This window comes from Benincasa hispida, chromosome 2, assembly GCF_027475165.1.
Source record: "Benincasa hispida cultivar pf3 chromosome 2, pf3_genome.v1.1, whole genome shotgun sequence".
Taxonomy (NCBI): Eukaryota; Viridiplantae; Streptophyta; class Magnoliopsida; order Cucurbitales; family Cucurbitaceae; genus Benincasa; species Benincasa hispida.
The window spans coordinates 28,570,364-28,642,452 of NC_143479.1; the positions used below are offsets into that span (position 1 = coordinate 28,570,364).

General features: G+C 34.1%; 1 long non-coding RNA gene across 3 annotated transcripts; it reads left to right on the forward strand.

Moving 5' to 3' along the window:
• Positions 1 to 22,939: 22,939 nt before the first annotated feature.
• Positions 22,940 to 31,344, forward strand: LOC150037788 (uncharacterized). Of its 3 annotated transcripts, XR_016527889.1 has the most exons (4): positions 22,970 to 23,669; positions 29,969 to 30,083; positions 30,317 to 30,521; positions 30,952 to 31,344. It is a non-coding gene; the product is annotated as an uncharacterized LOC150037788 (long non-coding RNA). The 3 variants fall into 3 exon arrangements; XR_016527888.1 differs by lacking the exon at positions 29,969 to 30,083 and having other exon boundaries at positions 22,975 to 23,669; XR_016527890.1 differs by lacking the exons at positions 29,969 to 30,083; positions 30,317 to 30,521 and having other exon boundaries at positions 22,940 to 23,669.
• The last annotated feature ends 40,745 nt before the right edge of the window (positions 31,345 to 72,089 follow it).

Below are 72,089 nucleotides of genomic sequence, written 5' to 3' on the forward strand. Positions count from 1 at the left end.
ATACTAGTTATTTTATTCATAAAACAATGTGATTAATTACAAACAACGAGACTTCGGGAGAATTAGGACACCAATCCCAACACCACTAACTATGTTCGTTCTTCATTTTAGGGAATTAGTTCCTGGTGGAAACTTGATACTGGTGAGATGACGATACGAGTTGGAACCGGGCACGTCGTCTCATCTTTTGCAGTGGGAGGTCTCCGGTTAACTTTACAGAACAAATTTCTCATTCTGAATGATATATATGTTGTTCTTGATTTAAAAAGAAACTTAGTTTCTGTAAAGTGTCTTTTGGAACATAATTATCAATTGAAATTTTCTTTTAATAAACTGTTTATTACAAAGAATGGTGTTGATATATGTTCTGCTAAAATGGAAAACAATTTGTATGTGCTAAGGCCGTTAGCAACAAATTCCCTCCATAACATAGAGATGTTTAAAACTGTTGTAACTCAATATAAGAGACTTAGAATTTCTCCTAAGAAAAATGCCTAACTTTAGCACCTAAGACTAGGACACATTAATCTCAATAGGATTGAGAGGTTGGTGAAGAATGGACTTTTAAGCGAGTTAGAAGAAAATTCTTTACTTGTGTGTGAGTCATGCTTTGAAGGCAAGATGACTAAAAGGTCTTTTACTTAAAAAGGTCATAAGGGCAAAGAACCTCTAGTGCTAGTGCATTCAGACCTTTATAGTCCGATGAATATAAGAGCTAGGGGAGGTTATGAATATTTCATCATTTTTACTGATGATTATTCAAGATATGGGTACGTTTATTTAATGCAACATAAGTCCGAGTCCTTTGAAAAGTTCAAAAAATTCAAGGCTGAAGTTGAAAATGCATTAATAGAATGATTAAAACATTTTGATCTGATCGAGGTGTAGAGTTTATAGATTTGACATTCCAGAACTATATGATAGAATATGGAATTGTTTCTCAACTCTCAACACCTAGTACACCTCAGCAAAATGGTGTATCAGAGAGGAGAAATCGAACCCTGTTGGACATGGTTTGGTCTATGATGAGTTACACTTCTTTACTTGACTCGTTTTGAGGTTATGCAATATAGATTGCGGCTTATATCCTGAACTATGTTCCCTCCAAGAGTGTTGACAAAACACCTTTGGAGTTATGAAATGGTCGTAAAGCTAGTTTATATCATTTCAGAATTTGAAGTTGTCCAACACATGTGCTTGAGGCTAATCCTAAGAAATTGGAATCACGTTCGAGGTTATGCCTATTTGTAGGCTACCCCAAGGGAAAGAAAGGTGGTTATTTCTTTGATCCTAAAGAAAACAAAGTATTTGTATCGACAAATACTACTTTTCTTGAGGAAAACCACATAAGGGAGCACATACCCAGAAGTAAAATTGTGTTGAATGAGATTTCCAAAGAATCTACTGAATCTTCAACAAAAGTTGTTGAAGAGCCTAGTAGCTCAACAAGAGTTGTTGAAGTAGGTTCATTTAGTAGGTTAAATCCATCTCAAGTGTTAAGGGAACCTCGACGTAGTGGGAGGGTTACAAACCTACTTATTTGCTATATGGGTTTAACTGAAATCCTAGCTATGGTAGCTGATGGCGAAGTTGAGGATCCATTGTCTTACAAGAAGGCAATGAAGGATGTTGACAGAGATGAATGGATCAAAGCCATGGATCTCGAAATGGAGTCTATGTACTTCAATTTAGTATTGGAACTTATTGATCAACCTGATGGGGTTAAACCTATAGGTTGTAAATGGATCTACAAGAAGCAACGGGGTGTTGATGGGAAGTGTAAACCTTCAAAGCTAGACTGGTGGCAAAGTCGCCTGTTGCCATGCTAAAGTCTATTCGGATCCTTCTATCCATTACCTCATATTACGACTATGAGATATGGCAAATGGATGTCAAGACTGCTTTTCTGAATGGCAATCTTGAGGAGACCATTTATATGGTACAGCTCGAGGGATTCATAATCCAAGGTCAAGAGAAAAAGGTATGCAAGCTTAATTGTTCCATTTATGGACTGAAAAAAGCATCTTGATCTTGGAACATAAGGTTTGATATTGCAATCAAATCTTATGGTTTTGATCAAAACATTGAGAAGCCTTATGTCTACAAGAAGATCATTAACAGTCACTAGGTTTTCTAGTGTTGTATGTAAATGATATCCTACTCATTGGGAATGATGTAAGTTTACTGACTACAGTTAAGAACTGGTTAGTGACCCAATTCCAAATGAAAGATTTGGGAGAGTCTTAGTTTGTTCTGGGCATTCAGATTTTTCGAGATCGAAAGAACAAAATGCTAGCACTATCTCAGGCACCGTATATTGACAAGATGCTTGTCAAATATTTAATGCAGAACTCCGAGAGGGACTTATTTTCTTTCAAGCATGGAGTTACATTGTCTAAGGAACAGTGTCCTAAAACACATTAAGAGGTTGAGGATATGAGACGGATCCCCTATACATCTACTGTGGGCAGTTTGATATATATGATGTTATGTACTAGACATGACATCTGCTACGTAGTAGGGATAGTTAGTAGATATCAATCTAATCCAGGATTAGATCAATGGACAGCCATTAAGAACATCCTCAAGTATCTACGGAGAACGAGGAACTACATGCTTGTGTATGGTTATAAGGATTTGATCTTTACAGGATACACAGACTCTGATTTTCAGACTAATAGGGATTCTAGGAAATCCATATCAGGATCAGTGTTCACTCTTAATGGAGGAGCAGTAGTATGGTGAAGTACCAAGCAGGGGTATATCGCAGACTCCACCATGGAGGCTAAGTATATAGCGGCTTGTGAAGCTGCTAAGAAGGCTGTTTAGTTAAGGCAATTCTTGACTGATCTGGAAGTTGTTCTAAACATGTCAAAGCCCATCACACATTATTGTGATAATAGTAGTGTTGTTGCTAATTCCCGAGAGCCTAGGTGTCATAAGTGCTACAAGCACATAGAGTGGAAGTATCATCCCATCCGAGAGATTGTGCATCGAGGGGAATTGATTGTCATGAAGATAGCTTTGGAGTACAACGTTGCTGATCCGTTTACGAAGGCTCTCACGGCTATAGTGTTTGAGGGTCACTTCCAAAGTATGGGTATATGGGACAGACCACGGCTGAACTAGGGCAAGTGAGAGATATTATACTGGGCGTGTTATGCCTTAGTTTATTGTTTTGTGTACTTTGTATTGTACACCCCACTAGCTTTAGGTCAAATGGGAGATTGTGGTTGATTTCCTAAATCTCGTAGGGTCCCATAGTTTGTAAACATTGAATGGAAAAACTCTTATGTGATTAATAATATATGATATTTTATCACTTTATCTATAAAATATATGATATTTTAGTTGCATTAACCACAAACCAATAAACTAAAATCCAAGGTTATCATTGTAACTTAAACATGTATGTGGAGACATACAGGTGGATCATGTTTAAGTGATAACCTAAATGGTCTGTAGTAGATGGATAAGGCTGGGTACCTTATCCTGGTGACACTACGAGTATGGCTTGCTTCGTAGGTGTTACAATTGTTTTAAAGTGCTACAAATGATCTGATCCTAATTATTCATGTATTAGACATGCGAGCAGGGATATTCTATACAAAGGAGTTTGTATAAAACCAGACCACGAAATGTTTAGTTTCATTATATAACACCATTCATAATAGAGACTTACATTTCATCAGGATGGCCATAGGTAACATGACTTAAATCCTGAGTGAGTTGTGAACTTCTGCCTATGAGAGTGGTCTTTTGATTTGTATGGGTGAGAGTGGCTAGATCGCCAACTGTACAAACCTACCATTTTGGGGATTCATATGATTAGAGAGCTTGGAACACAACTACACAAGATGAAATTCACTCCTTCCTCGAAGCAAGGGTAAGTAGATAAATTGCTCCCTTAAGGGCTGATTTCGGGTCTTGAACAATGTGGCACCACACCCTCTCCTAGCCTGAGAGGGGTTTAGTCATAGTGGGACTATGATCTTTTGTTCATTAGAGGGATCAGTGGTACTTAATGAGTTAGACGTAACTATAGGGGCAAAACGGTAATTTGGCCCAATCGTATTGTAGATTGATTATAACCAATGGACATAAAAATATATCTGTAGTGCAAAGAGTGTAGCTATCGGTCTTTAATAGAGTGCTCGACAGTTAACGGATGGTGGATAATGTAATTAAAGAGTTTAATTAATTATTCATGTACCGTTGGAACTTCAAGCTACAAGTCCATAAGGTCCCCTTGGTAGCTCAAAAGGATTTAGTTGAGAATCAGTTTTTGGGTTAATTTGAATTGTTCAAATTAATAAGAGGGATTTAATTATATATGATATAATTAAATTATTTCAATTATATATGATATAATTGTCATAATGTATTTGATACATTATTGTTTAATGGGAGGAAATAAATATTTGAATGAGATTCTAAATATTTTTTTCTATGAATGTGATTCATAGTTGTTAAATTTAATATAAATATGATTTATATTAAATGGCATAAAATAGATAAAAGAAACTATAGTTTATATTGTATACGATACAATATTAAAACTATATGTTATATGTTATATTTGATATAACATATAATTTAATATAAATATAATATGATATGATAAGTTAGTTATCATATTTATTTATATTATTTTATTATTATTTGAATAATAACTTCCCATTTATTCTCTCCAACAAACTTAGTGAGTAGTTATCATTTTACGGTAAAAAGGAATAAAAGAAAAATTGGTTTTTCTTCTTCCTTAAACGTTGTAATTGTTAAACGATTGAAAGCTACGAAAGAGTTCTGTGTTCTTGTTTTTCTTGAGAGTTTGCAGAAAGGTTCTTTAAGTTCTTGTGAGAGATTCCTCAATCTTCTTCCTCCACCCAAACTATCCTTCCTAACCAAAATAGTCAGAGTCCACCACTCCTGGATTTTCACCCTGAGAATACCAAGGACTCTTTGTGGTAGTGTCAGGGTTACTGTTCGAGGTATCTTGAAGAAGGTTTTCAAGAGTTGTTGTTTCTGTTCGAGGCTCATGACTGTTCGAGTGGTTTCACGAAGAAACTTTTTCAAGGGTAATGTATCTTGAACTTTTTTTTTCTGTAAAAAGTATGTTGTAGTTTAATATAAATGAATATCTAATTGTATGTTTACTGTAAATTATGTTTTCAATAATTAATGGAATTTGGACGATCTGCTTCTGCTTAAGGATCTCTTTAATACGAGTTCCTTCAAGCTGGTCATGCAGTCAGTAGGGCCAGAGTCGCATTCAACATCAACCATTAGAATAAACATAAGATTGGATTAGAGGGGTGCAACCATACATATCTTGCTAGTCCCTTGCATAAAATTGACATAAAATTGGGTCTAAAGGGGTGAAACCATACATGTCTTGCTACCCTTGGAAGCATAACCTTTATCTAATTAAACTTTAATCTTATTTCATCATCGTGAACAAACATAATGCATGGGGTCCCTTGTTGAGAAACGTGTTTAAACATGTAATGTAACATAACAATAACATAATAATGCAATATAACAAAGGTACACTATCATAAAACACTTAAATAGTGGGTAATATAAACTATTTATTGGGATTGGTGTCCTAATTCTCCCGGAGTCTCGTAGTTTGTAATCTTTACACATTGTTATGAATAAAATAAGAGTTATTTCATTTGACATTTACTTATATCCAATAAACAAAGCTCCATAGTTATTGTATGTAAACTTAAGCATGTATATGAGATATACAAGTGAATCATGCCTTAAGTGATAACCTAAAAAGGTCTGTAGTATAAGAATTAAGGTGGGATACCTGATCCTGGTGACACTACGGATACGACCCACTTTGTAAAGGTTTGCAAGTGTTGGGAACTACTATAGATGGTAGATCCTGACCATTCATGTGGAGACATACGAGCGGGGGTATCCTATACAAAGAGTTTGTATACAACCGGACCACGAGATGACTAGTCTCTTTATATAACATCGTTGATACTTGAGACTTACATCTCACCTAAACGACCATAGGTGACATGACCTCAATCCTAAGTGTTTTGGAAACTCCTACCTTTGAGGGCGGTCCTTTGATTAGTATGGGTGAGAGTGGCCAGCCAATTCAACATGCCTACCTGGGGATTTGTCTGATTTGGGAGCTGGGAACTTAGTTACACAAGATGGAATTTACTCCTTCTCCAAAGCAGGGGTAAGTAGATAGATTGCTCCTTTAAGGGTTGATTGCGGGTCTTGAATATAGTGGCCACAACTTCTCTTTGAAAGAAAGGGCTCAATCATAGTAGGACTATGACTTATGTTCATTAGAAGGATCAGTGGTACTTAAGGAGTTAGATGTAACTACAGGAGCATAACAGTTATTGACCCAGTTGTACTTACGAGCGATCTGTGAAGGGTTATCGCATTGTTGATTTGTTGATATGGACACATAATATATCTGTAGTAAGGAGAGTTCAGCTGTCGATCTTTAGTGGAGTGCCTGGCAGTTAACGGATGGTGGATCCTGTGACTAAAGAGTTTAGTCAGTTATTCACGTACCGTTGAAGCTTCGAGCTATAGGTCTATAAGGTTCCTTGGTAGTTCAATAGATTCAAGTTGAGAGGTGTTGATTTGAAATGTTCAAATTGACAAGAGGAAATTCGATTATATATGATATGATCAGTGTGATGTATGAGATACATCAAGTGGAGGATTAATGTAAATGAGATTTACATTAAGTACAATGAAATAGAAAAAAACTATAGTTTATATGTTTCATGAGATGAAATAATAAAACTATAGGTTATAAATATAGTATGGTAAGTTGGTTATCATATATATTTATATAATATTAATTATTAGATAATTATATCTTTTTCTCTAATAACCAATTGAGTGGGAGATTATTGGTGGTTTCATGGTAACCGTGAGATAAAAGGAAAAATGTTTTCCTAAATTTAGTTGTTGTTGTGAGAGTTTCTATGCTCCGAAAATCACACACGAATAGTTGTCAAGTGAATGGGAGTCACTAGACGATAGTGGAATAGAGATTAAACGATCGTGGAGTGACACTACATGATAGCTTACTTAGCTGGCCATTAGCTAAACGATCGTGGAGCATTTTCTAAATGATCGCGAAGCATCTTCTAAACGATTGGGCATCGTCTATACGATAGACTGTTGTCATCTCTCACTTGCTCAATGATTTACACGATTGTTTTTCCTTTGGTCTCTTCCTTGAGCCAAGTCCACACAGAGCCCACACTTCTAGATTCTCATACTGAGAATACGAGGGTAGCCCTTGTGGTGGTGTCGTACTAAACTCGACTAAGTCAAGATTTTTGGAGACCGTTCGCTGTGTTCGAGTTTTCTGATTGATCATGTTGTGTTGCGGTCGTTGTGTTCGAGCATTCATGTGTTGCAGTCTTGGAGATTGCACGAGCGTTTGTGATCGAGGGAATTTGAAGATGAGTCTTCAAAGGTATGTATATTTTATCCCTTGTTCTCTTGTGTAAGCATGCTGTAATTTCGTATTGTGCATAACATGTTAGTTTCCATTTCTTGATTGTAATTTTGTATGTTCAAATACGAATGGAATTTGGAACGATCATTCCGTTGCTCATGAAAATCCTCATATCCGTTTTCCTTCACTATTTATCTCTACTGCAATCCCAATTATTCCATATGGCTTGGTCCTATAGATTTCATAAAGAACACTTATGATTAAAACTAGTTTTAAGACTTTTAGATTAAGAAATTTGATGAACATATCTTGCTTAGTTATTTATAAAATTATAATTATTAAATTTTGAGAGCACTAATATAGCTATGCTTAGTTATTTAACAATGATGACGCCAATAACGATAATGATGATGATGTTGATGATTATAATAATAGTATTAGTATAATAATAATAATAATAATAGTAATAGTAAAATAATAGTAATAATAATAACAGTATTAAAATAATAATAATAACAGTATTAAAATAATAACAATAACAACAACAATAATAATAGTAATAAATATAATAAAGATAGTAGTTGTAGTAGAATGTTAATGACAATAGAAATAATAACAACGGTAATAATAATAATGATAATAATGATGATAATGATGATAATAATAATAATAGTAATAATAATAATAGTGGTAGTAGAATGATAATAATAGTAGTGATAATAAAAATAATAATAACAACAACAATAGTAATAATGATTATAGTAGTAATAATAATAACAACAACAATAATAAAAGTAGTAGGTAGTAGTAATAATAATAAATACTAATAATAATATTACTAATACTAATAGTAATAGTACTAGTAATATTTATAATATCAACAACAATATTATTAATAATAGCAACAACATAATTAGCCGTAGTAGTAGAATTAATAATAATAATGACGATAATATTAATATTATAGATAATAACCTTATATTAATAATATAGTAGAAAAGTAGTAGTGAGAACAATAACAATAATAATAATTTTTATAGTAGTAGTAGAAATAATAATAATATTCATAAATTTTTAATATACATTAGTAGTAACATTAATGTGAGTAATGGAAGTAATTAATTTCATGAAAGAAATGAAATTGAAAAGAAGAATAATTTTAAGAAGAAAAGCAATGGAAATGGAGAGTAATTTTAAGTGAATGGGAGAGAGAATCGAAAAAATAAAACAACTTACTTAAATGTAATCTTTCTTTTTCTTTGCCAAACCTCATGCTTAGGAGTGGTACACCGCTTCTCCCTCTAACCGACTTTCTCTTTTTCTCATTTTTTTTTAATATATTTATCTTCTTCTTATATTTATCTTTCTTTTTTCTTTCTTTTTTCTTCTTATATTTATCTCTTTTTTTTCTTCTTTCATCTACTAACCGACTTTGCCCCCCTTTTTGTTTTTTTGTTGATATATATATATATATATCACTAATACTATTTTATGCTTTCTTCATATTTTAATAGTTTTTTATCATTTTATCTAATCTTTATTATATTGTCATTATTTTATTTCCTAGATATCTTTCTTACTTAGTAATTTGTTTGATTTCCATATCAATATTATGTTTGTTATTTAATGTTTTATGAGCCAAATTTTAAACTTAGTGGCTTAAATTTAGAACTCATTCACATGTCGAACCTTAAGTAATATCCGACATTTGATTTCCTATAGTGTTTACATACAAACTTGGGTTGTTACAGAATACCACAACTCACATGTCTCAACATGAATGATCAGGATCAGATCATTTATAGCATTTTACAACAATTATAACATCTACAAAGTAGGTCATATCGTAGTGTCACTAGAATAAGGTATCCAATCTTATCCATCTACTACAGACTATTTAGGTTATCACTTAAACATGATCTACCTGTATGTCTCTACATACATGTTTAAGCTACAGAAGATAACCATGGATGTTCGTTTATTGGTTTGTGGGTTTAATGCTACTTAATGTCAAATAAACCATCTCATATTTTATTAAATAAATAAAATGTTTCTACAATACAATTATAAACTATAGGACCCTACGAGATTTAGGGCATCAACCCCAACAATATTGCACTTGTCCTAAACCTAGTGGGGTGTACAATATATAAGTCATACTAATGTACAAGTACACAAATCAATAAACTAGGGCATAAAACGCGCCCAGTACAAAATTTTCCACTTGCCCTAAACTATATGTGGCCCGTCCCGTAGACCCATACTCTGTAAGTGACCCTAAAAAACTTTAATCGTGAGGACCTTTGTAAATGAATCACCAACTTTATGCTCTGAAGCTATCTATGTGACGATCATGTCCCCTTGATGCACAATTTCTCGGATGAGATGATACTTCACTCTATATGCTTCCTGCATTTGTGACTCCTAGGCTCTCGGGAATTGGCCACAACACCATTATTATCACAATAAAAGGTGATGAGCTTTGACATGTCTGGAACCACTTCCAGATCAGTCAGAAATTTTCTAAGCCACACGGCTTCCTTAATGGCTTTACAAGCCGCTGCCTCCATGGTAGAGTCAGCAATGCACCCCTACTTGGTGCTTCTTCGCTAGGAGTGAACGCTGATTCTGGTGTGGATTTCCTAGAATCCTTATCAGTTTGGAAATCAAAGTCCATGTATCTTGTAAGGATCAAATCCTTAGAACCATACACGAGCATGTAATCCCTCATTTTCCGTAAATATTTGAGATGTTGGGTTTTATGTCTTAAAACTTGTGGTTTGTAAATAATAAACTTATTCTGAAATTTAATAAAGTTATTATTGAAGTTTGATTGAATAAAGTTGTTACTGAATATATGAATTGCTTATTGCGTTTTAGAAATAAATCCAATAAACTAAAAGATCCATGACTATTACATGAGTACTTGAAATATAGTGGAGGCATAAGAGGGAATCAGGTTCGAGTAAATAGTCAAAATGATCTATATTATACAAATAAGGTTGGGTACCTTATTCTGGTAACACTATTAGAAGCGGCTCACTTTGTAGTTGTTACAATTTGTTGTAAAGTGCTGCAACCGAAGTGATCTTGATTCGTTCATATGGTGACATGAGGAGTGGGGGCGTCCTATGCAATGAGTTTGCATAAGATTGGACCAAGAAATAAGTCACTCTTACTTTATAACGTTATTTACTGTGTAAGACTGACTATTTCATAACGATGACCTAGAGAACTTAACCTTAATCCTGAGCTAACTACGAACTCCTATTTACTTAGGATTATCCTTAGATTTGCATTTGGCTCAACAGCAACAGCTTAAGCCTCCCATTTTAGGGGTAAGACTGGGTAGATAACTGGAGATATAGGGTGCAAGATAGAATTCACTCCTACCCGCTTTCAGGGATAGTAGAAAGGTTGTTCCCTTAAGTGCTGATTTCGAGTCTTGAACAAGGGGCCCCACCCTCTCGTTGGCCCGAAAGTGATTCTGTTTGTTGATTGGATCACAAAAAAATTATTCATTAGACGATCAGTTGAACTTAAGGAACAAAAAGTAATGTCGGGGGTAAAACAGTCATTTGACCCAACCGTTATTACGAACAACTTGTGAAGGGTTAACTTACTAATCATGGTTATATCAAGTAGACACAATATATCTACAATGAGGGGAGTTCAACTACTGGGCTTTAGTGGAGTTACCTTGTAGTTAATGAATGAGGATTAATTCGGTATAAAGTGTTTAGCCAATTAATCTTGGATTGTTGAAGCCCATGATCTGTAGGTCCATTAGGTCCCCCTACTAGCTCACAAACAGAATAAGCCTTAGAATAGTGTGATAAGTTAATTTGAATAGTTCAAATTCGAATTAAGTGAATTAGTAATTATATGTGCTATAATTAAACGTTTAATTTTGGAATTAAACAAAATTGGAGAATCGATTAATATTTAAATATGATTTAAATATTGATTTCATAAATAGGGATTCATGATAGTGGAATTGGTGATAAATTAGTATTTGATATTAAATTAATAGAATTAATTAAATTGTTTAATTAATTAATTATTATTAATTTTATTAGAAAAATAATTATTAAATTAATTTGATAAAATTATTAAAGTTTCAATTTTAATTAAAAGAATTAAAATGGAAAAGAATATTGATTTTGGAAATCAATTTTTTAAATAAAAAAGAGAAAAGAAATTGAAAGTGGAAAATCCCAAAATGTGGGATTTTCCCACTTTCAATTCAAGTAGGTTAGTCAACTTCCACTCACATTTTACAGCTCAAATTCTCAAGTTGAAGTTGGAATTCATGCATGCAATTTGATTGCATGAGTTGGTTGGAAAAATACACTCTTGATTGAGTGGAAAAGTCTATGCAATAGGCTGAATTTCTGTTGAAATCTCAGGGTTGAAGAAAGGTTCTTCAATAGTGCTGAACCAGTGTTCTTCTCCTCCAATTTCCTTAAATGCAAGCATGTTTTGAGTCCCACAACTTAATCTAAGGCTCCTAGAGAATAGTAGGGAAGTCTAGTGGTGATCCACAACAAGAATTTGAGGAGATTGCAGCTAGATTTCGTGTTTGAAGAGGATCTTCAAAGGTATGTGTTGAAATCCTCTTGATACCCTATGAACATACACCCGGCTACCAATAGCCGATGCATAGGGGATCCATCTCATTTTCTCAACCTCTTGAGGTGTCTTAGGACACTGTTTCTTTGACAATATAACTCCATGCCTGAAAGGGAGTAAACCTCTCTCGGAGTTCTGTATCAAAAACTTGACAAGCATTTTGTCAATGTACGATACTCGAGACAGAGCTGGCATTTTGTTCTTTTGATCTCTAAAGATCTAAATACCTAGATAAAATTGCACCTCTCCCAAATCTTTCATTTGAAATTGGGTTGCTAGCCAATTTTTAATTTCAGTCAATAGACCTGCATCATTCCGAATGAGTAGGATATTGTTTACATATAGCCCTAGAAAAGTTACCGAATATTGATGATTCTCTTATAAATAGAAGGCTCATCAACATTTTGATCAAAGCCATGAGATTTGATTATATGAAATCTTATATTCCAAAATCGAAAAGCTTGCTTCAATCTATAGATGGACCGATTAAACTTGCAAACGTTTTGCTCTTGACCTTGGGTTATGAATCCCTCAGGCTGCTCCATATAAATGGTCTCCTTAAGATTACCATTCAGAAAGGTAGTCCTGACGTCCATTTGCCAGATCTCATAGTCATAATATGCGACAATGGATAGGACCATCCAGATAGACTTCAACATGGAAACAGACGAGAAAGTCTCCTCATAGTTGACTCCCGCAACTTGGGTATAACCCTTTGTCACAAGTCTAGCCTAGAAGGTTTGTACCTTCCCATCCCCGTTTTCTCTTGTAGATCCATTTGCAATCTTTAGATTTTACCTCATCAGGTTGATCTACAAGATCCCAAACTGAACTGAAGTACATAGACTCCATTTCGAGATCCATAGCTTTGATCCATTCATCTTTGTCAACATCCTCCCTTGCCTTCTTGTAAGGCAATGGATCCTCAACATCTCCGTCAGCTACCATAGCTAGGATTTCTGTTAAATCCATATAATGGATAGGCGGGTTCGTAACCCTCCCACTACATCAAGGTTCCCTTAACACTTGAGGTGGACATGACCTACTATATGATCCAACTTCAATAACTTTTGTTGAGGTGTTGGGCTCTTCAACAACTCTTGTTGAAGGTTCAGTAGTTTTTTTATAAAGCTCATTCAACAAAATCTTACTATGGGGCTTATGTTCCCTAATGTAGTCATCCTCTAGAAATATAGCGTTTATCGATACAAACACTTTATTTTTTTTTAGGATCGTAAAAGTAACCACCTCTCGTTCCTTTGGGGTAGCCTACAAATAGGCACAATTTTGAATGAGGTTCCAGTTTCTTAATATTTGTCTCAATGCATGTGTTGGGTAACCCCATATCCTGAAAAAAATGACATAAACTACCTTTATGACCATTCTATAATTCCAAAGGTGTTATGGTAACACTCTTGGATGGAACATAGTTCAAAATATATGTTGCAATCTGTACTGCATAACCCTAAAATGAATCAGGTAAGGAAGCATAATTCATCATAGACCCAACCATGTTTAACAGGATTCAATTTCTCCTTCCTGATACACCATTCTGTTAAGGTGTACCAGGTGCTGAGAGTTGGGATACTATTCCATGCTCTATCAAATAGTTCTGGAATGTAATATCCATAAACTCTCCACCTCAATCAGATCAAAATGTTTTAATCGTTTTATTTAATGCATTTTCAACTTCTACCTTAAACTCTTTGAACTTTTCAAAGGCTTCAGACTTCTGTTGCATTAAATAAATAAACTCATGTCTTGAATAATCATTAGTAAAAGTGATGAAATATTCAAACCCTTCTCTTGCCTTAACATTCATCGGACCATAGAGGTCTGAATGTACAAGCTCTAAGGGTTCTTTGGCCCTATGACCTTTTCCAGTAAAAGATCTTTTAGTCATTTTGCCTTTAAGACATGACTCACACACAAGTAAAAAGTTTTCTTTTAACTCTCTTAGAAGTCCATTCTTAACCAATCTCTCAATCCTATTGAGATTGATGTGTCCTAACCTTCGGTGCCAAAGACGGGCATTTTCTTTAGGAGAAAATTTAAGTCTTTTATTTTGGGTTACCGCAGTTTTAAACATTTCAGTGTTAAGGAGGGTTTTAGTTGCTAACGGTCTTAGCACATACAAATTATCTTCAAGATTAGCACAACAAATCAATACTCAATTCTTAATAAAAAAACACCTTATTTACTTGAAAGAATAATGTTGCTCAAGAAGATATTTTACAGAAATCAGGTTCCTTTTCAAGTCTTGAACCACATATATATTATCTAATAAAATATAAGATTTCTATAAGTAGGGTCTAAACCCTCCCACTGCCTAGCCAAGACAACGTGCCTAGTTCTAACATGCATCGTCATCTCCTTGGCTTTCAGTTGCTGCCAAGAACTTATTCACTGGAATGAAAAACAAATATGGTTTGTGGCGCATAAATCAATTATCCAAGCTAAATCATCATTCTCCACTAAACAAGTCTCCAATACAAGTAAATCATATTTACCTTGTTTGACCTTCTTCTTTTCTGCGAAGTATTTGGTACAGTTCTTTTTCCAATGTCCCTTGTGGTTGCAATGGAACTAGATTTCCTTTGCAGCCTTACCCTTCTTGGTAGTAGCTGGTGGGTTAGCTTTCCCCTTTCTACCTTTCTTCTTCTTCCACTTTTTGGTGCCGGAAGAAGAAGACACGAACTTAGTTCCAGAGGACGATCCTCTGTAAAATTTCTTTGAGGACGAAACAACATTTGCCTCTCCTTTTTGTTTCTTGCTTTTCATCAAAGACTGAAAAGTCTGAAGCTCATTGAGCAAGGTGGTCAGGTTGTAGTCAATCCTATTCATAACAGCATTGCTACAGAACTGTAGGAAACTTTTAGGCAAAGATTCCAAAATGAAGCTAACCTGACTAACTTCATCAATGACAGACCCATTCATCTCCGCCACGTTGAAGTGGACCATCATGTTGAGAACGTGTTATCTAATAAATGCCCTATCTTGTATACAAGCATTGAAGATGTGTTTTAGAGCATCATGCCTGAGTTGTGCAGACGGTTGTTTAAACATTCCCTACAGGGACTCCATGATCTCACGGGCAGTGATCATGGGCTTATGTTTCTTGGCTAGGACTTCAAAAAGATTCGCCAAGATATATGCTCGGGCCTTTTCATTTGCCCTTATTCAGTGCTTGTATGCCACTCAAACATTTCGAATGGCATTTTGAGCAGGAATATGAGGACAATCCTCCATAAGGACAAAACGCAGGTCATTGATGATTAGTACTGTGTTAATTGTGTTTTTCCACATTGTATAATTTTTGTCAGTAAGTTTGTTGGTAGCGAGTAAGTTAAATGTCACGGATGTCATAATTTTAATTTGCTGAAACCATATAATTTGTTTATATTAGTAATCTATGCATTAACCCATTTGCAAAAACCAATCAAATTTAGCAAAATAATCTAATGCATCCTAAGTCACATTTATTTTGCAATGATGTTTTAGTGAGTCAGGACAAAAGCCACTATAAGGTGATCTGGTGCCCTTTCACCGAGATGAGACTATTTCAACCAATAGACAGAACAACTCCTTGTTACTATAATTATCAATCACTATTGTTGGGTCCAGAAATTGTTAAACTCATTTAACATTTCTTGTAAGTGTAACCCCTCATTTTAGATTCTAGAGTTCCGCCCCAATGAGCCAACTGTAGGGAAAAATCGATTGGGGCAAAAACTAATGTAATCCTATCCATTTTTGGAGTTTGAGGTAAAGAATCATGCAAATGTCATCCGTAGGAGGACATAAGCAAAGATGTCTTGAGGCCGAGTATAGATCTCATGGTGTGAACTTTTAGGGAGAAACGTGAAAGGTAAAATGAAGTATCATATACCCCATTTTCCTCCCACTGAGTGTTATACTAGGGTTATTTAACTTAGGAAAATCCGGCTACTGATTTTTAACTAGTTTGTTTAATTTGCCCAATAGTAACATTTACTTTGGATAGTTAAACAATTTTGATTAATGCTTATTAAAGACTTTAATAAACTCCAATCAACCATTGCATGCTTGTAATAAATCTATCTAATTCACCTTTCCAAGTAAGTTCCCAGGTAGAGATGTTACGTTTCCGTCAACTTAAATACCACAGCCTAAACAGAACTAACCTTAGACAAAAGATCCCTTATAGATAAATTTGTTACCAGTTTGATCTTTTAATTAAGACCAATTTAATCCTATTAAACTAATTAAAAGACTAAACTTAATTTCTAATCTTGTTAGAAAGTGATCTTATTAGAAAGACTGAATCAACTTAATTTATTACAAGTTTTGAATTATCTAGTTTCATTTAATTATAAATTTTATAAAATAAATGAAATAAATTAAAATCATACAATTGCATTGATTGACATACTTAGTAAATTATAATAATTATACATTACCTAATATAGTGTCATGCTTCATGCAATTTCATTTCATTACTAACCATTTATAACAATTATAGAATAAGGTAATGAAATAATTACTTACATCCATCGATACATATTTACAACTATATATTATAACACTTATAATATAAATGATGCATGACTATGTTATTAATGCAAGTGAACATGTACTACAACACTTATATTATATGATGCATGAGTATGCTATAGAAAATAAATCATGCAACTATATATTATAATATTTATAATATAAATGATGCATGAATTATGCATAATCCTATGGTGGGATTTTTACTATATGACTTATAGTATGCCATATATAAAATTAAAAAAAAGACAAATCATACATCAAATGCATAATTTAAAACTATTATTGGACTTGGATTGGACTCCTAAATAATTAATTAAATTAATATAATATTTATATTAATTTAATTAATCAAAATAACTATCTATTACAAAAAAAAGGTCAACGGTTCAAAACTAACGAACCAGGCCTTGAACCACACGAACTGGACCACCCAACGCCTAAACCGGCCAAGAATTGCTCCATCCAACCGAACTGGACATGAACCAGTTGAGCCACAAATCAAACCAGGCACAAATTGGATGGTTCTTTCCATCTCGCAGCGTTGCAATGCTATGGATAGAACGTTTCGTTCTCTTAATCGTAGCGTTGCAACGGTAGGGCACAACGTTGCAACGCTATGTACAGAAACGCTATAGTATAGAATGCACCATACAGTTGTGATCTTCTTCGAATCTCCTTCGATTTTGGCCTCGTCTTCTCCAAAATTCAACCGGAACAGCCATGAATGACACAACACAAACTAAATACATATTCTATCAGATGAATTATGCCCAAACACGGACCCTTACAAATCAAATTTGCAAAATAGAGGCTGTGAAACTAGATCCAATTTTGAAAACATCCATAATTACAAACAGATATTCCATACGTTCATAATATACGGAAGACAAAAAATCCCACCATGAAACTGTAAAAAATATTCTGAAAAAAATGGAAAAATTTAGGCAAAAAACCCCGCTCTAATACCAATTGAAGGAACTAGTGAAGGTTCTTGAGCGGAAGTGGGAATCGGACCCAAATCCTAATTTTAAAGAACATGAAATTTATAGTAACAGGATAGAAACATTATGCATTAATTTAATTACAATATGCTAATATAAAAAGAGAAAAGAGATTAAGAGATAAATTACTACACCTTGAAGATCCAATCTTCATGTATAATTCTTCATTCAAAAATTGCAATGTGCTCGAAACCCTAATTTGGTCACCACCACGAAAGCTTCCTCTGTATTCTCTAGGATGAGAAACCAAGGAGTTGTGGGCTCTTGGTATTTTGGAAGAGAGTGAAATTTTAATTTTGAGAGGAAGGAAAAGATGAGATCTGAGAACTATTCTTAGAGAGATCTTTTAGTGAGTCTCTGTAAAACTCAAGAGGAAGAAGATGACCACTCATTTGCACCCCCACTTTCACGCACGTAGTAGAGAGATAAAGAGGGAGGGAGTTACAACTCCCTCCCAAAATAATTTTTCAAAAAATAAATTAATAAAAATTTTATTTTAATAAAAACAATTAATATATATCTAGGTGATTACCACTTTATCATATAATATATATTAAACTATATATTATAACAAATATGACATATAACCTATAGTTTGATATTATATCAAATACAGTATAACCTATAGTTTTCATTCTCTCATTAATACATGGTATTTAATATAAACCCCATTTATACTAAATTTAATTATATGAATCCAATTCACATAATTAATATTTGAATCATATTCAAATATTTATTTTCTCTTAAATAAACTTTATATTATAATGTATCAAATACATTATAGTAATTATACCATATATAATTAAATTAAATTAGTTATATTACATATAATTAATTCCCTCAATTAATTTGAACAATTCAAATTAATCCAAAACTGATTCTCATTTAATCCATGTTGAACTACAGAGGGGACCTCATGGACCTATAGCTTGAAGCTTTAATAGTAATTGAATAATTAATTAAACTCCTTGAATTAAATTATTGAATATCCATTAACTGTCGGGCATTCCACTAAAGACCGACAATTGTACTCTTTGCACTATAGATATATTTATGTGTTCATTGGATATAACCAGTCAACAATGCGATGACCCTTCACAAATTGCTCGTAAGTACAATTGGGCCAAAATTACTGTTTTACCCCTATAGTTACATCTAACTCCTTAAGTATCACTGATCCCTCTAATGAATAATAAATCATAGTTGAACTATGATTAAACTTCTCTTGGGCCAGGAGAGGGTGTGGCACCATATTGTTCAAGCCTCGAAATCAGCCTTTAAGGAAGCAATTTATTTACTTACCCTTACCTCGGGGAAAGAGTGAATTCCGTCTTGTGTAACTATGTTTCCAACTCCCCAATCGGACGAATCCCCAAAATGATAGGCTTGTTGAATCGACGATCTTGCCACTCTCACCCATACAAATCAAAGGACCGCCCTCATGGGCAAGAGTTCACAACTCACTCAGGATTCATGTCATGTCACCTATGGTCATCATGGTGAAATGTAAGTCACAATTATGAACGACGTTATATAATGAGACTAGTCATTTCCTGATTCGTCTTATACAAACTCTTGTGTATAGAATACCCCTACTTATATGTCTCAACAATGATAAAGATCAGATCATTTGTAGTATTTTACAACAATTGTAACATCTACAAAGGGAATTGTATATGTAGTGACACTAGGATAAGGTATCCAACCTTATCCATCTACCACATACCATTTAGGTTATCACTTAAACATGATCTACCTGTATGTCTCTACATACATGTTTAAGCTATAGAAGATAACCATGGATGTTAGTTTATTAGTTTGTGGGTTTAATGCTACTAAATGTCAAATAAAACATCTCATATTTTATTAAATAAATAAAATGTTAGTACAATACAATTACAAACTATATGACCCTATGAGATTTAGGGCATCAACCCCAACACCACGTAGCTTGCTCATACCTCGGGGCAAACATAGATAAATTACACCGTCGCACGTGAACCCGCACCTTCGTAAATGATATTTGTATGTATCGAACTAACCCCTTATACTAACTAGTAGTACAAGTACCAAGTCTGGGTCCACAGAGAGTTTATTTGGATTCCTTGAAAATTGACACTTGTAGGAAGTAACTGGGGGGTTTCAAGAAAACGAAAAGTGCACGATGCAAACGGATGTGTGAATAATCAATTGAACAAAATAGTTAGCTTAGGTAATTCTAATTTAATTCATTCCTTTTCAATTCTATCACAGACTAATTAAAAGATACATGAGAATATTTTAATTAAAACTTACCCCACTCGATTAGAATCCTAACTAGTCGTCTAGAAAATTAATTTAATTAAAGGAAAAGTGAGAATCCTCAATCAATCAATCAATTAACAGGCATTAAGGTCTAAGGCAAAGCTAAGCCAAATAATTGATTTCCATCGTCTAGCCAATTATTTGAGCGAGATTTATCTAAGTTAGAAAGTAAATGCTTGCTAAATGGAATCCCAAGTTAACACAACAAACTAACTTAACCCTTGCTTCTAGGTGACGACTACTTAACGATTACAAATTAAGGTCAATCAAAGCAGTCAATTATACATGCATAGCTAATTTGTCAGATTATCCCATACAAGACAATTGAAGAATATGCTCAAGATAAATTCTCATAAATTCATTACAAACTCACAGAATTACATATCAAGTCTCAAGAATTGAATTGGAACAAAATTAAACTAAAAAACCCAAGCTAAGTTCTTACCCTTTAGCCACGAAACATCTTCAAAATCGATATAATGTTCAAAGGGGAAGAAATTATTAAAAAATTCTGGTGAAAAGGTAGGCTAAAACCGAGTTAGAACAGGGCGACGACGCTCAAAATCGAGTCTACTTGTTGTGTTGTAATCGGCTGACACAAATGATCATTTTATAAAACTGTCGTAGCTTTGCAATGCTAGGAAGAGTGTTGCAACGCTGTGGCGAAAATTGGCCGAGCATCAGACGAGCGTCACAACACTACCTTAATGCTATGTTGCGCGTGCGCTGAGGTTGAATGTTCGTAAAATTACATAACATTGCAACGCACGCTGCCTATTCTGTTCGAGAGCATTGGAGGTGCAGTATTGACGAGCAGTGCGATGGTGGCGTTGGGGCATCTCTGGAGCGTTGCAACACTTGGAGCAGCATTACAACGCTGCCCTGCATCCAAGTATTCTATCCAATAGCGTTGAGCTAACATTGGACTTAGGTTTAGTGAGAGCGCTGCAATGCTCGATAGGGCAACAACCTTCTTTCCTTCTTCATTTGATTATTTTAGCTCTTAACTTCATCATTTTAATGCCTTTTTAACCCGAACGCTTAATTCGACTACTTGTACACTCGAGTCCTACAAAATAATCAATTTAACTAAATTAAATAGCTAAACAACCTCGAGTTAAGTAGAAGAAGATAGCACGTTTCCAGTGCTATCACAGTGACAATTTTTGGAGATAGCACAAAATAATCAATTTAACCAAATTAAATAGCTAAACAACCTTAGTCAGTGTGTGCGGCAATGGGAGGAAAATACAAAGAGTAATTTCTCTTCAATGTTTCTCTTTATTGTTAATTCAAAGATACTGAGTTTTGGTATAGGAAATCAAATAGTTCATGTTGGACTATTTAGGGAGAGATTTATAGTGCGAGTTTTGGAACCATTGCAATCTTCATCATAGTAGACCTGCAGCTATAGAACACTAGACGTAATCCTGAGTTTGAGGCAAACCAGTATATTTTCGGTATTGTTCTCTTTTTTCCTTCCCTTAATTATTGCTATTTTATGATTGTCAATTTTTTTGGCTCTAATATGTGGAAATAGGAAATTTATATATAATTTAGTCAATTTAGTTTCTGCATTTTATTTAAATCTATGTATAAATTTCCAAAAAAAAAAAAAAAAAAAAAAAACCTATCATTGAAGTCAAATAGAATTCTCTCATCTAGTATCTGGTTCCAAACAGATTTTGCTCTCTCACAGGAGAAAAAGATATGGTCAACTCTTTCCCAACTCTTCCCACATACAGGGCAAATAGGTAACATCTCCAAGCCTTTTTTCAACAAGTTTACTCTAGTCGGAATAATATTTTTCAGGGCATGCCATATGAAATGTCTGATTCTAGAGGGAACCTTAAGTTTCCAAACTTTCAACCAAACATTTTCCATATTATTACCACTAAAGAAGATGAGACATAATCTGGACTTCTGAAATCACTTGTATCTTGCCTTCATAGAATATATTCCAAATTTATTATAGTGCCATATCAACTTGTCTTCCATCTTCAAGTTCAGTGGGATCCTTTTAATTGTTTCGCAATCCTCCAATTTAGTGGCTTCAAGGAGCAGGCTTGTATTTCATTCGCCCTCAGGAGTAATGAACGCAACAACTGTCGCTTTATCATAGTTCATATTCTGACATCTAAGTTTGAATGTACACTCTCTAGGGATCCATGGATCATGGAACATTTTGATCGAGGAGCCATTTGCAACTTTATATCTCATGCCTTCATTTAGAAAAGAGCTTCCCCACCAAATACTCTTCTATAAGTATGAAGCTTTATTTTCGAGCTCACATCAAGGATGTTATAATTCCTGAAGTATAAACTTTTCAACATCTTTGACACCAAGAGATTTGGATTTGTAAACAATCTCCATACTTGTTTAGCAACCAAAGCGCTATTGAACCCTTCCAAGTCTATGAAATTCATGCCACCTAGGGCCTTAGGAAGACAAAGGTCACTTCATTTAATCCATTGAATCTTCCTTTTCTTTGTTGTTGTTCCCACCAAAATCTTGAGAAGTTTCTTGTGATTTCCGAACACCACTGTTTAAGGATTTTGAGGATGCTCATCACATAAGTAGGAATTACTTGTCCCACACTCTTGATAAGAATTTCTTTTCCATCTACAGAGAATAAATTCCTCTTCCACCCTTGGAGAATTTTTCATGTTCTATCAATAAGGAAACGAAACTCCTAATTTTTACTTCTTGAAAGAAAGGATGGCAATCCTAAATACATTCCCAGATTTTCTCTTTTGGTATTCCAAGAATGTTACATAGGAAGAAGCCCACATCATTGTTGTCATTTTAGGAGAAATTAAAATTGTCGATTTAGAAAGGTTAACTCCAAAAGTTATTTCATAAGTCATCAAAATTTGTTTCATTAATGAAAAGTCTTGTTCATTGGCCCTACAAAAAATTATATTGTCATCTACAAATAATAAATGAGAGATATGTTGGGTCTACACACTTGAAATTCTTGAATGAAAAAGTCCAAATGATGAAGCTGGCCCTTTTTACTGATCCAAACTGTGATCAACCCAAGTTATTTTGCCCCAAATTATTTTTGGTTGGTAGAAAACTTGGTCCAGGTTGCTCCACGATCTTCCAACTAATGTGCAACACGTGGATAGATCCACTTTCTTCTGCCTGATGAAAGTGATGCCTTCTGCTCTGATGGGAAATGAATTTCAAACAAATTAATTTTCTTTCTCTCTCACTTTCTCTCCTCTGTTTGCAGAAAACTCTTGCTAACTCTTTTCTTTCTGATTATTTTCGTGAGTTTGCCGTGTGAATGAAGAAGAAGAAGAACATGCAATATTGTAAAGAGAAAGAAGAGAAGAAGATCTACACGATGATATACGTGGTTCGACAATACAGTGCCTACATCCACGAGAAGGAGAAGAATCTTTTATTCAAGAGCTAAGTCACACTTTTCTTTACAGATCTTGTAACTTTCTTGTAAGCTTCTGTAAGATTGTTTCTACAAATTGTAAATGATGCATATTTATACATTTTAGCTGATACAAGTAGTTACATAACAAACTATAAAGAAAAATGTAAAGGCTGTTGAATATTCGTTTGAATGCTTGAGCTTATTTATACTTCAAAGCTCCACCTTAAGCTCAACATGCAAGCTTTTCTCCTTCCAGATCTGACATGTCTTCACCGTTTTTCAGTTAGCGAGCTTGAGCTTTGAAATTGGTTTGGTAAGCACATCAACGACATTCTCGTTGGTATGAACTTTTAGAACTTTGACTGCACCTTTTTCTATTATGTCCCTTACAAAGTGATATTTAATATCTATGTGTTTGGTCCTTGAGTGGTATTAAGGGTTTTTTGAAAGATGAATGACACTTTGGTTATCATAGTAGACCTTAACTACTGTTTGATTGATACTAAAATCCTTCATCAACCCCTTTAACCACAATTCTTCTTTTGTTGCCTCTGATAAAGCCATGTATTCTGCTTCAGTAGTTGATAGGGCTGTGATTGACTGAAGATTTGCTTTCCAACGTAATAAATTTGGACCATATAAGAATAGATAACTTGTTAATGATCTCCTTTTGTCTTGGTCACCTGCAAAATCTGAATCAACATATCCATATAGCTCTAATTCTATTTCTTTTGTACTTTGATATGTTAATTTAGATTGTTTAGCCCATATTAAGTATCTTAATATCTGCTTCCTAGTGTCTTTTTCCAGGGTTAAACATGTATCTACTGACAAGACTTAGTAGGATAGGTCTGGTCTAGTGGATATCATTAGATACATTAGACTCCTACTGCTTGGTTGTAAGGAATTAATTGCATTTGAGTCAAATGTTCTATGTCTGTTTCCTTGGGTGAATTTTTTTAAGAAAGTTTAAAATGACTAGCAATAGGTATAGTGACAGGTTTAGCATTAGACATATTGAATATGTTAATAACCTTTTTTAAGTAGTTTAATTGACTAATGGTGAGGATAGAGGAAGCTCTGTCTCTACTTATATCAATCCCAAAGAATCTTTTTAGACTGACCCAAGTCCTTCATGTTAAACTCTCTCTTTAGGAGATCTTTGACATGTTTTAAATCTTCCTTAGATTTTCTTGCTAGTAACATATCATCTACATAGAGTAGTAGATAGACTTTGTCCTTATAGGTTGTTGAATTAACATAAGAACAAATGTCATAGGTACTTCTTTGAAACCCAATACTCTCTATGTAATAATTAAATCTTCTGTACCAGCATCTAGGGGATTGTTTAAGACCATATATAGCTTTGTTTAGGAGACAGTAAAGGTCTTCCTTTCCTCTTTCTTCAAACCCTTTAGGTTGAACCATGTAGATAACCTCTTCTAGATTTCCATGAAGGAAAGCTATTTTAACTTCTAGTTGATCTAATTCAAAGTTGTATTGAGCAACTAGAGATAGTAGAAGTCTAATAGAGGTTTGCTTTACTACTGGTGAAAAAGTTTTAGAGTAGTCTATGCTTTCCCTTTAGGTAAACCCCTTAGCCACTAACCTAGCCTTGTACCTAGGTTTTTCTTCTTTAGTAAAACCCTCATTTAATTTATATATCCACTTAAAAGCTATAGGCTTGCATCCTTTAGGAAGAGGGACTAGGGTCAAGTGTTATTGACAGTGAGTGATTCCATTTCTTCACACAAAGCTTCAATCCAAGACCTAGCATTAATTGCCACTTCAAAAGTAGCAGGTTCTTGGTCATTAGGAGCTATTGTGGCATTTAGAACTAGGTTCATGTAATTAGTTTTAGTATACCTAGCTGGAGGAACGATCACTCTTCTTTGTCTATCCCTAGCCAATGAATACTTAAATCAGATTGACTTTCAGTATTCTCAATAGGCTCACTTGAGTTTTCCTCTTTTTCTTCTTCAGTTTCATTAGGAGGGTTATGACTAGTGGATGAATCTTCAAGTGTCTCCACCTCAATCCTAGCAGTACTAGGGCTTTTAGAAACTTCACAGGTTGTCTTTTCTTTTTGCATAAACATATCTTTTTCTCTAAAAGTGACGTCCCTGCTTACAACAAATATTTTCTCAGTAGGATTCCACATCTTAAAGCCTTTAACACCTTCTGAGAACCAAACAAACATACACTTCACTGCCCTAAACTTTAGTTTCCCCTGACTTTAGTGAATATAGCCAACACATCCAAATACCCTTAGATTTTCTAGGTTAGGTGGATATTTTGTCCATTTTTCTTCAGAAGTTAGGAAGTTTAGGGAGGAATGAGGACACCTATTTAAGGTGAAAACAGTGTAGCTTACTGCCTCAACCCAATACATTTCACTGAGAATTGCATTTGAAAGAAGACGTCTAATCTTTTCCATGATTGTTCTATTAAGTCTCTCAGCAACTTCATTCTGTTGAGGAGTAAATCTAACAGTCTTATGCCTAGTTATTCCCGTTTCTTTACAGAACTTATTAAACTCTTCACTACAGAATTTTAGTCCATTATCAGCTCTTAGGTATTTAATTTCTTTAGAAGTTTGCTTCTCTATCATGAGTTTCCACTCCTTAAACTTATCAAACACTTGGTCTTTAGTTTTAAGAAAGTAAACCCAACTTTTCCTAGAGAAGTCATTAGTAAAAGAAAGTAAATACCTTGAGCCACTTAGGCTAGGTGTAGAAGCTGGACCTCATAGGTCTGAGTGAATATAATCTAGGATAGCTTTTGTGGTGTGTTGTGCTTTAGTGAACTTTGCCTTGTGGCCTAAAACACAATGTTCACAAAAAGTTAGATTTTATGAGAGACCTTTAGGTAGAATCCCTTGCTTAGATAGGACTTTTAGGCCTTTAGCACTAATGTGAGATAATCTCTTGTGCCAAACATCAACCTCTGTGATCTCATTTGTGGTGGTAACATATGCCCCTGTCATCATTTCAACTCTTTTAACCACAAATAAGTCATTTACTTTTTCCCCAACTAGTATTACCTTAAAATCTTTTAGCACCTCAAGAGTTCTTCCTTTACCCCTGTATTCACACCCAATTGCATCAAGCATTTCTAAGGAAATTAGGTTTCTCTTAAGAAGTGGAACATATCTCACATTTCTAAGAAGTTTAGTAGTTCCGTCCTTAAGTTTCATAGAAACAGAGCCAATGCCTTCTATCTTACAACCTGGTTGTTTCCCATATAAACTATTTGTCCTTCAATTTCTTTAAAGGTGTTGAACCATGGTTCGTAGAGGTCATGTGATAGGTGCATCCAGAATCTAGGACCCAATCATGTTTTCCTAGGGGATTTACATGGTTGGATTTATTTAAGGTTAAGACTATAGCATTTAAGTAGATATAAGAACCTTCTACCACAGAAGCTTCGGGCTGTTTTTTATAGTCTTTTTCTTTCTCTTGGTTCTTCCTTTTAAGAATAAAACAGTCTTTGATTATATGTCCTTTCCTTTTGCAATATTTACATTTTAATTTCTGTTTAGGCTTGTTTTCTTCTGAATTATGTGGTTTTCTGTTCTTTAAGTGATTTGGTTTAAAATTTCCTTTAGCAAATAACCCTTCACCACTAGAATGATCCTTTTTATCAGTTTGTAACTCTAGCTCTCTAGTTCTTTGGGCTGATATTATTGTATCAGTACTTATATTATCCCTTCCATATTTTAGAGCATTTTTAATCTCCCTATAGGGTTCAGGCAAAGAATTAAGAAGCATATAGGCCTAATTTTCATCCCCAAGTTTCTCTCCTAAGGTTTTAAATTCAGCAACAATTTTCTTGAATTCATCTAGATTATCAGTCAAAGATTTTGATGAATCCATTTTAAATGTAAAGAATTTCTCCTTAAGGTACATTTTACTAGGAAGATCTTTGGTAGCATATAATTCTTCCAATTTAGTCCATATCCTATAGGCTGTTTCTTGATCTAAAACTTGCCTTAAAACATTATCACTAAGGTTTAGAACCAACGTACCATAAGCTGCCAGCTCCCAATCTTCTTTTTCTTGAGCTGTCACTGAGGCTGGGAGTGTTGATGGGTCAAGGAGAACTCTCTGAGCCTTCTGTTGGCTGAGAATTGCTTTGATTTTGGCCTTTCATAGGCCAAAATCTCTTTTACCATTAAATTTCTCTACTTCGAATCTTACTACTAACATCTTGGAGTGAAAAACTTGAATCTTGAATCTTCAAGAACTGCAATCTTGTAAATCTTTTGCTCTGATACCACTTTGTTGGGCCTACACACTTGAAATTCTTGAATGAAAAAGCCCAAATGATGAAGCTGGCTCTTTTTGCTGATCTAAACCATGATCAACCCAAGTTATTTTGCCCCAAATTATTTTTGGTTGGTAGAAAACTTGGTCCAGGTTGCTCCACAATCTTCCAACTAATGTGCAACACGTGGATAGATTTCAACGAACCCTCTACAGTGGTCGTGTAGCAAACTGGATGTGTGATCTTGTAGCAAATGCTACACGATCGTGTAGCAAAATCTACACGATCGTTTAGCAAATGTTATACGATCGTGTAGCAAAAGCTATATGATCGTTTAGCAAAAGCTGCACGATCGTGTAGCTAAAGAATTGCTTCGTCTTCCTCATCAAAGCAGTGCTCTGAAAAACTTCTTTGAAGCTCCCCGGGAGTAGCACAATCGACTCAAAATAATGAATTACGGACTCCATACCAAAATTATGCCAAAACAGAGGCCTTTACAAACTAAATTTGTAAACGAATAAAGCCTTCAAACTGAGTATCCTATCCCGATTCATCCATCAACAAAATCACATTCATAACCATTCATCACATGAACTTTAAACAAAATGTAGTAAAACCTACCAACACTGTAAAAACGATTCAATAAAAGAATAGAATTTGGGATCAGATAACCAGCAACCTGGCTTTGATACCAATTGAAGGAACTCTAACTGGAGAGAACCGTGAGTGGAAGTAAGATCGTCCCAATTTTCATTTTCATTAAATATAAGTTTTACAGTTTACAAGAACTAAATATGCATTTACATAAGTTATAGCATGCAATACTAAAGGAAAGCTTAGAGTTTCAGAAACCTTTACCTTTTGAAAAACACTTTCTTCAAGAATCTCTCAAACAAGTAACAAATGGATCTCCTTCTCCAAACAGGACACCGCCAACTGGAGCCTCCTGTATTCTCCTTAGGGATTGAGAATGACTAGAGTTGTAGGCTTCGCCTTAGGGTTTTAGAAGAGGGAAGGAGATGGAGAGGACGAGAGGGAGGAGAAGAAATTTGCTTCTCTGTAAGTTTTTTTAGAGAGAACTTTTTTTTAGCAGTATTTTTTAGGAAGATAAATCAAATCAATCTTCTTCTCTCACACAACCTACCTAATTGACTGAGAGAAAAAATGGGTGGAGGAAATTGTAACTCCCTCCCTTTAATTAATTAATATTAATATAATAAAATTAAATTAATAATAGTTATACATATAATAGCAATCTTATTATATGTATATAAACTATTCCCATATAACACATAACCTATAGTTACATATTATCAAATGTAATATAGCCAATATATATATTTTCTCTCAACAATACATGACATTCCATATAAATCACTTTTATATTAAATTCACTTATATGAATCTCATTCATATAATTAATATTTGAATCATATTCAAATATTTAATTCCTCTCAACTTATTTATGGTATTTAATATAAACCATATTTATATTAAATTTAATTATGTGAATCTCATTCATATAATTAGTATTTAAATCATATTCAAATTTCTCTCATATTACCTTATATTATAATGTATCAAATACATTATATTAATTATATCTCATATATAAATAATTTAATTAATTATATCATATATAATCAATTCTCTCAATTAATTTGAACACTTCAAATTAATCCAAAAATAATTCTCAATTAAATCCATGTTGAGCTACAGAGGGGACCTTATGGACCTGAAGATTGAAGCTCCAACGATACTTGGATACTTAATTAAATTACCCAAAATTCATTAACTGCCGGTCATTCCACTAAAGATTGACAGCTGCACTCTTCACACTACAGATAAATTTCTATATCCATTGGATATAACCAATCAACAATGTGATGACCCTTCACAAATTGCTCGTAAGTACAATTGGGTCAAAATTACCTTTGCCCTTGTAGTTACACTAACTCCTTAAGTACCACTGATCCCTCGAATGAACAATAAGTAATAGTCTAACTATGTCCAAGTCCCTCTCGGGCTAGGAGAGATTGTGGTCACTATGTTCAAGTCCTGAAATCAGCCCTTAAGGGAGCAATTTATCTACTTGCCCTTGCATCGGGGAAGGAGTGAATTCCCTCTTGTGTAGCTATGTTCTCAGCTCCCCAGTCAGAAGAATCCCAAAATGGTAGGTTTGTTAAGTTGGCAATCTGGCCATTCTCACCCATACAAATCAAAGGATCGTCGAGCAGGAGTTCACAACTTAGTCAGGATTCAGGTCACATCACCTATGGTTATCCTAGTGAAATGTAAATCTTTATTATTAATGGCTTTATATAAAGAGACTAATCATTTCGTGGTCCAGTCTAATACAAACTCTTTGTATAGGATACCCCTGCTCATACATCTCCACATGAATGACCAGGATCAAATCATTTGTAGAATTTTATAACACTTGTAACATCTACAAAGCAGGTTGTATCCATAGTGTCACCAGGATAAGGTACCAAATCTTATTCATCTACTACAGACCGTTTAGGTTATTATTTATACAAGATCCACTTGTAAATCTCTACATACTTGTTTAAATTACATAAAATAACCTCGAATCTTAGTTTATTGGATTAAGTATATGCTTATAAAATAACATTTATTTTATTAACAACAATATGTTTATACAAAGTTTATAACTACGAGATTATAAGAGATTTATGACACCAATCTTAACACTTTTAGGTTAGGTTCATTTTGGGAAAGAGGATTGGAGTTATCCTAATTTCTAGGGTGGGGTTGCTAGTTTCTTGGGTTCTTTGAGAAGCCCACAAATCTCAGCCATGGGCATATTTAAATTGCACAGTACCATCCAACCTACATGCTCTATTATCCATAGGGCAGTCTTTAGTTGTATGGCCAATGCATCCACGAGCGTAACAAAATTCAGGTAGCCTCTCATATTTGATTTTTACCCAATTTTCACGTCAACTTTCAGAACATTTAACTTTTATCCCTCTCCTTAAAGGCTCACTGATATCATTTGCTACTCTCATCCTTAAGGTTTTTCCCTAACAAAATTTTTCTTGATCACATTCTATATCCAAGAATTCTCTTCAATGTAATTCCCCATCATAATTGCCATTTCTTTGTTTTGAAAACCAAATGGGACATCATATAATCGAATAAAAAAAAAAAAACTTTCTTGATGACAAGATAGATGACCCAAGATTAACCAGTGGCTAGAATCTTGAGTTGTTTGTCGAAAAGCCATGGTTCATTTCTGATTACCCATTCTTTGTCCAGAATTCTGCTAAATTTGATAAGGAAAAGATTTTTTTCCCATGGTTTCTACATTGATACCATTATCAATTTTCCAGCATTAAAGAAGGCGTTTCGGATTGCATATGCTGAAATGATTCTGTTTGAAAGGAGTTTACCAGTAAGGCAATGGTCAAGAAGGCCATTCACCATTTTTTCCGTTGATCGGTCAAAGATGATCGACCCATTTCTTCATTGATAAGCACAGGTTTTCTAGGTGATTTGAGATGTCGTTCGCCATCAACATTCCAAAAATCACTCTCACTCATCGGCTCAAGAACTGGTGGTAACCTCTCACTCGAGACTCTTGGAGGATTTTAGCAGGATAGGATGATTTTACGTCTTAAAACTTACATTTTAGTATATATTGTTAATCTTACCCTAAGAGAAATTGGTGTGTATAGAAAAAAGACCTAATTGCATAAATGGAATTCAAGCAAAATATAATAGAATATGTAGTACCATGATAAAATAATTGCATATATAGAACAAAAAATGGTAAAAGACTAAAAAGATCACACCTAGCCACCATTTTACTCGATTCTTCTCAATTCTCAAATTGAAAGTTACTACTAGTGATAGCCACTGATAGTTGTTATTAATTTCTATCATTGATACTTGTTATCAATTGCTATTATTGATAATTGTTATCAATGATAGCTTTCAATTTCAAAAATATTAATACAATCTTGAAATATTAGCTTTCAATTTACTATCAATTATCAATGGCTATCATTGATACGTTTTCATCAACTAGAATCACCCTTGAAATACAAACACTTAAGACTATCAGAGGCTATCAATGATAAACTTTTATGAGTAATTATCAACATTGAAAGAAAACCAACAACTTTGAAAGATTGAGCTAAACCAATGATGGAAAACTATTAGTAGCTATCACTGATAGACTTTCAACTAACAACTTTGAAAGATTAACACAGTAGCTATCACTAATAATCTTCCATCATGGCTATCACTGATAGTAGCTATCAGTCGCTATCACTGATAGACTTTCATCAATTAGAATTAACCTTGAAATATTAACATTTAAGACTAGCAATGATAGACTTCTATAACTGGTTATGAATTTTGAAAGAAACTCGATATATAGATATCACCTAAGTTCTATCATTGATATCACTAATATCACTCATATCGTGGTTATCAGTTATAACTTCTTTCACTAATAACATCACCGATAAGATCTTATCAATGATCTCACTGATATCATGCTATCAGTGACAACTCTCTATCACCAATAACATGCTATCAATAGTAGCTTCTATCACTGATAACATGCTATTAGTGGTAGCTTCTATCACCGACAACGTATTATAGTGTTAACTTCTATCACTAATAACGTGCTATTAGTAGTAGCTTTTATCAATGATAGTTACTGACCACCTTATTGTCCTTTTCCTTGTCATTTTCAAACATTCGTACGGTCTCTTTTCTTTTCAATACTTCTCAAGGGGACTTCCGTAAAAACAGCGAACAGCCAAACCAAACCCTTCTTTTTTGTTTTATTTCTTCCATTGGAATTAATTAGTTTTTTTCCTTTTGAAGATAATCTTTTCATCGGAAAATGACTTGATTGACCTCAGGTTTTGTCCGCCAGCATTCATTTTAAGCCATCAAGTCGCCCATGGAAGAAACTGGTGTAATCTGGCTACAAAGAAGTTTGGACCCCAACTGCCCGAGAGTTTAGACTAGAAAATTTCACTAATACAGTTGTTGTGGTTGAGCCGTCGTTCCACCAGGTTAACTATTTGTTTGGTGCTCTGTTTCCATCGCTGATTAATGAATTGCAAGTGGAACCTTTTCATATCATTGATGCCACTGATATTTAACTAATATGTGGATAACTGATATTACCAATACATGAATATCATTGATATCATCTATGTCACTAATATCTACATAAATCATTTTTATATCACTAATATTATTGATAATTGATATTACTGATACACAGATATCACTTATAGCTACCTAAGTCATATCACCAATGTCGTTAGTATCATTGGTGCCACTGATATCTACCTAAGTTAAATAATTAATATGCGAATATCATTGATATCTACCTAAGTTATATCTTTAATATCATCGATTTTAAACGTTAGAATTGTCAAATTCATATTTTTCACATCTTAAATAGGGCTTTAATATATCATTGACTATCACCGATAGATTTATATTATTATGTCATAATAATAGAAGTATATCACTCATAACTACTAATAGATTTTATAAATTTTAGACTTTTAGTTTGATCTTAAATATGTATTAATAAATTATTATACATTAGTTCATATAAGTTTATAAGTAATAGACTTCTACCACTGATTGAGGTAGTTTGTTAGTGATAGAAGTCTATCATTAATAGATTATAACTTAGTCTATCACTGATATCATAGGCTATCAATGATAATAGTTAGTTTATTACTAATAGATTTTATATTTTTAAAGTTCTACAAAAAAGAAAAATAAAATAAAAATTATTTGTCTGATAATGTTCTCGTTTCTCATTTTTTTAGAAACAAACTTGTTTGATAAATATTATTTTGTTTCTTATTTCTATATATTTTTTTTAAAAAGCTAAAGAATGTGCAAATTTGATAACTAAAAAGTAGTTCCTCTCAAATATGTTTTCATTTGATATTTATATTTAACATTTTTTTAAATACAAAATTTGATAATTGGTTCAGTGAAAATGATTATATACTTGGGTTCAAGACTCACTCTTCTATTTTTTTTAAAGAAATAATGATAATAATTACTTTAAAAAAATGCTTTTATGAAGGATAGAGAGGGAGATAAAATCAGAACTAAGAGAGAAGAGACAGAATCGAGAGTGAGAGGGAGAGAGAAGAAGATAAAATTAGGTGAAGAATCGGTGAGAGAAAATAGGGAGACAAAAGAGCAAATTTTATAATATTTTAAAAAAAAATTAAAAGTTGACAGGTCAATTTGTAATACATGGGCAAGTATTTTAAAGGTGAATTATATTTTTAGTTTTCTTACCTGATTGTAATATCAATTAATTTTCCTACAAAAAAAAATGGATGCCCAAATTGAAAATGGTCAAGAAAAATAAAAACTATTGATTTTTATCCCAAACGCGTGATATTTGGATTTCCTCCCACTGGATTATAAATTTATCTTCTCTATTAAAAAATAAAAATAAAAATCAGCTTCACTTTTAAAATTATTGAGTTATAATTATGTATTAATTATTTATAAAATCTGCAGTAGCACCATGGCTAATTCTTTGGTTAAAATCCAAGTTCAAACCCTGGCTGGGGAAAAACATTTTTTTTTCTTTTTTTAATGTTTTGTTTTACTATTATTGTTACCCGCTTTTCGTATTTTGTTTTTTTTTTTTGTTTCCTTCACTCACCGCGGTTATTTTTTTGTTTTTAAAAGGTTTTTTTTTGTTATTTCAATTTTCAGATGACATTTTTCTTTGTTTTGAAAAATCATTTTTATATAATTTCAAAAAATATGTAAATTCTTTTTGTTGGTTTAATCTAACTAATTTAATCTTTTAGTTTAAAATATCATTTTGGTCTCTATATAAAGCTTGTTCAATTTTAATCATACCATTTTCATTGCCTAATTTTAGTCTCTAAAATTTCAGTAAATATTAAATATAGTCTTTCAATGTTAATTTTCAACGAAATTGATTAAATAATAATAATAATTTTCATGCAAAGAAATACTATATTGAATATTTTTTAAAATTTATAGTCAATATGCTAATAGGTAACAAAATTTTTTTTGAAAAAAATCAAATAAATTAGTAATGAGAATAAAATTTAAGATTTATTGAAAGTAGAAGAATTAAAATTAAAGAATTGAGATTATAATAACTAAATTTAAATACAAACGTTAAAGTACGAGAACCAAATTAATATTTTAACTAAAATTTTATGTCTATTGGATGGCAAATTTTATTTCATTTGCAATTCCCCCATCATTTAAATTATTGTCTTTGCAAGTAATTCTTGATCATATTTAAAAATTAATTTTAAATTATTTATGAAGTAACCGTAAATATAAAACAATAATAGATGGAATTTTTTTAAAAAATCATTTTTTTTTCAATTTTCTTTATAAATTTTCAATTTCATTCCTTTCAACGAGTTGGTTAAACTTAAATATAGCTTTTTCTACCCGTACTAAAATTTTGGGGATCATTATGGGTGGCGTGGATAGAGGCGTATGTTTTGCGTGGGCGGTCTTTATGGGCTGTTCAGAGTGGGGTTGGGAGGTCTTGGTGCTTGAGGGCTGTCTTGCGAAGTAGAAATAGATTCAAGCATCTGGTTTGTTTTTGTTTGGTGGGATCTTTGGCTGTCGGGGGCGTGATTTTGGATTCATACGGGTCTATGGTGGTTTTTGATGCAGGGAGTAGTTGAGGTGTGGTTGTCAGAGTTCTTGGATGGTGAGGGAGGTTAGAGGTGGCCTTCAGTGTCTTAGGAGCTGCTTGAGATCTGGGGTCTTATTCAGGCAGTGGGGCCTAGGGTGAGGGGGGGAGGATTATTGGGTTTGGGTGTCGGATGCTAGTGGCCGATTTTCTATCGCTAGTGCGTGGGAGAGTTTGCGTCCTCGTCGTCCTTGCTTAAATTGAGAAATATTTTGCTAAAAATGAGAAAGGGGAAGCAAGTAGTCTTTTGACTTCTTTAACTTCTATGAGGTATAAGGGCAATGGAAACATAAGGGAGTACATTATGGAAATGTCCAATCTCGTAGGTAAATTAAAGACACTTAATATCGAGATAAATGAAAATTTACTCGTGCATCTGGTACTTATCTCTCTTCCTGCATAATTCACTCAGTTTAAGATAAGCTATAATACCCAGAAGGATAAATGGAGTATTAATGAGCTTATCTCACAATGTGTGCAAGAAGAAGATAGGATTAAGAGAGAAAGGACAGAAAGTGCTCATTTGGCAATAGGCTCTCGTGATAAGAAGAAAAGAAAATTTGTGGATGCTGCAGAAGGGACATCTCAGCAGAATAAAAACAAGAAACAAGCTACTGAAAATCTTTGTTTTTTCTGCAAAAGGAAAGTTCACTTCAAGAAAGATTGTCCCAAGTACGCCAAGTGGCATGTAAAGAAGGGTAAACTTCTTACTTTGGTGTGTTTTAAAGTTAATTTAGCTTCTGTACCTATAGATACTTGGTGGGTAGATTCTGGTTCTACTACTCACATAAGTATATCAATGTAGGGTTGCCTGTGGAGCCGGCCGCCAAGTGATGCTAAAAGATTCATCTATGTGGGCGATGGAAAAACAATTCCAATTGAAGCTATTAGAAATTTTAGATTACTTTTAAAATCTGTATGTTATTTGGATCTGAATGAGACTTTTGTTATACTGTTATTTAGACGGAATTTAGTTTCTATTTCCAGTTTGGACAAATTTTGTTTTTCTTGTTATTTTGGAAATTATAAAGTTAGTCTTTTTCAAGATTCTAAGCTTATTGGAATCGGTTCTTTAATTGATAGTATATATATGCTTGATTCTTTTACTTCATTTAACAAGATCTTGTTATCTAATTCATGTGGTACAAAGTGTAAATTAAATGAGAATTCCACTATGTTATGACACAAGCGTTTAGGTCACATCTCTAAACAGAGAATTCAGAGACTTATGTCAGATGGAATTCTTGATTCCCTTGATTTGAGTAACTTCAACGTTTGTGTGGAATGTATTAGGGAAAAACTGACAAACATAAGAAAATTAGGTGTCAACAGATGCTCAGACGTCTTAGAACTAATACATACAGATATTTATGGTCCATTCTCTACGGCCTTTTTGAATGGACAACAATATTTTATTACGTTCATAGACGACTATTCAAGATATGGGTACCTGTATTTAATTCATGAGAAGTCTCAATCCTTGGACGTTTTCAAGTCTTTCAAAGTAGTCGAACTTCAACTTGGAAAGAAAATTAAGGTTGTCAAATCTTATCGTGGTGGTGAATATTATGGTGGATATGATGGATCAAGTGAACAACATCCAGCGCCCTTTGCCAAATACTTAGAGGAATATGGAATCGTCCCACAATACACTATGCCAAGCAAACCCAGCATAAATGGTGTAGCGGAAAGGCGAAATAAAACACTTAAAGATATAGTAAAAAGTATGATTAGTCATTCTTCTCTACCAAAATCCCTCTGGGGTGAGGCTTTAAAGACGCAACATATATCTTTAATAGGGTACCTAATAAAGCAGTAGCCAAAACTCCTTATAAGCTGTGGATAGGAAAGGAGCCTCGTATTAGGCATCTTCACATCTGAGGTTGTCTAGCTGAGGCTAGGCCTTATAGGCCTAATGAAAGAAAATTGGACTCAATAACTATTAACTACTATTTTGTTGGGTATTCTGAGCGCTCTCGGGGTTTCAAGTTTTATGATCCCACTTCTAGGTCATTGCTTGAGATACGAAATGCTAGATTCCTTGAGGATGTTGAGTTTGGAGGGAAGATAACATAAGGAAAGTTGTTTTTGAAGAGGAATTGGTTTATTTTCCTCATGTAATTATAAATGATGTTCATGCTCCAATTCCTGACTTCATTATTGAACCAATTATAGAACAAGACAACATTAAAGTCCCTGTTGTTGAACTTGGAGTCCAAACTCAACAACCTCAAGAAGTGCCACTAGAAGATCTACGAGAGAGAAGAAATGCAATTCCAGATGATTATATTGTGTTTCTTCAAGAACATCAGGATGATGTGGGCGTAATGGAAGATGATCCAATCAACTTCCAACAAGCTTTACAAAGTTCTAACTCTCAAAAGTGGATAAGTGTTATGGAAGAGGAAATAAAATCTATGAAAGAAAATGACGTTTGGGAACTTGTCGAACCGCCATCAGGAGTGAAACCTATAGGTTGTAAATGGATATTTAAAACCAAAAGGGATTCACATGGCAATATCGAAAGATATAAGGCTCGTCTTGTTGCAAATGGTATTACTCAAAAGGAAGGCATCGATTACAAAGATACTTTCTCTCTGGTTTCATCGAAAGACTCTTTTAGGGTAATCATGACACTGGTAGCTCACTTTAATTTAGAGCTACACCAGATGGATGTAGAAACTGCATTTCTCAATGGGAACATTGATGAGACAATTTATATGGTGCAACCAGAAAAATTTGTGTCTGGTAATTCAAAGTCTATGATGTGCAAATTAAAGAAATCCATCTACGGTCTCAAGCAAGCCTCTCGTCAATGGTATCACAAATTCCATGAAGTGATAACCAAAGGAAATCGGAAACACGATTTCCGTGAGCAGCGAAACAAGACTATTCCAAGTTACAATCATGAATAAACAAATCATTTACAGTCGACTTTAATATAAGCGGTTAAACAAATATACAGAGAAATTACAACATGAACATCAAATGTACAGAGGGAAAAACTATACTAACAAAGGAAGAAGTGTCTCCACACTCCGATGCGTAATCTAATCGAAAAACAGCAACCACGAACGCTCGATCTACACAACTGCAACACCGCACGAACACAGCATGAACACTTTGCACTCGTTCTCAACGATCTCCTCAGTCATGAACTCCTCTGCAACAGCGAACGACCTCCACAACACCACGAGCGGCCTGCGGAAAACCTCGACGATGTCAAGTTAAGTCTGAAATCTCCAACAAGGCGACCTTGGTATTCTCGGTGTAAGAATCCAGAGGGTGGGCTCTGTTCGAACTTAGTGTGAGACAAACAAACGGAGGAAACAACGATCGCGTACACGACTGGGCAAGTGGGAGAAGTCGGAGACCTATCGTATAGGTCAATGCCCAATCGTTTAGATAAAACTATGCGATCGTTTAGCTCTATCGTTTAACTCGATCGATTCTACACGATCGTTTAACTTGGGCCAGTGATCGTCTAGCAAAACTATGCGATTGTTTAGTAAACACTGCATGATCGTTTAGCTAGTACCTGCACGATCGTTTAGCTCGCCCAACCGTCGTTTAGTAAATCTATATTTACTTGACGATTTCCGTGAGTTTCTTTTCGCCGGAGAGAAAACTCAAATTCTTTTCAAACTTTTGTGAAAACTTCCTTTTCAAAAATAGGAAACCACTTTCCTTTATACTCACGGTTACCATGATCAAATAACCACCCATTACTTTGGTTATTTAAAAAAAAATTAAAAATCTAATAATTAATATTATTATAAATATAAATGATAACCAACTTAGCATACTATATTTATAACCTATAGTTTTAATATTTCATCTCATGAAACATATAAACCATAGTTCTTTTTCTATTCCATGGTACTTAATGTAAATCTCATTTACATCACTCCTCCACTAGATGTATCATATACATCATACCGATTATATCATATATAATAAAAAAACCTCTTGTCAATTTGAACATTTCAAATCAACACCAAGAACTGACCCTCAATAGAATCCAAGCTAGCAAGGGGACCTCATAGACCTGTAGATCCGAAGCTACAATGGTACGCAAATAACTGACTAAACTCTTTAGTCATGGGATCCACCATCTGTTAACTGCCAGGCACTCCACTAAAGATCGACAACTAAACTCTCCTCACTACAGATATATTATGTGTCCATCTTAACTAATCAGCAGTGCGATAACTCTTCACAGATCGCTCGTAAGTACAGTTGGGCCAATAATCGTTATGCCCCTATAGTTTTATCTATCTCCTTAAGTACCACTGATCCTTCTAATGAACATAAGTCATAGTCCTACTATGACTAAGTCTTCTCTTCCAAAGAGAAGTTATGGCCATTATGTTCAAGCTCTGGAATCCGCCCTTAAGGGAGCAATCTCTCTACTTATCCTTTCTTCGGGAAAGAACTGAATTCCATCTTGTGGATTGAGTTCCCAGCTCCCAGATCAGACAAGTCCCCAAAAAGGTAGGCATGTTGAGTTGACAATCTGACCACTCTCACCCATACTAATCAAAGGACTGCCCTCAAAGGCAGGAGTTCGCAAAACACTCAGGATTGAGGTCGTGTCACTTATGGTCGTTTAAGTGAGATGCAAGTCTCTAGTATCAACGGTGTTATATACAAAGTCTAGTCATCTCGTGGTCCAGGTCTTATAGAAACTCTTTGTATAGGACACCCCCGCTCCACGTCTCCACATGAATGGTGAGGATCAACCATCTGTAGTAGTTTACAACACTTGCAAACCTCTACAAAGTGAGCCGTATCCGTAGTGTCACCAAGATCAGGTATCCCACCTTAATCCTTATACTTCAAACCGATTTAGGTTATCACTTAAGACATGATCCACTTGTATATCACATATACATGCTTAAGTTCACATAAGATAATCAAGGATCTTTGTTTATTGGATATAAGTAAATTTTCGAATTAAATAACATTTATTTTATTCATTGAACAATGTTTATCTTTACAAAACAACAAGATTCTGGGAGAATTAGGATACCAATCCCAACAATCTCCCACTTGTCCTAATGACTCGGGAGACTAATTTACAATACAATATAAAAATGTACAATATACAATAAACTAGGGCATACCCCAGTATCATCTCCCACTTGCCCTAGACAAGATACCGCAAGTCCTGTAGACCCAGACTCTCCAGGTGACCCTCGAAATTTTTAGTCGCAAGGGCCTTTATAAAGGGATCAACAACATTGTGCTCCAATGCGATCTGCTCGACTATCACATAACCATGATGCACAATCTCCCTGATCAGGTGATATTTTGACAATGACTCCGAGGCTCCTTCGAATTTTCCACAGCCCCGTTGTTATCACAATAAAGAGTGATAGGAAAATCTATATTTGGAACAACTTCCAAATCTGAAAGGAACTTCCTCAAGCAAACAGCCTCTTTAATTGCTTCACAAGCTGCTACATATTCGGCTTCCATAGTGGAGTCCACGATGCATCCTTGCTTGATGCTTCGCCAAACTACAGCCCTTCCATTCAGAGTAAACACTGACCCCGATGTCGATTTGCGAGAATCTCGATCGGTCTGAAAGTTAGAGTCCGTGTATCCTGTAAGGATCAGTTCCTTATCTCTATACACAACATGTAGTCCCTCGTTCTCCGAAGATACTTGAGGATCGTCTTGACCGCCGTCCAGTGATCAAATCCTGGATTGGACTGATACCAACTAACAATCCCTACTACATAGAAAATGTTAGGTCTGGTACACAACATTGCATACATCAAGCTTCCTACAACAGAAGCATAGGGAATCCGTCTTATCTCCTCAACCTTTTGAGGTGTCTTAGGACATTGATCCTTAGACAGAACGATTCCATACCTGAAAGGTAACAAACCCCTCTTGGAATCCTGCATCATGTACCTGATCAACATTTGATCAATGTACAATGCCTGAGACAGGGCTAACCGTTTGTTCTCGAGATCCCGAGAACATACTCTGCCTCTCCCAAATCTTTCATTTGGAACTGAGCAACTAGGCAACTCTTAATGTCAACCAGATATCCTATATCATTCCCAATGACTAGGATATCATCCACATACAATACCAGGAAAGCTACTGAGCTATTGATGATCTTCTTGTAAACATAAGGCTCATCAATATTCTGGTCAAAGCCAAAAGATTTGACAGCAGTGTCAAATCTTATGTTCCAAGATCGAGATGCTTGTTTCAGCCCATAAATGGACCTATTAAGCTTACAAACTCTTTGCTCTTGATCTGGAACTATGAACCCCTCTGGTTGAGTCATATAGATGGTCTTCTCAAGATTACCATTCAGAAAGGCAGTTTTGACATCCATTTGCCATATTTCATAATCATAAAATGTGGCTATGGACAAGAGAATCCTGATAGACTTAAGCATGACAACAGGTGAGAAAGTTTCCTCATAGTCCACTCCCTCAACCTGGGTATAACCCTTTGCCACGAGTCTAGCCTTAAAGGTTTGCACTTTTCCATCTACACCTCTCTTTTACTTATAGATCCACTTACACCCAATAGATTTGACCCCATCAAGTGGTTCAACAAGCTCCCAGACGTTATTAAAGTACATAGACTCCATTTCCTGGTTCATGGCCTTAACCCATTCATCTTTGTCAACATCCTCCATTGCTTTCTTAAAACAAAACGAATCCTCGACCCCATCATTCGTAATGACACTTTGGGCTTCAGTCAAACCCATGTAGTGATCTGGTAGGTTCATGACCCTCCCACTACGTCGAGGCAGTCTCAATTCTTGAGCTGGTTGACTAGACATTCCAACCTTGACAACTCTTGTTGATCTGTCGGCCTGTTCAACAACTCTTGTTGAACCCTCAGCAGTCTTAGTCTCACTAGAGATCTCACGTAAAACGAGCTTACTTTGTGGCTTATGATCCCTCATTTGATCTTCTTCTAAGAAGATAGCATTAGTGGAAACACACACTTTGTTCTCACTTTGATCATAGAAGTATCCTCTTCTCGTTTCCTTGGGGTAGCCAACAAAGAGGCAAACTTTCGAACGCGGTTCCAACTTCTTTGGGTTAGTCACTGGCACATGTACCGAACAGCCCCAAATCCTGAAGTGGCGTAAACTACCTTTACGGCCTCTCTATAACTCAATAGGTGTTTCAGAAACACTTTTCGAGGGAACTTTATTCAGGATATAACATGCAGTCTGCACTACATACCCCAAAACGAGTCTGAAAGATGAGCATAACTCATCATAGACCGAACCATGTCCAACAAGGTCCTATTTCTCCTTTCTGATACAACATTTTGCTGAGGAGTACCTAGGGCCGAGAGTTGGGACACAATCTCATGTTCTATCATATAGTTCTGGAATTGGAGGTCCATATACTCTCTACCACGATCAGATCATAGTGTTTTTATCTTCTTTCCTAACAAGTTTTCAACTTCAGCCTTATACTCCTTGAACTTGTCAAGGGCTTCAGACTTACGTTGCATTAGGAAGAGATACCTAAGCCTTCAATAATAATCTCTGAAAGAGATGAAATATTCGTACCCACCTCGAGCTCTAACATTCATCAGACCACATAGGTCTGAATGTACAAGTTTCAAGGCTTCCTTGGCTCTATAACCTTTTCTAGTAAAAGGTCGTTTGGTCATCTTGCCTTCAAGGCATGATTTACATACCGGCAAGGAGTTGTCTTCTAAACTCTTCAGAAGCCCACTTTTCACCAACTTCTCAATCCTATTGAGGTTAATGTGACCTAATCTTAGATGCCAAATATGGGCATTTTCCTTTGGAGAAATCTTTGGTCTTTTAGCTGTTGTTGCCGTACTGAACATTTCAGTATTAAACAAGGCTTTTATTCAGTGTTAAACAAGACTTTTATGACTAACGACCTTAGTACATATAAGTTATTTTCCATTGAACCATAACCAATCTCCATTCCATTCTTGAAAATAAACACTTTATTCTTAGAAAAGGAGACGGTATAGCGTTGCTCATTGAGACAAGAAACCGAGATTAAGTTCCTCTTAATATGAGGAACTGCAAAAAAAATTATCCAGTAACAGATAACTTTTCTTGTCAACAAATAACTTCAGCCTGCCTACAGCAACAGCTGAAACAACCTCACCATTTCTGACTCAAAGAGTCATCTCTCCCTATAGCAACGTTTTCCAGGAACTAAATCCTTGGTAAGAGGAACTGACATTATTGGTAGCACCTGAATCAAGGATCCATGCAGAATCATCATTCTCTACCAGACATGTCTTCAAGACCAATAAATCATATTTACTGTATTGTCTTCTCTTTTGGAGAGTAGTGGGATGGAGGTCGTTTGTCGTGAAATTCGTTTCACACGATTCTTTTCACTGTAATAAATCGTTCATTTTTAAAAGCTTTAAACGAAAATACTAATGAGTTGCTGAAAAGAAAAACACATTGACCTACGTTAGGTTTTAAGAAAATACCCGTTGTAAAACAAAACAACATCCAATAACATTTTAGCAAACCTAACATGAACCCCGTGTGACGTCTAGTTTTGCAATGACGCTTCAAAGGTTTAGGACAAAAGCCGTCGAATGGAGGTTAGTTATCCCTCCTCTGAATTGAGAAGATCTCAATCAGTCATTAATACCAGAACAACTCTTGTTCCTATAATGACTAGCCATCATTGATTTGACCAAGAGATCATTAACTTAACAATCTCCTGTAAGTGTGATCCGTCATTTTAAGCCCTAGAGGTCCGTCTCAAAAGGCCAATCCGAAAGAAAAAAATCCGATTGGGGCAAAACCTAAAGCGACCCTATCCATGTCTGGAGTTCACCTTGATATTGACCAACTGCACAAAACCCAGGGGGCCATATCGAAGGCAACTCAAGGGCATACAAAATGATCTCACGGTGTGAACCAATGACATCCATAGGACGTGTTATCACACACCCTTCACCCATTTGCTATAAATACTCTCTCCATCCACTTTGATATTGACTCATGCAAACACCATCCGAAGTGGGATGCATCCTTGGGCATCTCGAGGCCAAGCATAAATTTCACAGTGTGAACATACAGGGAGAAACGTGAATGGAATCATAGACATATCTAATACGTCTCCTCCTCCCACTGAGTATTTTATAACCTAGGGTTTAATTTACTTAGAAAAAACACGGCTAAGGATTTTAACTAAGTGACTTTTAGGTTTTTCCAAGAGTAACATTTACCTTGGATAGTTGAACAACTTTTGATCATCATCCATTAAAGTCTTTAACGAAGTCTTTGACCAAAGCGTCGCATGCTTGTTGAAAATCTATCTAATTCACCGTTTCAGGTAGGTTCCTAGGTAGGGGTGTTATGTTTCCGTCAACTTAAGAACCCCAGCCTAGCCAGAACCTACCTTAGACAAAAAGTCCCTTATAGATAGGTTTACGACAAATTTAATCTTTTATTTCAACCAATTTAATCCTATTAAACCGATTTTAAAAGATTAATCTAGGTTACTAAACTCTTTAGAAGCACTTAAACTTAGGTCTATCTCAATCAAATTTTAAAACCCTTTTAAAAAACTTGAGTTCACCCTAAGATCGCATGCAACTCTGAATTATTGATTTTAGGTCTAATTTCCTTTATAACATTTATAAATGGAAACAACCACAACGCGAAGCTAACACATGCAAGGCATTCATAACTCTTATAAACGGCCAAAGTGTCATGCTCAATGCATTGTCCATTCATTGCTACTTCTTTTATATAACACTTATACAAAATTCGCAATGAAACAAGCAAAACATGCTTCCATTCACCCTTAGACTATAACATTTATAATAAAAGGATGATGCATGATAATGCTCAATGCATGCAAAATATAACTCTTATATTTCATGATGCATGCACATGCTTTCAAGTAATTTCTTCATGCAATATTATAACAATTATAATACAGGATGCATGAGTAATTGCACAACCTAAGGTGGGTTTTTAACTATATGACAAACATTTTGACATATATTAGCATACATCACATGTATAAGCAATCAAAGTTGATGAATCGGGTAAAATTGCCTTAAAACACAAAAGAAAAGCTAATTATTATAAAGACAAGGAGTCTCCGGTTCAAACAGGCGAACTGGGTCTTGAACCACTCGGAAAAGCATCGCTTCTCCAACCATCCATCATGTACTAAGCTCCCCACAATCATCTAGACGATAAAACAAACTCTTTGCTCTATCGCTTACCAGTGCTGCTAGAGTTAAACGATCATTTAGCATTACTATACGATCGTCTAGAAAAACCCAAACGACCGTTTAGCTATTACAGCACAATCGTGTACCTTTACTAAGCGATGAAGCCTGAAGTATACGATCGCTTAGTGCGCTCCACACGACGGCTGCCTTCCGCGATCGTTTAAGCGACTACGATGCCGCGAAGCACCATCGTCTAAGCGATCGCTTAGCTAGCGTCTTCGTATCGCATACACGCGATCGCAGGTAGTAACGAAGCGATAAAGCTTGCTAACTACACGATCGTTTAGTGTGCGCGCGCCTTCTACTAAACAACGAGCATCGCATGCTCCCACTACGATCGCCTACCTCTAGCGCCTACGCGATCGCGTAACCAATGCCACACGATATGGTAAACGATTTACCCCCACTTAGCATTAGCTAAATGATCGATTAAAAAATACTACACGATCGTCTAAAAAAATTCTAAATGATTGCTTAGTAAAATCCCTACGATTGTTTACCTGAGGCTACACGATCTGATCAACACTTGATCTTCTTCTTCGTTAAGAATTTCATCACCATGCGCTGAAGCTTCATCACGAACGACTCGACGAACTCGAACTTTTCGAATTACAAACTCGAATGCAAAGTTAATTTCGCCCAAAAACACAGGGGCCTTTACAATTAACACTTTTTAATACCGAAAGCTTTAACAAAAAGGCAATCAAACCTGAAACGTTCATCACATTCATCCACAAATGCAGAAAATAGTTAACCACAAATGTAGAAACCCACCGTGACTGTAAAAAACATTCGATTCAGATCTGCAATTTGGAATATCAGAGAACCTGGCTCTGATACCAATTGAAGGAAATCGAAAACACGATTTCCGTAAGTAGCGGAACAAGACTATTCCAAATTACAATCATGAATCAAAAAATCATTTACAGTTGACTTCAATACAAGTGGTTTTGCAAATATACAGAGAAATTACAGCATAAACATCAAATGTACAGAGGGAAAAACTATACTAACAAAGGCAGAAGCATTTCCACGCTCCGATACGCACTCTGATTGAACAACAGCAACCATGAGCACTTGATCTACACGACCACAACACCGCACGAACACAGCACGAACACTTCGTACTCGTCCTCAACGATCTCCTCGGTCAAGAACTCCTCTGCAACACCGAACAACCTCCGCAGCACCACGAATGGCCTACAGAAAACCTCGACGATATCGAGTTGAGTCTGACACCACCAACAAGGCGACCTTGGTATTCTCGGTGTGAGAATCCAGAGGGTGGGCTCTATTCGGACTTGGTGTGAGGCAGACAAACGAAGAAAACAGCGATCGCGTACACGACTAGGCAAATGGGAGAAGTCGGAGACCTATCGTATAGGTCGATGCCCAATCGTTTAGATAAAATTATGCGATCGTCTAGCAAAAGCTATAGGATCGTTTAGCTCTATCATTTAACTCGGTCGATTCTACACGATCATTTACCTTGGGCCAGCGATCGTCTAGCAAAGCTATATGATCGTTTAGTAAACACTGCACGATCGTTAGCTAACACCTACACGATCTTTTAACTCATCTAGCGATCGTTTAGTAAATCTGTATTTACTTGATGACTTCTGTGAGTTTCTTTTCACCAGAGAGAAAACTCAAATTCTTTTCAAACTTTTGTTAAAACTTCCTTTTCAAAAATAGGAAACCACTTTCCTTTATTCTCAAGTTACCATGATCAAATAACAACCCACTACTTTTTGTTATTTAAAAAAATTAATTATCTAATAATTAATATTATTATAAATATAAATGATAACCAATTTATCATACTATATTTATAACCTATAGTTTTAATATTTCATCTCATGAAACATATAAACCATAGTTCTTTTTCTATTCTATGGAACTTAATGTAAATCTCATTTACATCACTCTTCCACTAGATGTATCTTATACATCATACCGATTATATCATATATAATAAAAAAAACCTCTTGTCAATTTGAACATTTCAAATCAACACCAAGAACTGACCCTCAACAAAATCCAAGCTACCAAGGAGTCCTCATGGACCTGTAGATCCAAAGTTACAACGGTACATGAATAACTAACTAAACTCTTTAGTAACGGGATCCACCATCCGTTAACTGCCAGACATTCCATTAAAGACCGACAGCTGAACTCTTCTCACTACAGATATATTATGTGAGAGATCGAGTCGTCTAGTTGCAACACAACTTGGGAAATGTTTTTTTATGAGCGTCCATCTTAACCAATCAGCAGTGCGACAAACCTTCACAGGTCACTCGTAAGTACAGCTGGGCCAATAACCGTTATGTCCCTGTAGTTACATTTGTCTCCTTAAGTACCACTGAGCTGTCTAATGAACATAATTCATAGTTCTACTATGACTGAGTCCTATGACTGAGTCTTCTCTTCTAAAGAGAAGTTGTGGCCACTATGTTCAAGCCCCAGAATCAACCCTTAAGGGAGCAATCTCTCTACTTATCCCTGCTTCGGGAAAGAACTGAATTCCATCTTGTGGATTGAGTTCCTAGCTCCCAGATCAGACATCCCCAAAAAGGTAGGCTTGTTGAGTTGGCAATCTGGCCACTCTCACCCATACAAATCAAAGGACCCCCTCAAAAGCAGGAGTTCACAAAACACTCAGGATTGAGGTGTGTCACCTATGGTCGTTTAGGTGAGATGCAAGTCTCTAGTATCAACGGCGTTATATACAGAGTCTAGTTATCTCGTGGTCCATGTCTTATTCGGACACCCCCACTCCACGTCTCCACATGAATGGTTAGGATCAATCATATGTTATAGTTTACAACACTTACAAACCTATACAAAGCGGGTCGTATCCGTAGTCTCACGAAGATCAGGTATCCCACCTTAATCCTTATACTACAGACCGATTTAGGTTATCACTTAAGGCATGATCCACTTGTATATCACATATACATGCTTAAGTTTACATAAGATAACCAAGAAGCTTTGTTTATTGAATATAAGTAAATGCCAGAATTAAATAACACTTATTTTATTAATTGAACAATGTGTATCTTTACAAAAGAACGAGATTTCGAGAGAATTAGGTCACCAATCCCAACAATAACCTCATTTGGTTTTGAGGTGAACATAGTGGAAGATTGTGTTAATCAATCTTCCTGGTGTTATATGTCAATGACATACTCATAGCTAGTAATGATGTAGGTTTATTGCATGACACTAAGAGATTTCTCAAAAGGTATTTTGAGATGAAGGTTCTTGGTGATGCTTCTTTCGTATTAGGAATTTAAATACTACGAGATCGTTCTCAAGGTATTTTGAGATTGTCCAAAAGAACTACATTGAAAAGATCTTGAGTTGATTTGACATGAAAGATTGTGCACTGGGAGATATCCCAATCGCTAAAGGTGATAAATTTCATTTATGTCAATGCCCCAAAATCATACTCGAGACTAAGGAGATGTAGAAGGTTCCCTATGCATTGACCATTGGAAGTCTAATGTATGCTCAAGTATATATGTGTCCAGATATTACGTTCATAGTTGGAGTGTTAGGCAGATACTTGAGTAATCCGAGGATAGATCATTGGAGAGCAGGCAAACGAGTTATGAGGTATTTACAAAGAACAAAAGATTATATACTCACTTATCAGAGATTAGAAGTTTTGAAGATCATTGGGTATTCTGATTCTGATTATGTTGGATGTCAAGACACTTTGCGATCCACTTCAGGCTATATCTTCATGTTGGCTGGAGGAGCTGTATCTTGGAAAAGTGTTAAACAAACACTTATGGCTTCTTCTAACATGGTTGCAGAGTTTATAGCATGTTATGAGGCATCCAATCATGGAATATGGTTGCGAAATTTTGTCACTGGGCTGCGGATAGTGGTTGACATAGAAAGACCACTAAAATTCTTTTATAATAATAAGTCGGCACTTATGTATTCCAACAACAACAGAAGCAATATGAAGTCAAAGCATGTAGACGTAAAGTTTTTGGTTGTTAAAGAAAGAGTTCGGAATGGTCAAATTTCGATAGAACACATAGGAACAAACTCTATGGTGGCAGATTCATTGACTAAAGGTTTACCACCCAAAGTTTTTCATGAGCATGTTGCTCACATGGATGCTAGTCACTTTTCTGATTCCATGGTTTAGTGGGAGTTTATTTTTGAGGATGTTCTTTGACCTTATTTTGTTTATTTTCTATGTAGAATAAAGTTGATGGTTTAAGTTTTATTATCTGAATTCGTTTATCATGCATGCAGTTTAGCATAAAGTTTTTTAGAATGATCTCATTAAGGAATTTGGACCAGTTGGAAACATGCATGATCTAGATCATTTTGCATGTAGTTTCCATGCTATCCATCCATACTTGATCTATGTCATTGAATGTATTGGGATTGGTAATCAAGGAAGGTTTAGTTACAAAGGTAGTGACGAAAGCCGCCTTGATTCCGTGCTAATACAGGAGATAGACCAGATTGAACTAAAGGGGAATTCTATTATTGAAATAACCTGTTTATGCGTGCTTAAGGTCTATGTGATTTAATTATATCAGGTACACAGACATAGCCCAAGTGGGAGATTGTTAGACATATTTATGTAATAATATGTTTAATTAAAGTATGAGCTATGTATGTGGATTAATAATTTATCACATTGGGTTATTTTATTAGATTGGACCCTATTATGTGATCTAATTAATTAAGTCCCTAGATTCCTAATTGAGTATAGACTTAATAGGTAGAAGCTTATTCCTAGTTAATTAGGGTTTAATGGAACCCTAATTGAACTAGTATATAAAAAGACCTTAGGGCTATGGTCCCCAATATACCAAAACAATAAGCACTGAGTCGTTCTTGAATCCCATCTAGAGAGAGATCCCACTAAGGGCATTCAGAGTTTTGGTTGAGAAAGACCATAGTCATCCATCATCATCGTGAAGCTATCATCAACTTTGCAATGGAATCTAGTATGTTATTCTTGACAATTTGGCATAAATGATCGTAGGGTTTATCTATTCAATATAGATGTTATGAATTTATGCTAAAACTTCATTCTCAACTTCATTCTTCAATCTTCATCTTCTACTTCTTTATTACCATCTACTCTAGACGCTGAACAACCACTCAATGTTAATGGATTTTTTTTCAAGTTTTCATTCTCTTCTTGAATCTATTTTAATATAACTTAAAATAAATATTATAGCAATTAATTAGACTCTCTCTCTCTCTCTCTCTCTCTATATATATATATATATATATATAACTTATCTTCAACATATCCATATCTTAGTTTTTTTTAGAAATTAACGTATCGTCGTACCATATCGTATCCGTATCATATATTAGTATCTGTTGCTTGTGCTTCTTAGTTGCTTATCAAATTTAATATCATGTTATTTAACTCTTTTGAATCGAAATGGAGGGTAATCTCTTGTCCAGAAGGTAGCTGAATTTTAAAAATAACTAATAAAATTTTAAACATTTAATTTTATGTTTAATAGGTACCTAATATATTTTACATTTTATAAACGAAAATAATTTTATAAAACAAAAAATTGAATTTTGTGTCACATACATTATTCGGGTTCCATTTGACAACTATTTAGTATTAGAAATTAAGCTTATAAACACAAATCATGAGTTTATGTGTTTTCTTATCAATATTTTCAAAAAATAAGTTAAGTTTAAAAAATAATAAAATTAGGTCATATTTAATAACCACTTTGTTGTTAAAAATCATGTTTCTTTTATTACAACTTCTTTACAACAATTTTTATATTTCCAAACTAATCATTTGAATTCTCAGTTATTCAAAAAACAAAAATAAGTTTTTTAGGTTCTATTTGGTAATTATTTCATTTTTGGTTTGTGGTTTTTGAAAATTAAACCTATTTCCTTCTTATTTCTGTATTTGCATCTTTCTTAAGTATAATGGTTGAAATCTAAGTCAAAATCCAAAAACAAAAATAAGTTTTTAATTTTTTTTTTTAGTTTTCAAAATTTAGCTTGGTTTTCTACAAAAATATAAAAACAATTAGTGGCTTAACAAAACATTATACCAATCCTAGTTTTCAACTTGAGAATATATATTTATACAAAACATAAAAACGGTGATAAAATAAGTCATGGGTAAAATGTAAATAACAAAGGAAGAAATTTAGAGGTAGAAGTAGTGTCTATGAACTTAATTTTTGAAAATAAAAAAACCAAAATAAAAATGGTTATCAAACCATGCTTAGTTTTTTTTTCATAAATTGACTTGGTTTTTTAAAACACTCATAGAAAGTAAAGTAAAAAAAAATGAAATAAATAAGTGACAATAATGTTTAGAAGCTTAATTTTAAAAACCAAATGGTTATCAAATGATGCCTTAGTTTCAAATTTTGGTTTTTGTTTTTAGAGTTTTGACTATAAATTCAAATGTGCTTTTAAGATAGGTGAAAATAATCATAATAGACTAATTGAGGAAAAAAAACAAACAGAAATTTCAAGAATAGAAAACCGAAAATGAAATTATTTTCAAATGAGCCAATCTTTAATACTATTCTAATTTGGTTTAGTACATCTTGTACATCAATATTTTGGCTCACAAATTGTTAAGGTAGAGATCAACCAATCAATCTTGTAATTGATACCGTTAAGCCATCTACTTATTAATCTCTTATATTCTCGTGTATTATTATCAATTACTATCGATTAAATTTTTTTTATGTAATTTCAAGTCATACGAGTACATTTGGACTTTCTAAAAGAAATATAGATTCAATATGGAATCAATATCATAAACAAATGGTTTTAGTTAATTTCTCGAATCCAGATTTTTAAAGAAATTCCCTAAAACAAGATTAAGTTTTTTATTTTTATTTTTTTAAGTTTAACAAAATGTTGAAATCCAACTTTTTATTAATATATTTGGTCGAGCTTAACTATTTTATTAATATTATTACTTAAAAGACATAAAATGTTGAATGTTATTCAATTTGTTTTATTAGATAAACAATGAATTTGTTCGAAGATATTTCAAATATTATTCTCAATAAAAAAAATCAAATTAACAAAACATATTACACTCCAATTCAGAATATTTACGTTGCTACAATATCATTGGCTTATTCCATTAGTGGCAAAATTAAAGCACTATGTTTTGCAACATGTCTTGAACTATGTAAGCAACATGTTCTGTGACATTGTTACATGACGGACAACAAATTCTAAATAATATATTTTTCTTTATATGTCAGCGTGATTTTGTAGATTTCGTGGCCTACCTTCTTTTTCCTGTAGTGATGATTTATTCCATCTTTGGAGATCCTCAAAGCTAGCTATATATATATTGTGGTCTTATTTAATTTTAGTGTTAACCACCATTTTAGAAAAGGTTGTGCATAGAGAGTATTGAGCTTAAGGATTGTCTAAATCTCAACCTTCGTATATTATGACTAAAGGAAATCCTTTTTGTTTTTCCATTGAGGGTTTGTTCCAACCATCAAGTAGGCTTAGTTAGATTATTATTATGAGTGTAGCAAATTGCATAGAAAACTTTGGGATGAGTTTTTCAATGTTGTATTAAGATGAACTCAATCAAAGTTTGAAAAAAGCTTGCTTATGAAGGTGAGGGATCTCACACTTAAGAAGAGCGTAAGTATATTGTATTTTATTTAGAGAATCTCATACAAAGCTTGAAGAAGCGTTATTTTGGAAGTGAGGGGAGCTGAAACATAAGAGGAGCCTAAGTTAAAATTGAAGAATAAGTTGTACATGAGTCACTGAAGAGGAAGTCTATCGGATAAGTACTTCGTTGTAATTGCTAAACTCTTTATATAGTGAAGTTTTCTTTTCAATTAGCATAAAACCCCCTAGACGTAGGTGATATTGCACCAAACTAGGTCATCAATCTTTGTGTATTATTATCTCTGCTATTATTCTTTGATACTACGTTATTTTATTTGTCCGTTATCTTATTATAAACATTGTGCTTGACATTTGTATTGTGTGTGAGATTCACTTTAATTTTTAAATTGGTATCAGAGTTGGCCCCTACCTTTTGGATGTATCGTGAAGGAACTCTTTAGGGAGAGAACCGTGAGCGGAAGCGGATCGACTAAATTCCATTTTTTATTGAATGTAAATTTTACAGTAAATAAGAAACAAGATATGCATTTATTTAAAAATTACACCATGTTAATGAAAGAGTATCAAGAAACCTCACCTTTAAAGACCTTTATTCACGTTTTCCCTCAAACAGTTCACGAATAACTTGAAGACTTTCTTATAGATTAACCTAGAACAAGAACGAATACTACCACGAATGTTTCCTTTGAATTCCTAGGGTGAGAACCCAGAAGTTGTGCACTCTGGCTATCTTGGATTTTGAGGAAAAACTTAATGGAGATGAGGAAAGATTGAGATCTCTCTCAAAAACTCAAACACATAGAAACCTTCTATTGTTTTTCTTTTTATTGTCAAAATCGTCCAACAGCCTTAGCAGAAGAAGAAGAAACTTTTTCTTTTTTACTTGCCAAAAATAACTACCACCCACTTACATAAGTGGAGAGAAAAGAAGAGGAATGGAGTTGTAACTCCTTCCTTTATTATTAAAATAATAATTAATATAAATATAAATATGATAACTAACTTATCATATTATACATACATATATATATATATATATATATATATAAAATTATATATTATATCAAATATAACACATAACCTATAGTTATAATATTGTACCACATGCATTATAAACTATGATTTCTTTTCTCTTTTATGTGGCATTTAATATAAATATTATTTATATTAAATATAACAACTATGAATCCAATTCATAGAAACTATACTTGAATCTCATTCAAATATTTATTTCTTCTAATTAAGCTATAATATATCAAATACCTTATGACAATTATATCACATATAATTAAAACAACTTAATTATATCATATATAATTAAATCCCTCTATTAATTTGAACAATTCAAATTAATCTAAAAACTAATTCTCAATTAATCCTATTGAGCTACCAAGGGAACCTCATGGACTTGTAGCTTGAAGCTCCAACGGTACATGAATAATTAAGTAAACTTTTTAATTACATTATTCAACATCCGTTACCTATCGAGCAATCCATTAAAGACCAACAATTGTACTTTTTGCACTACAGATATATTTCTGTGTCAATTGGATATAACTAATCAACAATAAGATGATATTTCACAAATTGCTCGTAAGTACAACTAGGCCAAATTACCGTTTGTAGTTACATCTAACTCCTTAGGTACCACTGATCCCTCTAATGAATAATAGATCATAGTCAAACTATGACTAAACCCCTCTCGGGCTAGGAGAGAGTGTGGCGCCACATTGTTCAAGACCTAAGAGAGCAATTTATCTATTTACTCCTGCCTCGAGGAAGGAATGTGTTCTATCTTGTGTAGCTGTGTTCCCAGCCCCCAATTAAACGAATCCCTAAAATGGTAGGCTTGTTGAGTCGGCGATCTGGCCACTCTCATCCATACAAAGCAAAGGGCAACCCTCATAGGCAGAAGTTCAGAACTTAATTAAGATTCAAGTCATATTACCTATGGTCATCTTGGTGAAATATAGGTATCTATTTTGACAGCGTTATATAATGAGACTAAACATTTCGTGGTCCGGTCTTACACAAACTCCTTTGTATAGAATTTTTTCACTTGCATGTCTATACATGAATGATCAAGATCAAATCATTTGTAGCACTTTACAACAACCGTAACACCTACAAAGCGGGTCATACTCGTAGTGTCACCAGAATAAGATACCCAGCCTTATCCAACTACTACAGACCATTTAGGTTATCACTTAAACATAATCCACCCGTATATCTCTACATACATGTTTAAGTTATAAAGATAACCTTGGATGTTAGTTTATTGGTTTGTGGTTAATATAACTAAAATATTATATATTTTATTGATAATGAATAAAATATCATATATTTTATTAAATATATAATGAGTTTGTTCAATAATGTTTACAAACTATAGAACCCTACGAGATTTAGGGCATCAACCCCAACAATCTCCCACTTAACCTAAAGCTAGTGGGGTGTACAATATAATCAAAATACAAAGTACACAAATAATAAACTAGGGCATAACACGTGCCCAGACCAAATCTCCCAGTTGCCCTAGTCTAGACGTGACCTGTCCCATAGACCCATACTCTGCAGGTGACCCTCAAACACTAACTGTAAAGGCCTTTGTAAACGGATGAGCAACGTTGTTCTCTGAATCTATCTGCGTGAAAATCACGTCCCTTTGATGCACAATCTCTCGGATGAGATGATACTTCCGTTCTATATGCTTGTCGTGCTTATGACTCCTAGTCTCTCGGGAATTAGCCACTATTATCACAATAAAGTATGATGGGCTTTGACATGTCTTAAACAACTTCCAGATTAGTCAAGAATTTCCTGAGCCAAACGAATTCCTTGGCAGCTTCACAAGCCGCTACATACTCAGCCTTCATAGTGGAGTCAGCGATGCACCCTTGCTTAGTTCTTCGCCATACTACTGCCCCTTCGTTAAAAGTGAACACCAATCCCGATGTGGATTTCCTAGAATCTTATCAGTCTTAAAGTTACAATCTGTGTATCTTGTAAGGGTCAAATCCTTAGAACCATACACGCATGTAGTCCCTCGTTCTCTGTAGATACTTGAGAATGTTTTTAATGACGGTCCAACGATCTAATCCTGGATTAGATTGATATCTATTGACTATCCTCACTGCACAGCAGATGTCAGGTCTAGTATATAACACCGCATACATTAAGCTGCCCACAGCATAGAGGATTTGTCCCATCTCCTCAACCTCTTAAGGTGTCTCAAGACACCGTTCCTCAGACAGTGTAACTTCATGCCTGAAAGGCAATAAGCCCCTCTTGGAGTTATGCATCGAATATTTAACAAGCATCTTGTCAATCTACGATGCCTGAGAAAAAGCTAGCATTTTTTTCTTTCAATCTCTAAAGATCTGAATATCCAGAATAAACTGAGCATCTCCCAAATCTTTCATTTGAACATGGGTCGCTGGCCAATTCTTAACTGTAGTCAGTAAACCTACATCATTTCAAATGAGTAGGATATCATCTACATATAATATTAGAAAAACTACTAAACTATTGATGATCTTCTTGTATACACAAAGCTCATCAATGTTTTGATCAAAGGCATAAGATTTGATCGCAGTATCAAACCTTATGTTCCAAGATCGAGAAGCTTGTTTCAGTCTATAAATGGACCGATTAAGCTTGCAAACCTTTTGCTCTTGACCTTGGGTTATGAATCCCTTGGGTTGCACCATGTAAATGGTATTCTCAAGATTGTCATTAAGAAAAACGGTCTTGACATCCATTTGTCAAATCTCATAGTCATAATATGAGATAATGGATAAGAGGATCCAGATAGACTTAAGTATGGCAACAGGTGAGAAAGTCTCCTCATAGTCAACTCTCTCAACCTGGGTATAACCTTTTGCCACCAGTCTAGTCTTGAAGTTTGCACCTTCCCATCAGCACCCTGTTTTCTTTTGTAGATCGATTTACAACCTATAGGTTTAACCCCATCAGGTTGATCTACAAGATCCAATACGAAATTGAAGTACATAGACTCCATTTCGAGATCCATCGATTTGATAAATTCATATGTGTCAATATCCTCCATTGTCTTCTTGTAAGACAATGGATCTTAACTTCTCCATCAGTTGCTATAGCCAGGATTTCAGTTAAACCCATAAAGCGAATAGGTGGATTCGTAACCCTCCCACTATGTCGAGGTTCCCTCAACATTTGAGGTGGATTTGACCTACTTCAACAACTCTTGTTGAGGTACAAGGTTCTTCAACAACTCTTGTTGAAGATTTAGTAGTTTCTTTAGAAATCCCATTTAACACAATCTTATTCTGGGCCTGTGCTCCCTTGTGTGGTCTTCTTCAAGAAAAGTAGCATTTGTCGATACAAATACTTTGTTTTCTTTAGGATCAATGAAGTAACCACCTCTCGTTCCTTTAGGGTAGCCTATAAATAGGCACAACCTTCAACATGGTTCCAATTTCTTAGGATTAGCCTCAAGCATATGTGTTGGGCAACCCCAGATTCTGAAATGACATAAACTAGCTTTACGATCATTCCATAACTCCAAAGGTGTTCTGAAAACACTCTTGAAATGAACGCAATTCAAGATGTATGTTGTAGTTGTAGGAATCTATCAGCAACAGCGGAAGCAACAAGGATCATTTAAGCACACTAATTCATTAATTTTGACAAAATATAAAGCATGCTCTTGCAGAAAACAAGTGAGTTTCAAGACATACCTTTGTAGAACCTCTTCAAAGCTTGTTCTCTAGCTGCAATCTTCTCCGAATCTTGTTGCAGCCACCTCAAGATCTTCCTCACTATTCTCTTAGTGCTCTAGATTGAGTTGTAGGACTCAAAACAAGGTTGAATCAAGGGATGAAGGAGAATTGCTCACAACAGAAATCTTGTTGAAGAACACTTTCTTCAGCACGAATTTTCTCTAAAATTCTTTCTTGATTGCACGCCTGAAATTCACTCCAAACTCTTCAATATATTGTCGACCATCATGCAAGGAAGAGAGTTGCATGAGTTGCAGCTCATGCCTGGAGTAACACAAGGCAATGGTGATGGCTTTTATGTGAGCAAGTAGGAGATGGATAATAGAAAACATGGTTTTTCCAGTTTTTGTATTGTATTTTCCAATTTTTTAATTTTATCTCAAAATCAAAAATTGATTTTTAAAATCCATTTTGATTTTAAAACTTAAAATTTTAATTAATTTCATAAATTAATTTTTAAATAAAACTTAATTAATTTGATTTCAAATATTAAATTAATTTTTACACACATCCATCTTTATATATTTAAATCATATTTAAATATTAATTCTCCTATTCCATTTAATTCTCAAATTATAAATGTAATTATATCTCATATAATTACTAATTCCCTTAATTCTAATTTGAACGTTTCAAATTAACTTATCACACTATTCTAGAGCTAGTCGAATTATGAGCTAGTAGGGGGACCTCGTAGACTTACAGATCATGGCCTCCAACGATCTGAGATTAATTGGCTAAACTCATTAGACTAAATTAACCCTCATTCGTTAACTAATGGGTCACTCCACTAAAGCTCATAGTTGCACTCCCCTCATTGTAGATATATTATGTCCACATGATTTAACCATAATCAGCAAGTCGACCCTTCACAGGTTGTCCGTAATAACGGCTAGGTCAAATATTTGTTTTACCCCCGAGATTACGTCTTATTCCTCAAGTCCCTACTGATCCTCTAATGAACAATTGGTTTGTGATCCAATCACTAAACCAAACTCTCTCAACCTGGTGAGAGGGTGGTGCCCCTTGTTCAAAACCTAGATTCAGTGCTTGAGAGAACAACATTTCTGGTATCCCTAAATCGGGTAGGCGTGAACTCTGTCTAGCACCCTATGTCCCCAACTATCTATTAGGTCTTACCCCTGAAATGAGAGTCTTATTGAGCCGGCGCTATTGAGCCAACCCTCACCCATGCAAATCTAAGGGTAATCTCAAATAAATAGGAGTTCATAGTTAGCTTAGGATTAAGATCGAGTTACCTAGGTCATCTAGGTGAAATAGTCAGTCTTATACAGTAAACATCATTTTAAAGTAAGAGTGACTTATTTCTTGGTCTGATCTTATGCAAACTCGTTGCATAGGACGCCCCCACTCCTCATATCATAACATGTACGAATTAGGACCACATCGTATGTAGCATTTTATAATTCTTTGTAACAACTACAGAGTATGACACATCCAATGGTGTTACCAGAATAAGATGTCAACTTTATTCATGTACCATAAATCATTTTGACTATTTACTTGAACCCGATCCACTCTTATGTCTCCACATAAAGTTCAAATACTCATGTAATAGTCATGGGTCTTAGTTTATTAGATTTAGACTCTCATACAATTTATGAAATCAATAGTAAGTTTATTAATTATAGAAAATGTTTATCATTTTACAAACTGCGGGTTTTAGAACATAAAACCCAACAATATTCCTACTTGGACTAACTCTAGTGGATCAATATATACAAATATATACAATGTTGAGTTTACATGGAGAGAATAAAATGTACAAATACAATAAACTAGGGCATTACAATATCCATAAATTCTCCCACTTGCCCTAGTGATACAAAACTCGTAGTCCTAGTCCTACTAGGTGATCCTCGAACACTTTAGTCGAGAATGGCTTTGTTAATGAATCAGCTAAGTTGTCTTGTGAAGAAATCTAGGTGACAATTATGTCTCCCTGATGTACAATCTCCCTGATGAGATGGTACTTCCGCTCGATATGCTTTTCTCTTTTATGGCTTCGTGATTCCTTTGAATTTGCAACTGCTCCACTGTTGTCACAATAGAGAGTAACAGGCAGGTGCATATTTGGAACTACTTCAAGATCTATCAGGAACTTTCTAAGTCATACTGCTTCTTTTGCTGCTTCACTTGCAGCTACATACTCAGCTTTCATTGTGGAGTCAGCAATACAACTCTGCTTGATGCTTCTCCACACAATTGTTCCTCCGTTTAGAGTGAATACTGACCCCGAAGTTGATTTCCTTGAATCAATATTGGTCTGAAAGTCAGAATCAGTGTATCCAGTACGGATCAGATCCTTAGCACCATACACGAACATATAATCTCTCGTTCTCCGAAGATACTTGAGAATATTTTTAACAGCAGTTCAATGATCATGTCCAGGATTGGACTGAAATCTGCTAACTATTTCTACAATATAGCATATATCGGGACGAGTACACAACATTGCATACATTAAACTTCCTACTGCTGATGCATATGGAATTCAATTCATCACCTCAACTCCTTGAGGTATCTTAGGACTTTTTTCCTTAGACAGGTGAATTCCATGCCTGAAAGGTAAAAAAAATCTTTCTTGAAATTTTGCATTTTATACCTAGACAACATCTTGTCTATAAGATGCTTGAGATAATACTAATGTTCTGTTCTTGTGATTCCGAACTATTTGGATTCCAAGAACATACTGTGCTTCTCTCAAATCTTTCATTTGGAATTGCGAAGCCAACCATCTCTTAATGTCGGCTAGATATTCTACCTCATTCCCAATGAGTAAAATATCATCAACATACAACACTAGAAAACCAACAGTTTTGTTAACTATTTTCTTGTATACACAGGGTTCGTCAATATTTTGTTCAAAGCCATAAGACTTGATCGTAGTGTCAAATCTCATATTCCAATATCTATAAGCTTGTTTCAATCCATAAATAGATCGATTAAGTTTGCAAACCTTTTGCTCTTGATCCTGCTGTATAAACCCTTATGGTTGAGATATATAGATACTCTTTTCAAGATAACCATTTAGAAAAGCTGTCTTGACATCCATTTGCCATATTTCATAATCATAAAATGTGGCTATGGACAAGAGTATTCTAATAGACTTTATCATGGCAATTGGAGAGAAGGTTTCTTCATAATCTACCCCCTCTCTTTGGGTAAACCCTTATGCCACAAGTCTAGCTTTATAAGTCTGTACCTCAATAGCTTGGTCGCATTTTCTCTTGTAGATCCATTTGCAACCGATGGGTTTTACCCCTTCAGGTTGATCTACAAGATCCTAGACAGAATTGAAATACATAGATTCTATTTCAAGGTCCATGGCTTTAATCCATTGGTCTTTGTCCACTTCATTCATTGCTTGGTTAAAAGATAATGGATCCTCTAAACCATCATCTTTTTTAAATGTTTCATTTTACTATTATTGTTACCCGCTTTTCGTATTTTGTTTTTTTTTTTTTGTTTTCCTTCACTCACCGAGGTTATATTTTTGTTTTTAAAATTTTTTTTTTTGTTATTTTAATTTTCAGATGACATTTTTCTTTGTTTTGAAAAATCATTTTTATATAATTTCAAAAAAATATGTAAATTCTTTTTGTTGGTTTAATCTAACTAATTTAATCTTTTAGTTTAAAATATCAGATCATAAAGCTGGTTCAATTTTAATCATACCATTTTCATTGTCCAATTTTAATCTCTAACATTTCAATAAATATTAAATATAGTCTCTCATAGTTAATTTTTAATGAAATTGATTAAATAATAATAATAATTTTCATGCAAGGAAATATTATATGTGAATATTTTTCAAAATTTATAATCAATATGCTAATAGATAACAAAAACTTTTTGAAAAAAATCAAATAAATTAGTAATGAGAACAAAATTTAAGATTTATTGAAAATACAAAGACTAAAATTAGATAAAATTTTAAAATATGAGGACCAAAATAGTATTTTAACTAAAATTTTATATCTATTGAATGGCAAATTTTATTTCATTTGCAATTACCCCATCATTTAAATTATTGTGTCTTTGCAAGTAATTCTCGGTCATATTTTAAAAACTAATTTTAAATTATTTATGAAGTAACTATAAATATAAAATAATAATAGATGGAATTTTAAAAAAAATATATATTTTTTAATTTTCTTTATAAATTTTCAATTTCATTCATTTCAACGATTTGGTTAAACTTAAATATAGCATTTCCTACCCGTACTAAAATTTTGCTTATTCATCGGTTAAATTTAATAAAAAAAATGTATTGTAATTGTAAACCTCCTTGAAAACGTCTTTGTAAACTCAATAATTTCAATAATATCAATTTTGTACAAATTTGAGTTTGATTCGTGCAAATTAGTCATTAAACAACGTTGCCAAAACTTACCAATTTTATCACAAATTTAGTTTTAATGTCGTTTTTCTTGGAAGTTTTTATCAATTTTGTATCACACATCTATGGATCATGACCATAGAGTAGACTTTAAGTTCCAATGAGTCCAAGTAATTTGAAGAGTTCTTTTTATTAATTCTCGTAACATTTTTATGGTCCTTTTGATTTTTCTTCTCATACGAATGTTTCTAAAAGAAAATACATTAAAAATGGTGGTTAAAAATATGAAAGTTGAGAAGATGACTTCTTCTTTTAATGCTTTATTTTGACTTTTGGCTTCTTTAGATTAAATAGATAGCAATCTCTAAAAAACTATATAAAGTCTTCTATCCTTTCAATTGTAATGAGATAAGATTTTTTTATGAATGAAATTTGAGCTCTAATGTAGACTTTTTCCTTAGTAATAGCAATTATCTTTGTACTTTCGAAGTTTTTCTTGCAATTCTTGAGGTAGAATGTATGCGAGTCATTCAATCAGGCCTTTGATCAAGTTTGATTGTGGAGTGACTCGATCTAGAACAAGATTCTAGATCTTTGATTTGAGAAGTAATCTAATTCTAGCCTTTTTCTCTAGGATAATCTAAATTTTGTATAAAGAATTGTTAGTTTCTTAGATTTGTTCTTGTTTCAACAAAAACTTGAATATTTGGGCTCAAGATTAATAGATATGTTTATAATTCATTAAAAGTATATATGATTTCCAAACGAGGTAAAAAATTTAAATTGCTTATCTAGGAATCGCAGATACTTCTAATTGTGCAGAGAATCAATATGTTTATTTTTATTTTTCAGATACGCATATATGCTTTCAAATATGTGAAGGGGATATATGGGTCAATTTTTTAAAATGTCCAACCCTCAACCCATTTTATTTTAGGGAATGTTTAGGAGTGATTTTAAAATCATCAAAAATCATTTTTTTTTTCATTTTTCAAATCACTCGAAAACACATTGTTAATTACTCAAAATTAATTTAGTTTTAAAATTTACACTTTTAAATGCAATTTTCATATCATCAAAATTAGTTTGAAGGATTAAACATGTTTCACGGTGATTTTAATAATGACAAAAGTGATTTCAACCATTTTAAAATTACTTCTTAGCATAAAAGTCCACTTAAATTAGTCTTCTAAAACAAAATAAATTAAAAATGTTAAAATCATAAAAAGAAAAAAACCCGAAACGTAAATAAATCTTCATTCTTGTTGTTCTAACTAATGAGAAGGAAATGAGAAAAATGGGAAGTGTGTAAATTTCATTCTAGAAAACTCCATATAGATACATATCTTGAATCTAAAAATAGATTCCACAATATTAGCAACTAATCCCACAAGAATATGAACTTAGACTTGACTACATCTAAAAATAACTTCAACTATTTCCTAGAAACTAGGAATTGACTAGACCAACTCAAAAACTAATTTGCAGTTTTGAGTTACTAACATTCTCCTCCTAACTCAAATACTGCAAATATCTAACTTGCTCCTAAGAGCTTGAAAACGACTCACACAAAATCCAGGTTCAATAAGTGATCATCCATCTTGTTGTACCATGCCCTAGGAGCTTGCTTCAATCCATAGAGAGCTTTCTTCAACAAATAAACCTTCTGCTCTTATCCTGGTATGATGAATCCGTCTGGTTGCTCAACATATATCTCTTCTTCTAACACTCCATTTAGGAATGTTGACTTCACATCTAGCTGATACACCTTCCATCCATGCTAGGCTAACACAGTCAGTAGTAACCTGATTGTGTCCATTCTTGCAACTGGTACAAAAGTCTTAGAAAAATAAATTCCCCGGACTTGTGCATACCCTTTTTGATGAAAATTCCCCAACCTCTTATGTCATAACTCAGTGCCATTTACTTGACACTTGAGCAATCTCCTCCTTCTCGAGTGGATCCAACGAGAAGCTTTTGTGCTGCATCTTTATTTTGAACAAATTATTCCCATTGGAATAAAAAATGAGGCATTTTCCTTCTTCAAACAACATTTTTAATCCCTTCTCTACTAATTGACCAATGCTTAACAAGTTTCGATCAATTTCAGGGACAAACAACACTTCAGTAATCAACTTGGTTCCAACACAACTCTCTATTGACACTGTGCCCTTCCTTTTTACTTCTAGATACTCACAGTTTCCTATCTTCACCCTTGACTTGAATGACTTGTCAAGGTCCTTGAACAACTCTTTATCACTTGTCATGTGATTGGTACACCCACTATCAACGAACCAACCATCACATTGAGTGACTGATGAGAAACAAGTAGCTACAAAGAGTTGATCTTCTTCTTGTTGTACTACAACATGTGCTCCTCCTTGCTATTGAGTTTTTGTTTTCTTACAGAATCATTCAATGTGCCTCAATAAGTGACATCTTATACACTTCACATCCGGCTTTCTCTAGCATCTAAAATGTGGATGATTCTACTTCCCCACAGTGCTTACATGTACTATCAGCATCCTTTGCAGCAGACTCTGAGCTACTGTTGTCACTTCCCTTCTTCTCTCTTCCACCTTCTCCCTTCTGCACTCTAGCTTTCAATGCCCCCTCAATGCTTCCTTCTTGTCTCATCAACCCTCTCAATGAAAGTTGAGAAGATGATTTCTTCTTTCAACTCTTTACTTTGACTTATGGCTTCTTTAAATTAAATAGATAGCAATCTCTAAAAGACTATATAAAGTCTTCTATCCTTTCCATTGTAATGAGATAAGATTTTTTCATTAATGAAATTTGAGCTCAAATGTAGACTTTTTCCTTAGAAATAACAATTATCTTTGTACTTTCTAAGTTTTTCTTGCAATTTTTGAGATAAAATGTATGCGGGTCATTCAATCAAGTCTTTGATCAAGTTTGATTGTGGAGTGACTCGATCTAGAACAAGATTCTAGATCTTGCTTCTAGATCTTCAATTTAAGAAGTAATCTAATTCTAACCTTTTTCTCTAGGATAATCTAAATTTTGTATAAAGAAGTGTTAGTTTCTTAGATTTGTTCTTATTTCAGTAAAAACTTGGAAATTTGAAGATTAATAGATATGTTTCTAATTCATTAAAAGCATATATGATTTCCAAACGAGATAAAAATTTTAAAATTGCTTATCAAATTTAAAATCATGTTATTTAACTCTTTTGAATTGAAATGGAGGGTAAATTCTTAATACCTTGTCAAGAAGGTAGCTGAATTTTAAAAATAACAAATAAAATTTCAAACATTTAATTTTATGTCGTATATTTTTCATTTTACAAACATAATAATTTTATAAAACACAAAATTCAATTTTGTGTCACATATATCATTAAGGCTCCATTTGACAACTATTTGATTTTTAGAAATTAAGCTTATAAACACAAATCATAAGTTTATGTGTTTTCTTATCAAATCTTTTCATGTTTTCAAAAAATAAGTCTAGTTTAAAAAAAATTAAAATTAGGTCATGTTTAATAATCACTTTGTTGTTAAAAATCATGTTTATTTTTATTACATCTTCTTTACCATAATTTTTATATTTCCAAACTAATCATTTGAATACTCAGTTATTCAAAAAACAAAAATAAATTTTATAGGTTCTATTTGGTAATTATCTCGTTTTTGGTTTGTGGTTTTTGAAAATTAAACCTATTTAATTCTTATTTCTACGATTATTTGCATTTTTCTTAAGTATAATGGTTGAAATCTAAGTTAAATTCCAAAAACAAAAATAAGGTTTTAAAAACTTTTTTTTTTTGCTTTCAAAATTTAGCTTGATTTTTTACAAAAGCATAAAAACAATTAGTGGCTTAATAAAACATTGTATCAATCATCGTTTTCAACCTTAGAGTATATATTTATACAGAACATAAAAACAGTGATAGAATAAGTCATTGGTAAAATGTAGATAACAAAGGAAGAAATTTGGAAGTGAAAGTAGTGTCTATGAAATTAATTTTCGAAAACAAAAAAACCAAAATAAAAATGGTTACCAAACGAGGCTTAGTTTTTTTTTCCATAAATTGACTTGGTTTTTAAGACACTCATAGAAAGTAAATTAAAAAAAAAAAACAATGAAATAAATAATTGACAATAATGCTTAGAAAATTAATTTTAAAAACCAAATAGTTTTCAAATGATGCCTTAATTTTCAAAAATTGGTTTTTATTTTTAGAGTTTTGACTATAAATTCAAATGTGCTTTTGAGATAGGTGGAAAAAAAAAAGAAGAAATTATTTCAAGAATAGAAAACGGAAAGTGAAATTATTTTCAAATGGGACAATTTTAGTAATATTCTAATTTGGTTTAATACATGTTGTACATCAATATTTTGGCTCACAAGGTAGAGATCAACCAATCAACCTTGTAATAAATATCGTTAAGTTATGTTCGGATTAACCATCTACTTATTAATCTCTTATAATCTCGTGTATTATTATCTATTATTATCGATTAAAGAAACTTTTTTTTATGTAATTTCAAGTCATACGAGTACATTTCGACTTGCTAAAAGAAATATAGATTCAATATGGAATCAATATCATAAAGAAATGGTTTTAGTTAATTTCTCGAATCCAGTTTTTTAAAGAAATTCCCTAAAATAAGATTTAAGTTTCTTTTTTTCAGTTTAACAAAATGTTGAAATCCAACTTTTTATTAATATATTTGGTCGAGCTTAACTATTTTATTAATATTATTACTAAAAGACAAAATGTTGAATGTTATTCAATTGGTTTTATTAGGTAAACAATGAATTTGTTCGAAGATATTTCAAATATTATATTCAATAAAAAAAAAAATCAAATTAACAAAACATATTACACTCCATTGGCTTATTTCATTACTGGCAAAATTAAAGCACTAAGTTTTGCAATATGTCTTGAACTAGGTAAGCAACATGTCCTGTGACATTGTTAGGATTTTCTAAATCTCAGGATTTTCTAAATCTCAATCTTCGTATATTGTGACTAAAAGAAATCCTTTTTGTTTTTCCATTGAGGGTTTGTTCCAACTATCAATTAGGCTTGGTTAGATTGTTATGAATGTAGCAAATCGCATAGAGAACTTTGGGATGAGTTTTTGGATGTTGTATTGAGAGGAGCTCAATCAAAGCTTGGAAAAAAGCTTGCTTATGAAGGTGAGGGATCTCACACTTAGGGAGAGCGCAAGTATGTTGTATTGTATTTAGGGAATCTCATACAAAGCTTGAAGAAGCATTATTTTGGAAGTGAGGGGAGCTGAAACATAAGAGTAGCCTAAGTTAAAATTGAGGAGTACGTTGTACATGAGTCACTGAAGAGGAAGTCTATCAGATAAGTACTTCGTTCTAATTGGTAAACTCTTTATATAGTGAAGTTTTCTTTCCACTTAACATACAACCCCCTAGACGTAGGTGATATTGCACCAAACTAGGTCATCAATCTTTGTGCATCACTATCTCTGCTATTATTCTTTGATACTATGTTATTTTGTTTGTCAATTATCTTATTATAAACATTGTGCTTGACATTTATATTATGTGTTAGATCCACTTTAATTTTTCAATTGGTATCAGAGTTGGCCCCTACCTTTTGGGTGTACCATGAAGGAACTCTTTGGGGAGAGAACCTTGAACGGAAGCAGATCAACCAAATTCCATTTTTCATTGAATGTAAATGTTATAGTAAACAAGAAACAAGATATACATTTATTTAGAAATTACATAATGCTAATGAAAGAGTTTCATGAAACCTCACTTTTTAAGACCTTTCTTCACGTTTTCCCTCAAACAGTTCACCAACAACTTGAAGACTTTCTTCAAGATTAAACTCAAACAAGAATGAACACTACCATGAATGTTTCCTTGGTATTCTTAGGGTGAGAACCCAGGAGTAGTGGACTTTGGCTATTTTGGATTTTGAGGGAAAACTTAATGGAGATGAGGAAAGATAGAGAACTCTCTCAAAAACGCAAACACACAGAACTCTTCTATTGTTTTTCTCTTTACTGCCAAAATCGTCCAACAGCGTCAGCAAGAAGAAGAAGAAGAAACATTTGCTTTTCTAGTTGCCAAAAATAACCACCACCCACTTACGTGGGTAGAGAGAAAAGAAGGGGAAGAGAGTTGTAACTCCCTCTCTTATTATAAAAATAATAATTAATATAAATATAAATATGAAAACTAATTTATCATATATATATATATATATATATATCCCTCTATTAATTTGAAATATTCAAATTAATCCAAAAACTAATTCTCAATTAATCCTATTGAGTTGATCCCCAAGTACCCTTAAGTACCATTGATTCTCAATTAATCTACTCCTTAAGTACCACTGATCTCTCTAATGAACAATAGATCATAGTCCAACTATGACTAAACCCCTCTTGGGCCAGGAGAGGGTGTGTGCCACATTGTTCAAGACCCGAAATCAACCTTTAAGGGAGCAATTTATCTACTTATCCCTGCCTCGGGGAAAGAGTGAATTCCATCTTGTGTAACTGTGTTCCCAGCTCCCAGTTAGACGAATCCTCAAAATAGTAGGCTTGTTGAGTCTGTGATCTGGCCACCCTCACCCATACAAATCAAAAGACCACCCTCATGGGCAGGAGTTCACAACCCACTCAGGATTCAGGTCATGTTACTTATGGTCATCCGGGTGAAATGTAAGTCTCTATTATGAACGACATTATATAATGAGACTAAACATTTGGTGATCTGATCTTACACAAACTCCTTTGTATAGAATATCCTCATTCGCATGTCTATACATGAATGATCATGATCAGATCATTTGTAGACTTTACAACAATTGTAACACCTACAAAGCGGGCCATACTCGTAGTGTCACTAGGATAAGGTACCCAACTTTATCCATCTACTACATACCCTTTAGGTTATCACTTAAACATGTTCCACCTGTATATCTCTACATACATGTTTAAATTACAAAGATAACCTTAGATGTTAGTTTATTGGTTTGTGGTTAATGCAACTAAAATGTAACACCCTGCAAATTTTTTTTAGTAATAATGTAATTTCAGTAACTTTATTATTTGGAATTTCAGTAATTGTTATTAGTTGGAGGGCATTTTTGGAATTTTGGACTTCAAGTGCAAGTGCGGGAATTTAATTGTTGGCATGAAATTATTCAAATTGGAAATTAATGGCAGGAATTAATTTTCTTTTGAAACGAAAAGAAATTTAACAATAAAACGGAAAGGAATTAAATGTAATGGAATTTAATAGTAAAACGGAAAGGAATTAAATGTAATGTAATTTAATAGTAAAACGGCACCTTAACAACAACGTTTTTCCTCTTTTTGACAATTGTTCGACAGTTCCCTATTCTATTTCGACAATAGATTTGAGTTACCCATTTCTTAATGGCTTCAAATTTTGAACAACAACCAACAAGGATTAAAGTTGTTTTGCATGTTTGTTTGATTCAAGGTTCCATTGAGCAAGGAAGATGTTGAGCTTCTAGTTTCTAGAGTTTGCGATTAGAGGTAAGTAATCTTACCACTGGAACTGTCCACGGACCAGGCTTTAGTTGTATGCTAGCATGATGAGTGTATGTTATGGTAAATGTTAGCATGTTGATTGATAGTATGACCTGAATCAAAGTATGTTCTGGCACCTAGGCACTTGATTGTTAGTATGAAGTGGTATATGTTTCCATATGTTGGTATCTGATCTGCTGATGTTGAGACATACTTGTATGTTGTGGAACTAAGATGTTAAGGTATACATGAATGTTGTAGGATATGTTGTTGAGGATTATGTGTATGTGGTAGAGCCATGGTATCGAGGATTACATGTATGTCATAGATTCGTACGATGTTGATTTTTTAAATGTTGAGACTGTGTGAATCTCCTCACTGATTAGTTAGATGCTCACTAGTTTGTGTTTCCTTCGGGATTTATCAGTTTATGTTTCCTTCGGGATTCACCAGTTTTGTGTTTCCTTCGGGATTCACCAGTTTATGTTTCCTTCGGGATTCACCAGTTTTGTGTTTCCTTCGGGATTCACCAGTTTTTGTTTCCTTCGGGATTCACCAGTTTTGTGTTTCGTATGGGATTCACCAGAGGTAGTGGGCATACTTAACTACAGTAGGATAGGACTCAGTCTCTTACCTGTTTCATGTGTGTCTATGTGCCATAGGTGGGTATCTAAAGGACATAGATGCCTAGTCTGACCCCAGTGGTAGGGATACTTACTGAGTATTTCATGCTCATTCTTTCTTATGTTGATGTTTCAGGTAAGGGTAGAGATGCACCAGCGATGGCGCAGTGGAATTCGTGATCGTGCCACTGGGACTAGTTTTTACGCTTCCGCATCATGAAATTTAGAGTCCTTATTTTTCCTTAATGTTTAGTTTTACTGTTTGAAACTTATTATGAAGGATTGTTTTTTTTATACTTTTAATAGTGTTTACGAATCATGGTTACCCTATTATTGTTTTAACAATTGTATTTAATAAATGGATTTTGAACTTCTCTTGTCTATTTAGCATTTATTTCAACATAAAGAAGTGTCGTTTTAAGTGTCATGTATGCAAGTATTTTAGTAACGGCCTAACTTAAGTCCTAGGGGGTTTGGTCGTTACATAAAATATCATATATTTTATAGAAAATGAATAACATATCATATATTTTATTAAATACATAATGAGTTTGTTCAATAATGTTTACAAACTACAGGACCCTACGAGATTTAAGGCATCAACCCCTACATATTGATCCTAATTCTATCTCTCAACCAAGATGTATACCATTAAAGAAGGTAGATTTACTACGTGTCGTCTCGTTCTAGACGGAACAAGTTACGCCTACTAGAAAGCACATATGAATGCATTCCTCAAATCCATTGATAAAAAAAACTTGGAAATGAGTGGTTATTGGTTGGTTTCATCCAGAATGTTGTTAAGGTACCTAAGCCAGAAAATGATTGAACTAATAATAAAGAAGATGAAGCTTATGTGGGGAATTCTCATGCCTTAGATGTAATCTTCAATAGTGTAGATAAAAATGTTTTTTGTCATATCAATGCCTGTAATTTGGCTAAAGAGTCTTGGGGTACATTAGCAATTGCTCATGAAGGAACTTAAAAAATGAAGATGTCAAGATTGCAACTTCCACTACAAGAAAAAGATGATCTTCCAACGCTAACAACAATCATCAAGAGTATAATCGTCAGAAGATATAATATTTGTAGACACCGTACAATAGTCGTCGAGAGTTATGGTGACCTAACTCCCGATAGCTCTTCCTCATTGTCGGAGATACATGTATATCTCTCGACGAATAATTTTAAGCATCGGGAGTTACCCGATGATTCCATGGGGAGTTAGTAACCTTAATATCATTTATGAAATCGCCTCTCTGAGATCCCCTTTCGTTTTTTGCCTCTCCCCTCAGTCCTGCTGCTCCCCTTAGATCGTCGATTAGCATTGGGCCTCTCTTTCTTTCATGGTTGTGTTTTAGGAATGTCGTTTGCCTCCCCGATATCCCCTTTCCTCGTTGTTGAACATCGTCAATTAGCATAGGTAATCTCTCTCTCTTTCATGGTTGTGTTTTAGGTATTTTGATGGTGAAATCAGGGTTTGTTTATTCTCTTTTCATGGTTGTGTTTGATGGATTCTGTTTAGGATAATTTCCTTGAGCTTTTACAAATGTAAAATTATGTCCATAACTGATCTTCACTCCTAGGATTATGGCATCTTTGGTTTCTAA